Consider the following 70,148-nt stretch of genomic DNA (forward strand, 5'->3'; position numbering starts at 1 on the left):
GTGGGGACAACTTCGGTGTGGGGTCCATCCTTCGATATAAGGATTCTTTGCAGACAGGGCCAGGGGCCCCTGGGCACATCCTTTTTCCATTTTCCCTGAGAAAGAAAACTCAGCAGTCCAGGTTCCTGATGTCAGTTTGTAGGGCTCCCTTGGGTCTATCAGGGTAGCACAAGTTTGAGGTGGGGACAACTTCGGTGTGGGGTCCATCCTTCGATATAAGGATTTTTTGTAGTGAGGTCCCTGCCCAAGGCCAGCGGCCCCTGGGCACAACCTTTTTCCATTTTCTCTGGGAAAGAAAACTCAGCAGTCCAGGTTCCTGATGTCAGTTTGTAGGGCTCCCTTGGGTCTATCAGGGCAGCACAAGTTTGAGGTGGGGACAACTTCGGTGTGGGGTCCATCCTTCGATATAAGGATTTTTTGTAGTGAGGGCCCTGTCCAGGGCTAGGGGACCCTGGGCACATCCTTTTTCCATTTTCCCTGGGAAAGAAAACTCAGCAGTCCAGGTTCCTGATGTCAGTTTGTAGGGCTCCCTTGGGTCTATCAGGGCAGCACAAGTTTGAGGTGGGGACAACTTCGGTGTGGGGTCCATCCTTCGATATAAGGATTTTTTGCAGTCAGGGCCAGGGGCCCCTGGGCACATCCTTTTTCCATTTTCCCTGGGAAAGAAAACTCAGCAGTCCAGGTTCCTGATGTCAGTTTGTAGGGCTCCCTTGGGTCTATCAGGGCAGCACAAGTTTGAGGTGGGGACAACTTCGGTGTGGGGTCCATCCTTCGATATAAGGATTCTTTGCAGACAGGGCCAGGGGCCCCTGGGCACATCCTTTTTCCATTTTCCCTGGGAAAGAAAACTCAGCAGTCCAGGTTCCTGATGTCAGTTTGTAGGGCTCCCTTGGGTCTATCAGGGCAGCACAAGTTTGAGGTGGGGACAACTTCGGTGTGGGGTCTATCCTTCGATATAAGGATTTTTTGCAGTCAGGGCCAGGGGCCCCTGGGCACATCCTTTTTCCATTTTCCCTGGGAAAGAAAACTCAGCAGTCCAGGTTCCTGATGTCAGTTTGTAGGGCTCCCTTGGGTGTATCAGGGCAGCACAAGTTTGAGGTGGGGACAACTTCGGTGTGGGGTCCATCCTTCGATATAAGGATTTTTTGCAGACAGGGCCAGGGGCCCCTGGGCACAACCTTTTTCCATTTTCCCTGGGAAAGAAAACTCAGCAGTCCAGGTTCCTGATGTCAGTTTGTAGGGCTCCCTTGGGTCTATCAGGGCAGCACAAGTTTGAGGTGGGGACAACTTCGGTGTGGGGTCCATCCTTCCATATAAGGATTTTTTGCAGTGAGGTCAAAGCCCAGGTCCAGGGGCCCCTGGGCACATCCTTTATCCATTTTCCCTGGGAAAGAAAACTCAGCAGTCCAGGTTCCTTATGTCAGTTTGTAGGGCTCCCTTGGGTCTATCAGGTCAGCAGAATTTTGAGGTGGGGACAACTTCGGTCTGGGCTACATCCTTCGATATAAGGATTTTTTGCAGTCAGGGCCAGGGGCCCAGGGCCAGGGGCCCCTGAGCACATCCTTTTTCCATTTTCCCTGGGAAAGAAAACTCAGCAGTCCAGGTTCCTGATATCAGTCTGTAGGGCTCACTTGGGTCTATCAGGGCAGCACAACTTTGAGGTGGGGACAACTTCGGTCTGGGGTCCATCCTTCGATATAAGGATTCTTTGCAGTCATGGCCAGGGGCCCCTGGGCACATCCTTTGGCCATTTTCCCTGGGAAAGAAAACTCAGCAGTCCAGGTTCCTGATGTCAGTTTGTAGGGCTCCCTTGGATCTATCAGGGCAGCACAAGTTTGAGGTGGGGACAACTTTGGTGTGGGGTCCATCCTTCGATATAAGGATTTTTTGCAGTCTGGGCCAGGGGCCCAGGGCCAGCGGCCCCTGGGCACATCCTTTTTCCATTTTCCCTGGGAAAGAAAACTCAGCAGTCCAGGTTCCTGATGTCAGTTTGTAGGGCTCCCTTGGGTCTATCAGGGCAGCACAAGTTTGAGGTGGGGACAACTTCGGTCTGGGCTCCATCCGTTGATATAAGGATTCTTTGCAGTCAGGGCCACTGGCCCCTGGGCACATCCTTTTTCCATTTTCCCTGGGAAAGAAAACTCAGCAGTCCAGGTTCCTGATGTCAGTTTGTAGGGCTCCCTTGGGTGTATCAGGGCAGCACAAGTTTGAGGTGGGGACAACTTCGGTGTGGGGTCCATCCTTCGATATAAGGATTTTTTGTAGTGAGGGCCCTGTCCAGGGCTAGGGGACCCTGGGCACATCCTTTTTCCATTTTCCCTGGGAAAGAAAACTCAGCAGTCCAGGTTCCTGATGTCAGTTTGTAGGGCTCCCTTGGGTGTATCAGGGCAGCACAAGTTTGAGGTGGGGACAACTTCGGTGTGGGGTCCATCCTTCCATATAAGGATTTCTTGTAGTGAGGTCCCTGCCCAAGGCCACCGGCCCCTGGGCACAACCTTTTTCCATTTTCCCTGGGAAAGAAAACTCAGCAGTCCAGGTTCCTGATGTCAGTTTGTAGGGCTCCCTTGGGTCTATCAGGGCAGCACAAGTTTGAGGTGGGGACAACTTCGGTGTGGGGTCCATCCTTCCATATAAGGATTTTTTGCAGTGAGGTCAAAGCCCAGGTCCAGGGACCCCTGGGCACATCCTTTATCCATTTTCCCTGGGAAAGAAAACTCAGCAGTCCAGGTTCCTTATGTCAGTTTGTAGGGCTCCCTTGGGTTTATCAGGGCAGCAGAATTTTGAGGTGGGGACAACTTCGGTCTGGGCTACATCCTTCGATATAAGGATTTTTTGCAGTCAGGGCCAGGGGCCCAGGGCCAGGGGCCCCTGGGCACATCCTTTTTCCATTTTCCCTGGGAAAGAAAACTCAGCAGTCCAGGTTCCTGATGTCAGTCTGTAGGGCTCACTTGGGTCTATCAGGGCAGCACAACTTTGAGGTGGGGACAACTTCGGTGTGGGGTCCATCCTTCCATAAAAGGATTCTTTGCAGTCAGGGCCAGGGGCCCCTGGGCACATCCTTTTTCCATTTTCCCTGGGAAAGAAAACTCAGCAGTCCAGGTTCCTGATGTCAGTTTGTAGGGCTCCCTTGGGTGTATCAGGACAGCACAAGTTTGAGGTGGGGACAACTTCGGTGTGGGGTCCATCCTTTGACATATGGATTCTTTGCAGTCAGGGCCAGGGGCCCCTGGGCACATCCTTTTTCCATTTTCCCTGGGAAAGAAAACTCAGCAGTCCAGGTTCCTGATGTCAGTTTGTAGGGCTCCCTTGGGTCTATCAGGGCAGCACAAGTTTGAGGTGGGGACAACTTCGGTGTGGGGTCCATCCTTCGATATAAGGATTTTTTGTAGTGAGGGCCCTGTCCAGGGCTAGGGGACCCTGGGCACATCCTTTTTCCATTTTCCCTGGGAAAGAAAACTCAGCAGTCCAGGTTCCTGATGTCAGTTTGTAGGGCTCCCTTGGGTCTATCAGGGCAGCACAAGTTTGAGGTGGGGACAACTTCGGTGTGGGGTCCATCCTTCGATATAAGGATTTTTTGCAGTCAGGGCCAGGGGCCCCTGGGCACATCCTTTTTCCATTTTCCCTGGGAAAGAAAACTCAGCAGTCCAGGTTCCTGATGTCAGTTTGTAGGGCTCCCTTGGGTCTATCAGGGCAGCACAAGTTTGAGGTGGGGACAACTTCGGTGTGGGGTCCATCCTTCGATATAAGGATTTTTTGCAGTCAGGGCCAGGGGCCCCTGGGCACATCCTTTTTCCATTTTCCCTGGGAAAGAAAACTCAGCAGTCCAGGTTCCTGATGTCAGTTTGTAGGGCTCCCTTGGGTCTATCAGGGTAGCACAAGTTTGAGGTGGGGACAACTTCGGTGTGGGGTCCATCCTTCGATATAAGGATTTTTTGCAGTCATGGCCAGGGGCCCCTGGGCACATCCTTTTTCCATTTTCCCTGGGAAAGAAAACTCAGCAGTCCAGGTTCCTGATGTCAGTTTGTAGGGCTCCCTTGGGTCTATCAGGGCAGCACAAGTTTGAGGTGGGGAGAACTTCGGTGTGGGGTCCATCCTTCCATATAAGGATTTTTTGCAGTGAGGGCCAGGGGCCCCTGGGCACATCCTTTTTCCATTTTCCCTGGGAAAGAAAACTCAGCAGTCCAGGTTCCTGATGTCAGTTTGTAGGGCTCCCTTGGGTCTATCAGGGCAGCAAAAGTTTGAGGTGGGGACAACTTCGGTGTGGGGTCCATCCTTCCATATAAGGATTTCTTGTAGTGAGGTCCCTGCCCAAGGCCACCGGCCCCTGGGCACAACCTTTTTCCATTTTCCCTGGGAAAGAAAACTCAGCAGTCCAGGTTCCTGATGTCAGTTTGTAGGGCTCCCTTGGATCTATCAGGGCAGCACAAGTTTGAGGTGGGGACAACTTCGGTGTGGGGTCCATCCTTCGATATAAGGATTTTTTGCAGTCAGGGCCAGGGGCCCCTGGGCACATCCTTTTTCCATTTTCCCTGGGAAAGAAAACTCAGCAGTCCAGGTTCCTGATGTCAGTTTGTAGGGCTGCCTTGGGTCTATCAGGGCAGCACAAGTTTGAGGTGGGGACAACTTCGGTGTGGGGTCCATCCTTCCATATAAGGATTTTTTGCAGTGAGGTCAAAGCCCAGGTCCAGGGGCCCCTGGGCACATCCTTTATCCATTTTCCCTGGGAAAGAAAACTCAGCAGTCCAGGTTCCTTATGTCAGTTTGTAGGGCTCCCTTGGGTCTATCAGGGCAGCAGAATTTTGAGGTGGGGACAACTTCGGTCTGGGCTACATCCTTCGATATAAGGATTTTTTGCAGTCAGGGCCAGGGGCCCAGGGCCAGGGGACCCTGGGCACATCCTTTTTCCATTTTCCCTGGGAAAGAAAACTCAGCAGTCCAGGTTCCTGATGTCAGTTTGTAGGGTTCCCTTGGGTCTATCTGGGCAGCACAAGTTTGAGGTGGGGACAACTTCGGTGTGGGGTCCATCCTTCGATATAAGGATTTTTTGCAGTCAGCGTCCTGCCCAGGGCCAGGGGCCCCTGGGCACATCCTTTTTCCATTTTCCCTGGGAAAGAAAACTCAGCAGTCCAGGTTCCTGATGTCAGTTTGTAGGGCTCCCTTGGGTCTATCAGGGCAGTACAAGATTAAGGTGGGCACAGCTTCGCTGTGGGGTCCATCCTTCAATATAAGGATTTTTTGCAGTCAGGGCCAGGGGCCCCAGGACACATCCTTTTTCCATTTTCCCTGGGAAAGAAAACTCAGCAGTCCAGGTTCCTGATGTCAGTTTGTAGGGCTCCCTTGGGTCTATCAGGGCAGCACAAGTTTGAGGTGGGGACAACTTCGGTGTGGGGTCCATCCTTCAATATAAGGATTTTTTGCAGTCAGGGCCAGGGGCCCCTGGGCACATCCTTTTTCCATTTTCCCTGGGAAAGAAAACTCAGCAGTCCAGGTTCCTGATGTCAGTTTGTAGGGCTCCCTTGGGTGTATCAGGGCAGCACAAGTTTGAGGTGGGGACAACTTCGGTGTGGGGTCCATCCTTCGATATAAGGATTCTTTGCAGACAGGGCCAGGGGCCCCTGGGCACATCCTTTTTCCATTTTCCCTGGGAAAGAAAACTCAGCAGTCCAGGTTCCTGATGTCAGTTTGTAGGGCTCCCTTGGGTCTATCAGGGTAGCACAAGTTTGAGGTGGGGACAACTTCGGTGTGGGGTCCATCCTTCGATATAAGGAATTTTTGCAGTCAGGGCCCTGCCCAGGGCCAGGGGCCCCTGGGCATATTCTTTTTCCATTTTCTCTGGGAAAGAAAACTCAGCAGTCCAGGTTCCTGATGTCAGTTTGTAGGGCTGCCTTGGGTCTATCAGGGCAGTACAAGATTAAGGTGGGCAGAGCTTCGCTGTGGGGTCCATCCTTCAATATAAGGATTTTTTGCAGTCAGGGCCAGGGGCCCCTGGGCACATCCTTTTTCCATTTTCCCTGGGAAAGAAAACTCAGCAGTCCAGGTTCCTGATGTCAGTTTGTAGGGCTCCCTTGGGTGTATCAGGGCAGCACAAGTTTGAGGTGGGGACAACTTCGGTGTGGGGTCCATTCTTCGATATAAGGATTCTTTGCAGTGAGGTCGCAGCCCTGGGGCAGGGGCCCCTGGGGACATCCTTTTTCCATTTTCCCTGGGAAAGAAAACTCAGCAGTCCAGGTTCCTGATGTCAGTTTGTAGGGCTGCCTAGGGTGTATCAGGGCAGCACAAGTTTGAGGTGGGGACAACTTCGGTGTGGGGTCCATCCTTCAGTATAAGGATTTTTTGCAGTCAGGGCCAGGGGCCCCTGGGCACATCCTTTTTCCATTTTCCCTGGGAAAGAAAACTCAGCAGTCCAGGTTCCTGATGTCAGTTTGTAGGGCTCCCTTGGGTCTATCAGGGCAGCACAAGTTTGAGGTGGGGACAACTTCGGTGTGGGGTCCATCCTTCGATATAAGGATTCTTTGCAGACAGGGCCAGGGGCCCCTGGGCACATCCTTTTTCCATTTTCCCTGGGAAAGAAAACTCAGCAGTCCAGGTTCCTGATGTCAGTTTCTGGGCTCCCTTGGGTCTATCAGGGCAGCACAAGTTTGAGGTGGGGACAACTTCGGTGTGGGGTCCATCCTTCGATATAAGGATTTTTTGCAGTGAGGGCCCAGCACAGGGCCAGGGGCCCCTGGGCACATCCTTTTTCTATTTTCCCTGGGAAAGAAAACTCAGCAGTCCAGGTTCCTGATGTCAGTTTGTAGGGCTCCCTTGGGTCTATCAGGGCAGCACAAGTTTGAGGTGGGGACAACTTCGGTGTGGGGTCTATCCTTCGATATAAGGATTTTTTGCAGTCAGGGCCAGGGGCCCCTGGGCACATCCTTTTTCCATTTTCCCTGGGAAAGAAAACTCAGCAGTCCAGGTTCCTGATGTCAGTTTGTAGGGCTCCCTTGGGTGTATCAGGGCAGCACAAGTTTGAGGTGGGGACAACTTCGGTGTGGGGTCCATCCTTCGATATAAGGATTTTTTGCAGTCAGGGCCAGGGGCCCCTGGGCACAACCTTTTTCCATTTTCCCTGGGAAAGAAAACTCAGCAGTCCAGGTTCCTGATGTCAGTTTGTAGGGCTCCCTTGGGTCTATCAGGGCAGCACAAGTTTGAGGTGGGGACAACTTCGGTGTGGGGTCCATCCTTCCATATAAGGATTTTTTGCAGTGAGGTCAAAGCCCAGGTCCAGGGGCCCCTGGGCACATCCTTTATCCATTTTCCCTGGGAAAGAAAACTCAGCAGTCCAGGTTCCTGATGTCAGTTTGTAGGGCTCCCTTGGGTCTATCAGGGCAGCACAAGTTTGAGGTGGGGACAACTTTGGTGTGGGGTCCATCCTTCGATATAAGGATTTTTTGCAGTCAGGGCCAGGGGCCCCAGGGCACATCCTTTGGCCATTTTCCCTGGGAAAGAAAACTCAGCAGTCCAGGTTCCTGATGTCAGTTTGTAGGGCTCCCTTGGGTGTATCAGGGCAGCACAAGTTTGAGGTGGGGAGAACTTCGGTGTGGGGTCCATCCTTCGATATAAGGATTCTTTGCAGACAGGGCCAGGGGCCCCTGGGCACAACCTTTTTCCATTTTCCCTGGGAAAGAAAACTCAGCAGTCCAGGTTCCTGATGTCAGTTTGTAGGGCTCCCTTGGGTCTATCAGGGCAGCACAAGTTTGAGGTGGGGACAACTTCGGTGTGGGGTCCATCCTTTGACATATGGATTCTTTGCAGTCAGGGCCAGGGGCCCCTGGGCACATCCTTTTTCCATTTTCCCTGGGAAAGAAAACTCAGCAGTCCAGGTTCCTGATGTCAGTTTGTAGGGCTCCCTTGGGTCTATCAGGGCAGCACAAGTTTGAGGTGGGGACAACTTCGGTGTGGGGTCCATCCTTCGATATAAGGATTTTTTGTAGTGAGGGCCCTGTCCAGGGCTAGGGGACCCTGGGCACATCCTTTTTCCATTTTCCCTGGGAAAGAAAACTCAGCAGTCCAGGTTCCTGATGTCAGTTTGTAGGGCTCCCTTGGGTCTATCAGGGCAGCACAAGTTTGAGGTGGGGACAACTTCGGTGTGGGGTCCATCCTTCGATATAAGGATTTTTTGCAGTCAGGGCCAGGGGCCCCTGGGCACATCCTTTTTCCATTTTCCCTGGGAAAGAAAACTCAGCAGTCCAGGTTCCTGATGTCAGTTTGTAGGGCTCCCTTGGGTCTATCAGGGCAGCACAAGTTTGAGGTGGGGACAACTTCGGTGTGGGGTCCATCCTTCGATATAAGGATTTTTTGTAGTGAGGGCCCTGTCCAGGGCTAGGGGACCCTGGGCACATCCTTTTTCCATTTTCCCTGGGAAAGAAAACTCAGCAGTCCAGGTTCCTGATGTCAGTTTGTAGGGCTCCCTTGGGTCTATCAGGGCAGCACAAGTTTGAGGTGGGGACAACTTCGGTGTGGGGTCCATCCTTCGATATAAGGATTTTTTGCAGTCAGGGCCAGGGGCCCCTGGGCACATCCTTTTTCCATTTTCCCTGGGAAAGAAAACTCAGCAGTCCAGGTTCCTGATGTCAGTTTGTAGGGCTCCCTTGGGTCTATCAGGGCAGCACAAGTTTGAGGTGGGGACAACTTCGGTGTGGGGTCTATCCTTCGATATAAGGATTTTTTGCAGTCAGGGCCAGGGGCCCCTGGGCACATCCTTTTTCCATTTTCCCTGGGAAAGAAAACTCAGCAGTCCAGGTTCCTGATGTCAGTTTGTAGGGCTCCCTTGGGTGTATCAGGGCAGCACAAGTTTGAGGTGGGGACAACTTCGGTGTGGGGTCCATCCTTCGATATAAGGATTTTTTGCAGTCAGGGCCAGGGGCCCCTGGGCACAACCTTTTTCCATTTTCCCTGGGAAAGAAAACTCAGCAGTCCAGGTTCCTGATGTCAGTTTGTAGGGCTCCCTTGGGTCTATCAGGGCAGCACAAGTTTGAGGTGGGGACAACTTCGGTGTGGGGTCCATCCTTCCATATAAGGATTTTTTGCAGTGAGGTCAAAGCCCAGGTCCAGGGGCCCCTGGGCACATCCTTTATCCATTTTCCCTGGGAAAGAAAACTCAGCAGTCCAGGTTCCTGATGTCAGTTTGTAGGGCTCCCTTGGGTCTATCAGGGCAGCACAAGTTTGAGGTGGGGACAACTTTGGTGTGGGGTCCATCCTTCGATATAAGGATTTTTTGCAGTCAGGGCCAGGGGCCCCAGGGCACATCCTTTGGCCATTTTCCCTGGGAAAGAAAACTCAGCAGTCCAGGTTCCTGATGTCAGTTTGTAGGGCTCCCTTGGGTGTATCAGGGCAGCACAAGTTTGAGGTGGGGAGAACTTCGGTGTGGGGTCCATCCTTCGATATAAGGATTCTTTGCAGACAGGGCCAGGGGCCCCTGGGCACAACCTTTTTCCATTTTCCCTGGGAAAGAAAACTCAGCAGTCCAGGTTCCTGATGTCAGTTTGTAGGGCTCCCTTGGGTCTATCAGGGCAGCACAAGTTTGAGGTGGGGACAACTTCGGTGTGGGGTCCATCCTTCGATATAAGGATTTTTTGCAGTGAGGGCCCAGCACAGGGCCAGGGGCCCCTGGGCACATCCTTTTTCTATTTTCCCTGGGAAAGAAAACTCAGCAGTCCAGGTTCCTGATGTCAGTTTGTAGGGCTCCCTTGGGTCTATCAGGGCAGCACAAGTTTGAGGTGGGGACAACTTCGGTGTGGGGTCTATCCTTCGATATAAGGATTTTTTGCAGTCAGGGCCAGGGGCCCCTGGGCACATCCTTTTTCCATTTTCCCTGGGAAAGAAAACTCAGCAGTCCAGGTTCCTGATGTCAGTTTGTAGGGCTCCCTTGGGTGTATCAGGGCAGCACAAGTTTGAGGTGGGGACAACTTCGGTGTGGGGTCCATCCTTCGATATAAGGATTTTTTGCAGTCAGGGCCAGGGGCCCCTGGGCACAACCTTTTTCCATTTTCCCTGGGAAAGAAAACTCAGCAGTCCAGGTTCCTGATGTCAGTTTGTAGGGCTCCCTTGGGTCTATCAGGGCAGCACAAGTTTGAGGTGGGGACAACTTCGGTGTGGGGTCCATCCTTCCATATAAGGATTTTTTGCAGTGAGGTCAAAGCCCAGGTCCAGGGGCCCCTGGGCACATCCTTTATCCATTTTCCCTGGGAAAGAAAACTCAGCAGTCCAGGTTCCTGATGTCAGTTTGTAGGGCTCCCTTGGGTCTATCAGGGCAGCACAAGTTTGAGGTGGGGACAACTTTGGTGTGGGGTCCATCCTTCGATATAAGGATTTTTTGCAGTCAGGGCCAGGGGCCCCAGGGCACATCCTTTGGCCATTTTCCCTGGGAAAGAAAACTCAGCAGTCCAGGTTCCTGATGTCAGTTTGTAGGGCTCCCTTGGGTGTATCAGGGCAGCACAAGTTTGAGGTGGGGAGAACTTCGGTGTGGGGTCCATCCTTCGATATAAGGATTCTTTGCAGACAGGGCCAGGGGCCCCTGGGCACAACCTTTTTCCATTTTCCCTGGGAAAGAAAACTCAGCAGTCCAGGTTCCTGATGTCAGTTTGTAGGGCTCCCTTGGGTCTATCAGGGCAGCACAAGTTTGAGGTGGGGACAACTTCGGTGTGGGGTCCATCCTTTGACATATGGATTCTTTGCAGTCAGGGCCAGAGGCCCCTGGGCACATCCTTTTTCCATTTTCCCTGGGAAAGAAAACTCAGCAGTCCAGGTTCCTGATGTCAGTTTGTAGGGCTCCCTTGGGTCTATCAGGGCAGCACAAGTTTGAGGTGGGGACAACTTCGGTGTGGGGTCCATCCTTCGATATAAGGATTTTTTGTAGTGAGGGCCCTGTCCAGGGCTAGGGGACCCTGGGCACATCCTTTTTCCATTTTCCCTGGGAAAGAAAACTCAGCAGTCCAGGTTCCTGATGTCAGTTTGTAGGGCTCCCTTGGGTCTATCAGGGCAGCACAAGTTTGAGGTGGGGACAACTTCGGTGTGGGGTCCATCCTTCGATATAAGGATTTTTTGCAGTCAGGGCCAGGGGCCCCTGGGCACATCCTTTTTCCATTTTCCCTGGGAAAGAAAACTCAGCAGTCCAGGTTCCTGATGTCAGTTTGTAGGGCTCCCTTGGGTCTATCAGGGCAGCACAAGTTTGAGGTGGGGACAACTTCGGTGTGGGGTCCATCCTTCGATATAAGGATTTTTTGTAGTGAGGGCCCTGTCCAGGGCTAGGGGACCCTGGGCACATCCTTTTTCCATTTTCCCTGGGAAAGAAAACTCAGCAGTCCAGGTTCCTGATGTCAGTTTGTAGGGCTCCCTTGGGTCTATCAGGGCAGCACAAGTTTGAGGTGGGGACAACTTCGGTGTGGGGTCCATCCTTCGATATAAGGATTTTTTGCAGTCAGGGCCAGGGGCCCCTGGGCACATCCTTTTTCCATTTTCCCTGGGAAAGAAAACTCAGCAGTCCAGGTTCCTGATGTCAGTTTGTAGGGCTCCCTTGGGTCTATCAGGGTAGCACAAGTTTGAGGTGGGGACAACTTCGGTGTGGGGTCCATCCTTCGATATAAGGATTTTTTGCAGTCATGGCCAGGGGCCCCTGGGCACATCCTTTTTCCATTTTCCCTGGGAAAGAAAACTCAGCAGTCCAGGTTCCTGATGTCAGTTTGTAGGGCTCCCTTGGGTCTATCAGGGCAGCACAAGTTTGAGGTGGGGAGAACTTCGGTGTGGGGTCCATCCTTCCATATAAGGATTTTTTGCAGTGAGGGCCAGGGGCCCCTGGGCACATCCTTTTTCCATTTTCCCTGGGAAAGAAAACTCAGCAGTCCAGGTTCCTGATGTCAGTTTGTAGGGCTCCCTTGGGTCTATCAGGGCAGCAAAAGTTTGAGGTGGGGACAACTTCGGTGTGGGGTCCATCCTTCCATATAAGGATTTCTTGTAGTGAGGTCCCTGCCCAAGGCCACCGGCCCCTGGGCGCAACCTTTTTCCATTTTCCCTGGGAAAGAAAACTCAGCAGTCCAGGTTCCTGATGTCAGTTTGTAGGGCTCCCTTGGATCTATCAGGGCAGCACAAGTTTGAGGTGGGGACAACTTCGGTGTGGGGTCCATCCTTCGATATAAGGATTTTTTGCAGTCAGGGCCAGGGGCCCCTGGGCACATCCTTTTTCCATTTTCCCTGGGAAAGAAAACTCAGCAGTCCAGGTTCCTGATGTCAGTTTGTAGGGCTGCCTTGGGTCTATCAGGGCAGCACAAGTTTGAGGTGGGGACAACTTCGGTGTGGGGTCCATCCTTCCATATAAGGATTTTTTGCAGTGAGGTCAAAGCCCAGGTCCAGGGGCCCCTGGGCACATCCTTTATCCATTTTCCCTGGGAAAGAAAACTCAGCAGTCCAGGTTCCTTATGTCAGTTTGTAGGGCTCCCTTGGGTCTATCAGGGCAGCACAAGTTTGAGGTGGGGACAACTTCGGTCTGGGCTACATCCTTCGATATAAGGATTTTTTGCAGTCAGGGCCAGGGGCCCAGGGCCAGGGGCCCCTGGGCACATCCTTTTTCCATTTTCCCTGGGAAAGAAAACTCAGCAGTCCAGGTTCCTGATGTCAGTTTGTAGGGTTCCCTTGGGTCTATCTGGGCAGCACAAGTTTGAGGTGGGGACAACTTCGGTGTGGGGTCCATCGTTCGATATAAGGATTTTTTGCAGTCAGTGCCCTGCCCAGGGCCAGGGGCCCCTGGGCACATTCTTTTTCCATTTTCTCTGGGAAAGAAAACTCAGCAGTCCAGGTTCCTGATGTCAGTTTGTAGGGCTCCCTTGGGTCTATCAGGGCAGTACAAGATTAAGGTGGGCACAGCTTCGCTGTGGGGTCCATCCTTCAATATAAGGATTTTTTGCAGTCAGGGCCAGGGGCCCCAGGACACATCCTTTTTCCATTTTCCCTGGGAAAGAAAACTCAGCAGTCCAGGTTCCTGATGTCAGTTTGTAGGGCTGCCTAGGGTGTATCAGGGCAGCACAAGTTTGAGGTGGGGACAACTTCGGTGTGGGGTCCATCCTTCAATATAAGGATTTTTTGCAGTCAGGGCCAGGGGCCCCTGGGCACATCCTTTTTCCATTTTCCCTGGGAAAGAAAACTCAGCAGTCCAGGTTCCTGATGTCAGTTTGTAGGGCTCCCTTGGGTCTATCAGGGCAGCACAAGTTTGAGGTGGGGACAACTTCGGTGTGGGGTCCATCCTTCGATATAAGGATTCTTTGCAGACAGGGCCAGGGGCCCCTGGGCACATCCTTTTTCCATTTTCCCTGAGAAAGAAAACTCAGCAGTCCAGGTTCCTGATGTCAGTTTGTAGGGCTCCCTTGGGTCTATCAGGGTAGCACAAGTTTGAGGTGGGGACAACTTCGGTGTGGGGTCCATCCTTCGATATAAGGATTTTTTGTAGTGAGGTCCCTGCCCAAGGCCAGCGGCCCCTGGGCACAACCTTTTTCCATTTTCTCTGGGAAAGAAAACTCAGCAGTCCAGGTTCCTGATGTCAGTTTGTAGGGCTCCCTTGGGTCTATCAGGGCAGCACAAGTTTGAGGTGGGGACAACTTCGGTGTGGGGTCCATCCTTCGATATAAGGATTTTTTGTAGTGAGGGCCCTGTCCAGGGCTAGGGGACCCTGGGCACATCCTTTTTCCATTTTCCCTGGGAAAGAAAACTCAGCAGTCCAGGTTCCTGATGTCAGTTTGTAGGGCTCCCTTGGGTCTATCAGGGCAGCACAAGTTTGAGGTGGGGACAACTTCGGTGTGGGGTCCATCCTTCGATATAAGGATTTTTTGCAGTCAGGGCCAGGGGCCCCTGGGCACATCCTTTTTCCATTTTCCCTGGGAAAGAAAACTCAGCAGTCCAGGTTCCTGATGTCAGTTTGTAGGGCTCCCTTGGGTCTATCAGGGCAGCACAAGTTTGAGGTGGGGACAACTTCGGTGTGGGGTCCATCCTTCGATATAAGGATTCTTTGCAGACAGGGCCAGGGGCCCCTGGGCACATCCTTTTTCCATTTTCCCTGGGAAAGAAAACTCAGCAGTCCAGGTTCCTGATGTCAGTTTGTAGGGCTCCCTTGGGTCTATCAGGGCAGCACAAGTTTGAGGTGGGGACAACTTCGGTGTGGGGTCTATCCTTCGATATAAGGATTTTTTGCAGTCAGGGCCAGGGGCCCCTGGGCACATCCTTTTTCCATTTTCCCTGGGAAAGAAAACTCAGCAGTCCAGGTTCCTGATGTCAGTTTGTAGGGCTCCCTTGGGTGTATCAGGGCAGCACAAGTTTGAGGTGGGGACAACTTCGGTGTGGGGTCCATCCTTCGATATAAGGATTTTTTGCAGACAGGGCCAGGGGCCCCTGGGCACAACCTTTTTCCATTTTCCCTGGGAAAGAAAACTCAGCAGTCCAGGTTCCTGATGTCAGTTTGTAGGGCTCCCTTGGGTCTATCAGGGCAGCACAAGTTTGAGGTGGGGACAACTTCGGTGTGGGGTCCATCCTTCCATATAAGGATTTTTTGCAGTGAGGTCAAAGCCCAGGTCCAGGGGCCCCTGGGCACATCCTTTATCCATTTTCCCTGGGAAAGAAAACTCAGCAGTCCAGGTTCCTTATGTCAGTTTGTAGGGCTCCCTTGGGTCTATCAGGTCAGCAGAATTTTGAGGTGGGGACAACTTCGGTCTGGGCTACATCCTTCGATATAAGGATTTTTTGCAGTCAGGGCCAGGGGCCCAGGGCCAGGGGCCCCTGAGCACATCCTTTTTCCATTTTCCCTGGGAAAGAAAACTCAGCAGTCCAGGTTCCTGATATCAGTCTGTAGGGCTCACTTGGGTCTATCAGGGCAGCACAACTTTGAGGTGGGGACAACTTCGGTCTGGGGTCCATCCTTCGATATAAGGATTCTTTGCAGTCATGGCCAGGGGCCCCTGGGCACATCCTTTGGCCATTTTCCCTGGGAAAGAAAACTCAGCAGTCCAGGTTCCTGATGTCAGTTTGTAGGGCTCCCTTGGATCTATCAGGGCAGCACAAGTTTGAGGTGGGGACAACTTTGGTGTGGGGTCCATCCTTCGATATAAGGATTTTTTGCAGTCTGGGCCAGGGGCCCAGGGCCAGCGGCCCCTGGGCACATCCTTTTTCCATTTTCCCTGGGAAAGAAAACTCAGCAGTCCAGGTTCCTGATGTCAGTTTGTAGGGCTCCCTTGGGTCTATCAGGGCAGCACAAGTTTGAGGTGGGGACAACTTCGGTCTGGGCTCCATCCGTTGATATAAGGATTCTTTGCAGTCAGGGCCACTGGCCCCTGGGCACATCCTTTTTCCATTTTCCCTGGGAAAGAAAACTCAGCAGTCCAGGTTCCTGATGTCAGTTTGTAGGGCTCCCTTGGGTGTATCAGGGCAGCACAAGTTTGAGGTGGGGACAACTTCGGTGTGGGGTCCATCCTTCGATATAAGGATTTTTTGTAGTGAGGGCCCTGTCCAGGGCTAGGGGACCCTGGGCACATCCTTTTTCCATTTTCCCTGGGAAAGAAAACTCAGCAGTCCAGGTTCCTGATGTCAGTTTGTAGGGCTCCCTTGGGTGTATCAGGGCAGCACAAGTTTGAGGTGGGGACAACTTCGGTGTGGGGTCCATCCTTCCATATAAGGATTTCTTGTAGTGAGGTCCCTGCCCAAGGCCACCGGCCCCTGGGCACAACCTTTTTCCATTTTCCCTGGGAAAGAAAACTCAGCAGTCCAGGTTCCTGATGTCAGTTTGTAGGGCTCCCTTGGGTCTATCAGGGCAGCACAAGTTTGAGGTGGGGACAACTTCGGTGTGGGGTCCATCCTTCCATATAAGGATTTTTTGCAGTGAGGTCAAAGCCCAGGTCCAGGGACCCCTGGGCACATCCTTTATCCATTTTCCCTGGGAAAGAAAACTCAGCAGTCCAGGTTCCTTATGTCAGTTTGTAGGGCTCCCTTGGGTTTATCAGGGCAGCAGAATTTTGAGGTGGGGACAACTTCGGTCTGGGCTACATCCTTCGATATAAGGATTTTTTGCAGTCAGGGCCAGGGGCCCAGGGCCAGGGGCCCCTGGGCACATCCTTTTTCCATTTTCCCTGGGAAAGAAAACTCAGCAGTCCAGGTTCCTGATGTCAGTCTGTAGGGCTCACTTGGGTCTATCAGGGCAGCACAACTTTGAGGTGGGGACAACTTCGGTGTGGGGTCCATCCTTCCATAAAAGGATTCTTTGCAGTCAGGGCCAGGGGCCCCTGGGCACATCCTTTTTCCATTTTCCCTGGGAAAGAAAACTCAGCAGTCCAGGTTCCTGATGTCAGTTTGTAGGGCTCCCTTGGGTGTATCAGGACAGCACAAGTTTGAGGTGGGGACAACTTCGGTGTGGGGTCCATCCTTTGACATATGGATTCTTTGCAGTCAGGGCCAGGGGCCCCTGGGCACATCCTTTTTCCATTTTCCCTGGGAAAGAAAACTCAGCAGTCCAGGTTCCTGATGTCAGTTTGTAGGGCTCCCTTGGGTCTATCAGGGCAGCACAAGTTTGAGGTGGGGACAACTTCGGTGTGGGGTCCATCCTTCGATATAAGGATTTTTTGTAGTGAGGGCCCTGTCCAGGGCTAGGGGACCCTGGGCACATCCTTTTTCCATTTTCCCTGGGAGAGAAAACTCAGCAGTCCAGGTTCCTGATGTCAGTTTGTAGGGCTCCCTTGGGTCTATCAGGGCAGCACAAGTTTGAGGTGGGGACAACTTCGGTGTGGGGTCCATCCTTCGATATAAGGATTTTTTGCAGTCAGGGCCAGGGGCCCCTGGGCACATCCTTTTTCCATTTTCCCTGGGAAAGAAAACTCAGCAGTCCAGGTTCCTGATGTCAGTTTGTAGGGCTCCCTTGGGTCTATCAGGGCAGCACAAGTTTGAGGTGGGGACAACTTCGGTGTGGGGTCCATCCTTCGATATAAGGATTTTTTGCAGTCAGGGCCAGGGGCCCCTGGGCACATCCTTTTTCCATTTTCCCTGGGAAAGAAAACTCAGCAGTCCAGGTTCCTGATGTCAGTTTGTAGGGCTCCCTTGGGTCTATCAGGGTAGCACAAGTTTGAGGTGGGGACAACTTCGGTGTGGGGTCCATCCTTCGATATAAGGATTTTTTGCAGTCATGGCCAGGGGCCCCTGGGCACATCCTTTTTCCATTTTCCCTGGGAAAGAAAACTCAGCAGTCCAGGTTCCTGATGTCAGTTTGTAGGGCTCCCTTGGGTCTATCAGGGCAGCACAAGTTTGAGGTGGGGAGAACTTCGGTGTGGGGTCCATCCTTCCATATAAGGATTTTTTGCAGTGAGGGCCAGGGGCCCCTGGGCACATCCTTTTTCCATTTTCCCTGGGAAAGAAAACTCAGCAGTCCAGGTTCCTGATGTCAGTTTGTAGGGCTCCCTTGGGTCTATCAGGGCAGCAAAAGTTTGAGGTGGGGACAACTTCGGTGTGGGGTCCATCCTTCCATATAAGGATTTCTTGTAGTGAGGTCCCTGCCCAAGGCCACCGGCCCCTGGGCACAACCTTTTTCCATTTTCCCTGGGAAAGAAAACTCAGCAGTCCAGGTTCCTGATGTCAGTTTGTAGGGCTCCCTTGGATCTATCAGGGCAGCACAAGTTTGAGGTGGGGACAACTTCGGTGTGGGGTCCATCCTTCGATATAAGGATTTTTTGCAGTCAGGGCCAGGGGCCCCTGGGCACATCCTTTTTCCATTTTCCCTGGGAAAGAAAACTCAGCAGTCCAGGTTCCTGATGTCAGTTTGTAGGGCTGCCTTGGGTCTATCAGGGCAGCACAAGTTTGAGGTGGGGACAACTTCGGTGTGGGGTCCATCCTTCCATATAAGGATTTTTTGCAGTGAGGTCAAAGCCCAGGTCCAGGGGCCCCTGGGCACATCCTTTATCCATTTTCCCTGGGAAAGAAAACTCAGCAGTCCAGGTTCCTTATGTCAGTTTGTAGGGCTCCCTTGGGTCTATCAGGGCAGCAGAATTTTGAGGTGGGGACAACTTCGGTCTGGGCTACATCCTTCGATATAAGGATTTTTTGCAGTCAGGGCCAGGGGCCCAGGGCCAGGGGCCCCTGGGCACATCCTTTTTCCATTTTCCCTGGGAAAGAAAACTCAGCAGTCCAGGTTCCTGATGTCAGTTTGTAGGGTTCCCTTGGGTCTATCTGGGCAGCACAAGTTTGAGGTGGGGACAACTTCGGTGTGGGGTCCATCCTTCGATATAAGGATTTTTTGCAGTCAGCGTCCTGCCCAGGGCCAGGGGCCCCTGGGCACATCCTTTTTCCATTTTCCCTGGGAAAGAAAACTCAGCAGTCCAGGTTCCTGATGTCAGTTTGTAGGGCTCCCTTGGGTCTATCAGGGCAGTACAAGATTAAGGTGGGCACAGCTTCGCTGTGGGGTCCATCCTTCAATATAAGGATTTTTTGCAGTCAGGGCCAGGGGCCCCAGGACACATCCTTTTTCCATTTTCCCTGGGAAAGAAAACTCAGCAGTCCAGGTTCCTGATGTCAGTTTGTAGGGCTCCCTTGGGTCTATCAGGGCAGCACAAGTTTGAGGTGGGGACAACTTCGGTGTGGGGTCCATCCTTCAATATAAGGATTTTTTGCAGTCAGGGCCAGGGGCCCCTGGGCACATCCTTTTTCCATTTTCCCTGGGAAAGAAAACTCAGCAGTCCAGGTTCCTGATGTCAGTTTGTAGGGCTCCCTTGGGTGTATCAGGGCAGCACAAGTTTGAGGTGGGGACAACTTCGGTGTGGGGTCCATCCTTCGATATAAGGATTCTTTGCAGACAGGGCCAGGGGCCCCTGGGCACATCCTTTTTCCATTTTCCCTGGGAAAGAAAACTCAGCAGTCCAGGTTCCTGATGTCAGTTTGTAGGGCTCCCTTGGGTCTATCAGGGTAGCACAAGTTTGAGGTGGGGACAACTTCGGTGTGGGGTCCATCCTTCGATATAAGGAATTTTTGCAGTCAGGGCCCTGCCCAGGGCCAGGGGCCCCTGGGCATATTCTTTTTCCATTTTCTCTGGGAAAGAAAACTCAGCAGTCCAGGTTCCTGATGTCAGTTTGTAGGGCTGCCTTGGGTCTATCAGGGCAGTACAAGATTAAGGTGGGCAGAGCTTCGCTGTGGGGTCCATCCTTCAATATAAGGATTTTTTGCAGTCAGGGCCAGGGGCCCCTGGGCACATCCTTTTTCCATTTTCCCTGGGAAAGAAAACTCAGCAGTCCAGGTTCCTGATGTCAGTTTGTAGGGCTCCCTTGGGTGTATCAGGGCAGCACAAGTTTGAGGTGGGGACAACTTCGGTGTGGGGTCCATTCTTCGATATAAGGATTCTTTGCAGTGAGGTCGCAGCCCTGGGGCAGGGGCCCCTGGGGACATCCTTTTTCCATTTTCCCTGGGAAAGAAAACTCAGCAGTCCAGGTTCCTGATGTCAGTTTGTAGGGCTGCCTAGGGTGTATCAGGGCAGCACAAGTTTGAGGTGGGGACAACTTCGGTGTGGGGTCCATCCTTCAGTATAAGGATTTTTTGCAGTCAGGGCCAGGGGCCCCTGGGCACATCCTTTTTCCATTTTCCCTGGGAAAGAAAACTCAGCAGTCCAGGTTCCTGATGTCAGTTTGTAGGGCTCCCTTGGGTCTATCAGGGCAGCACAAGTTTGAGGTGGGGACAACTTCGGTGTGGGGTCCATCCTTCGATATAAGGATTCTTTGCAGACAGGGCCAGGGGCCCCTGGGCACATCCTTTTTCCATTTTCCCTGGGAAAGAAAACTCAGCAGTCCAGGTTCCTGATGTCAGTTTCTGGGCTCCCTTGGGTCTATCAGGGCAGCACAAGTTTGAGGTGGGGACAACTTCGGTGTGGGGTCCATCCTTCGATATAAGGATTTTTTGCAGTGAGGGCCCAGCACAGGGCCAGGGGCCCCTGGGCACATCCTTTTTCTATTTTCCCTGGGAAAGAAAACTCAGCAGTCCAGGTTCCTGATGTCAGTTTGTAGGGCTCCCTTGGGTCTATCAGGGCAGCACAAGTTTGAGGTGGGGACAACTTCGGTGTGGGGTCTATCCTTCGATATAAGGATTTTTTGCAGTCAGGGCCAGGGGCCCCTGGGCACATCCTTTTTCCATTTTCCCTGGGAAAGAAAACTCAGCAGTCCAGGTTCCTGATGTCAGTTTGTAGGGCTCCCTTGGGTGTATCAGGGCAGCACAAGTTTGAGGTGGGGACAACTTCGGTGTGGGGTCCATCCTTCGATATAAGGATTTTTTGCAGTCAGGGCCAGGGGCCCCTGGGCACAACCTTTTTCCATTTTCCCTGGGAAAGAAAACTCAGCAGTCCAGGTTCCTGATGTCAGTTTGTAGGGCTCCCTTGGGTCTATCAGGGCAGCACAAGTTTGAGGTGGGGACAACTTCGGTGTGGGGTCCATCCTTCCATATAAGGATTTTTTGCAGTGAGGTCAAAGCCCAGGTCCAGGGGCCCCTGGGCACATCCTTTATCCATTTTCCCTGGGAAAGAAAACTCAGCAGTCCAGGTTCCTGATGTCAGTTTGTAGGGCTCCCTTGGGTCTATCAGGGCAGCACAAGTTTGAGGTGGGGACAACTTTGGTGTGGGGTCCATCCTTCGATATAAGGATTTTTTGCAGTCAGGGCCAGGGGCCCCAGGGCACATCCTTTGGCCATTTTCCCTGGGAAAGAAAACTCAGCAGTCCAGGTTCCTGATGTCAGTTTGTAGGGCTCCCTTGGGTGTATCAGGGCAGCACAAGTTTGAGGTGGGGAGAACTTCGGTGTGGGGTCCATCCTTCGATATAAGGATTCTTTGCAGACAGGGCCAGGGGCCCCTGGGCACAACCTTTTTCCATTTTCCCTGGGAAAGAAAACTCAGCAGTCCAGGTTCCTGATGTCAGTTTGTAGGGCTCCCTTGGGTCTATCAGGGCAGCACAAGTTTGAGGTGGGGACAACTTCGGTGTGGGGTCCATCCTTTGACATATGGATTCTTTGCAGTCAGGGCCAGGGGCCCCTGGGCACATCCTTTTTCCATTTTCCCTGGGAAAGAAAACTCAGCAGTCCAGGTTCCTGATGTCAGTTTGTAGGGCTCCCTTGGGTCTATCAGGGCAGCACAAGTTTGAGGTGGGGACAACTTCGGTGTGGGGTCCATCCTTCGATATAAGGATTTTTTGTAGTGAGGGCCCTGTCCAGGGCTAGGGGACCCTGGGCACATCCTTTTTCCATTTTCCCTGGGAAAGAAAACTCAGCAGTCCAGGTTCCTGATGTCAGTTTGTAGGGCTCCCTTGGGTCTATCAGGGCAGCACAAGTTTGAGGTGGGGACAACTTCGGTGTGGGGTCCATCCTTCGATATAAGGATTTTTTGCAGTCAGGGCCAGGGGCCCCTGGGCACATCCTTTTTCCATTTTCCCTGGGAAAGAAAACTCAGCAGTCCAGGTTCCTGATGTCAGTTTGTAGGGCTCCCTTGGGTCTATCAGGGCAGCACAAGTTTGAGGTGGGGACAACTTCGGTGTGGGGTCCATCCTTCGATATAAGGATTTTTTGTAGTGAGGGCCCTGTCCAGGGCTAGGGGACCCTGGGCACATCCTTTTTCCATTTTCCCTGGGAAAGAAAACTCAGCAGTCCAGGTTCCTGATGTCAGTTTGTAGGGCTCCCTTGGGTCTATCAGGGCAGCACAAGTTTGAGGTGGGGACAACTTCGGTGTGGGGTCCATCCTTCGATATAAGGATTTTTTGCAGTCAGGGCCAGGGGCCCCTGGGCACATCCTTTTTCCATTTTCCCTGGGAAAGAAAACTCAGCAGTCCAGGTTCCTGATGTCAGTTTGTAGGGCTCCCTTGGGTCTATCAGGGTAGCACAAGTTTGAGGTGGGGACAACTTCGGTGTGGGGTCCATCCTTCGATATAAGGATTTTTTGCAGTCATGGCCAGGGGCCCCTGGGCACATCCTTTTTCCATTTTCCCTGGGAAAGAAAACTCAGCAGTCCAGGTTCCTGATGTCAGTTTGTAGGGCTCCCTTGGGTCTATCAGGGCAGCACAAGTTTGAGGTGGGGAGAACTTCGGTGTGGGGTCCATCCTTCCATATAAGGATTTTTTGCAGTGAGGGCCAGGGGCCCCTGGGCACATCCTTTTTCCATTTTCCCTGGGAAAGAAAACTCAGCAGTCCAGGTTCCTGATGTCAGTTTGTAGGGCTCCCTTGGGTCTATCAGGGCAGCAAAAGTTTGAGGTGGGGACAACTTCGGTGTGGGGTCCATCCTTCCATATAAGGATTTCTTGTAGTGAGGTCCCTGCCCAAGGCCACCGGCCCCTGGGCGCAACCTTTTTCCATTTTCCCTGGGAAAGAAAACTCAGCAGTCCAGGTTCCTGATGTCAGTTTGTAGGGCTCCCTTGGATCTATCAGGGCAGCACAAGTTTGAGGTGGGGACAACTTCGGTGTGGGGTCCATCCTTCGATATAAGGATTTTTTGCAGTCAGGGCCAGGGGCCCCTGGGCACATCCTTTTTCCATTTTCCCTGGGAAAGAAAACTCAGCAGTCCAGGTTCCTGATGTCAGTTTGTAGGGCTGCCTTGGGTCTATCAGGGCAGCACAAGTTTGAGGTGGGGACAACTTCGGTGTGGGGTCCATCCTTCCATATAAGGATTTTTTGCAGTGAGGTCAAAGCCCAGGTCCAGGGGCCCCTGGGCACATCCTTTATCCATTTTCCCTGGGAAAGAAAACTCAGCAGTCCAGGTTCCTGATGTCAGTTTGTAGGGCTCCCTTGGGTCTATCAGGGCAGCACAAGATTGAGGTGGGGACAACTTCGGTCTGGGCTACATCCTTCGATATAAGGATTTTTTGCAGTCAGGGCCAGGGGCCCAGGGCCAGGGGCCCCTGGGCACATCCTTTTTCCATTTTCCCTGGGAAAGAAAACTCAGCAGTCCAGGTTCCTGATGTCAGTTTGTAGGGTTCCCTTGGGTCTATCTGGGCAGCACAAGTTTGAGGTGGGGACAACTTCGGTGTGGGGTCCATCGTTCGATATAAGGATTTTTTGCAGTCAGTGCCCTGCCCAGGGCCAGGGGCCCCTGGGCACATTCTTTTTCCATTTTCTCTGGGAAAGAAAACTCAGCAGTCCAGGTTCCTGATGTCAGTTTGTAGGGCTCCCTTGGGTCTATCAGGGCAGTACAAGATTAAGGTGGGCACAGCTTCGCTGTGGGGTCCATCCTTCAATATAAGGATTTTTTGCAGTCAGGGCCAGGGGCCCCAGGACACATCCTTTTTCCATTTTCCCTGGGAAAGAAAACTCAGCAGTCCAGGTTCCTGATGTCAGTTTGTAGGGCTGCCTAGGGTGTATCAGGGCAGCACAAGTTTGAGGTGGGGACAACTTCGGTGTGGGGTCCATCCTTCAATATAAGGATTTTTTGCAGTCAGGGCCAGGGGCCCCTGGGCACATCCTTTATCCATTTTCCCTGGGAAAGAAAACTCAGCAGTCCAGGTTCCTGATGTCAGTTTGTAGGGCTCCCTTGGGTCTATCAGGGCAGCACAAGTTTGAGGTGGGGACAACTTCGGTGTGGGGTCCATCCTTCGATATAAGGATTCTTTGCAGACAGGGCCAGGGGCCCCTGGGCACATCCTTTTTCCATTTTCCCTGAGAAAGAAAACTCAGCAGTCCAGGTTCCTGATGTCAGTTTGTAGGGCTCCCTTGGGTCTATCAGGGTAGCACAAGTTTGAGGTGGGGACAACTTCGGTGTGGGGTCCATCCTTCGATATAAGGATTTTTTGTAGTGAGGTCCCTGCCCAAGGCCAGCGGCCCCTGGGCACAACCTTTTTCCATTTTCTCTGGGAAAGAAAACTCAGCAGTCCAGGTTCCTGATGTCAGTTTGTAGGGCTCCCTTGGGTCTATCAGGGTAGCACAAGTTTGAGGTGGGGACAACTTCGGTGTGGGGTCCATCCTTCGATATAAGGATTTTTTGCAGTCAGGGCCAGGGGCCCCTGGGCACATCCTTTTTCCATTTTCCCTGGGAAAGAAAACTCAGCAGTCCAGGTTCCTGATGTCAGTTTGTAGGGCTCCCTTGGGTGTATCAGGGCAGCACAAGTTTGAGGTGGGGACAACTTCGGTGTGGGGTCCATCCTTTGATATAAGGATTTTTTGCAGTCAGGGCCCTGCCCAGGGCCAGGGGCCCCTGGGCATATTCTTTTTCCATTTTCTCTGGGAAAGAAAACTCAGCAGTCCAGGTTCCTGATGTCAGTTTGTAGGGCTGCCTTGGGTCTATCAGGGCAGTACAAGATTAAGGTGGGCACAGCTTCGCTGTGGGGTCCATCCTTCAATATAAGGATTTTTTGCAGTCAGGGCCAGGGGCCCCTGGGCACATCCTTTTTCCATTTTCCCTGGGAAAGAAAACTCAGCAGTCCAGGTTCCTGATGTCAGTTTGTAGGGCTCCCTTGGGTGTATCAGGGCAGCACAAGTTTGAGGTGGGGACAACTTCGGTGTGGGGTCCATTCTTCGATATAAGGATTCTTTGCAGTGAGGTCGCAGCCCTGGGGCAGGGGCCCCTGGGCACATCCTTTTTCCATTTTCCCTGGGAAAGAAAACTCAGCAGTCCAGGTTCCTGATGTCAGTTTGTAGGGCTCCCTTGGGTCTATCAGGGCAGCACAAGTTTGAGGTGGGGACAACTTCGGTGTGGGGTCCATCCTTCGATATAAGGATTTTTTGCAGTGAGGGCCCAGCACAGGGCCAGGGGCCCCTGGGCACATCCTTTTTCTATTTTCCCTGGGAAAGAAAACTCAGCAGTCCAGGTTCCTGATGTCAGTTTGTAGGGCTCCCTTGGGTCTATCAGGGCAGCACAAGTTTGAGGTGGGGACAACTTCGGTGTGGGGTCTATCCTTCGATATAAGGATTTTTTGCAGTCAGGGCCAGGGGCCCCTGGGCACATCCTTTTTCCATTTTCCCTGGGAAAGAAAACTCAGCAGTCCAGGTTCCTGATGTCAGTTTGTAGGGCTCCCTTGGGTGTATCAGGGCAGCACAAGTTTGAGGTGGGGACAACTTCGGTGTGGGGTCCATCCTTCGATATAAGGATTTTTTGCAGTCAGGGCCAGGGGCCCCTGGGCACAACCTTTTTCCATTTTCCCTGGGAAAGAAAACTCAGCAGTCCAGGTTCCTGATGTCAGTTTGTAGGGCTCCCTTGGGTCTATCAGGGCAGCACAAGTTTGAGGTGGGGACAACTTCGGTGTGGGGTCCATCCTTCCATATAAGGATTTTTTGCAGTGAGGTCAAAGCCCAGGTCCAGGGGCCCCTGGGCACATCCTTTATCCATTTTCCCTGGGAAAGAAAACTCAGCAGTCCAGGTTCCTTATGTCAGTTTGTAGGGCTCCCTTGGGTCTATCAGGTCAGCAGAATTTTGAGGTGGGGACAACTTCGGTCTGGGCTACATCCTTCGATATAAGGATTTTTTGCAGTCAGGGCCAGGGGCCCAGGGCCAGGGGCCCCTGAGCACATCCTTTTTCCATTTTCCCTGGGAAAGAAAACTCAGCAGTCCAGGTTCCTGATATCAGTCTGTAGGGCTCACTTGGGTCTATCAGGGCAGCACAACTTTGAGGTGGGGACAACTTCGGTCTGGGGTCCATCCTTCGATATAAGGATTCTTTGCAGTCATGGCCAGGGGCCCCTGGGCACATCCTTTGGCCATTTTCCCTGGGAAAGAAAACTCAGCAGTCCAGGTTCCTGATGTCAGTTTGTAGGGCTCCCTTGGATCTATCAGGGCAGCACAAGTTTGAGGTGGGGACAACTTTGGTGTGGGGTCCATCCTTCGATATAAGGATTCTTTGCAGTCTGGGCCAGGGAACCAGGGCCAGCGGCCCCTGGGCACATCCTTTTTCCATTTTCCCTGGGAAAGAAAACTCAGCAGTCCAGGTTCCTGATGTCAGTTTGTAGGGCTCCCTTGGGTCTATCAGGGCAGCACAAGTTTGAGGTGGGGACAACTTCGGTCTGGGCTCCATCCGTTGATATAAGGATTCTTTGCAGTCAGGGCCACGGGCCCCTGGGCACATCCTTTTTCCATTTTCCCTGAGAAAGAAAACTCAGCAGTCCAGGTTCCTGATGTCAGTTTGTAGGGCTCCCTTGGGTGTATCAGGGCAGCACAAGTTTGAGGTGGGGACAACTTCGGTGTGGGGTCCATCCTTCGATATAAGGATTTTTTGCAGTCAGGGCCAGGGGCCCCAGGGCACATCCTTTTTCCATTTTCCCTGAGAAAGAAAACTCAGCAGTCCAGGTTCCTGATGTCAGTTTGTAGGGCTCCCTTGGGTCTATCAGGGCAGCACAAGTTTGAGGTGGGGACAACTTCGGTGTGGGGTCCATCCTTCGATATAAGGATTTTTTGCAGTCAGGGCCAATGGCCCCCGGGCACAACCTTTGGCCATTTTCCCTGGGAAAGAAAACTCAGCAGTCCAGGTTCCTGATGTCAGTTTGTAGGGCTCCCTTGGGTGTATCAGGGCAGCACAAGTTTGAGGTGGGGACAACTTCGGTGTGGGGTCCATCCTTCGATATAAGGATTTTTTGCAGTGAGGGCCCAGCACAGGGCCAGGGGCCCCTGGGCACATCCTTTTTCCATTTTCCCTGGGAAAGAAAACTCAGCAGTCCAGGTTCCTGATGTCAGTTTGTAGGGCTCCCTTGGGTCTATCAGGGCAGCACAAGTTTGAGGTGGGGACAACTTCGGTGTGGGGTGCATCCTTCGATATAAGGATTTTTTGCAGTCAGGGCCAGGGGCCCCAGGGCACATCCATTTTCCATTTTCCCTGGGAAAGAAAACTCAGCAGTCCAGGTTCCTGATGTCAGTTTGTAGGGCTGCCTTGGGTGTATCAGGGCAGCACAAGTTTGAGGTGGGGACAACTTCGGTGTGGGGTCCATCCTTCGATATAAGGATTTTTTGCAGTCAGGGCCAGGGGCCCCTGGGCACATCCTTTTTCCATTTTCCCTGGGAAAGAAAACTCAGCAGTCCAGGTTCCTGATGTCAGTTTGTAGGGCTCCCTTGGGTGTATCAGGGCAGCACAAGTTTGAGGTGGGGACAACTTCGGTGTGGGGTCCATCCTTCGATATAAGGATTTTTTGCAGTGAGGGCCCAGCACAGGGCCAGGGGCCCCTGGGCACATCCTTTTTCTATTTTCCCTGGGAAAGAAAACTCAGCAGTCCAGGTTCCTGATGTCAGTTTGTAGGGCTCCCTTGGGTCTATCAGGGCAGCACAAGTTTGAGGTGGGGACAACTTCGGTGTGGGGTCTATCCTTCGATATAAGGATTTTTTGCAGTCAGGGCCAGGGGCCCCTGGGCACATCCTTTTTCCATTTTCCCTGGGAAAGAAAACTCAGCAGTCCAGGTTCCTGATGTCAGTTTGTAGGGCTCCCTTGGGTGTATCAGGGCAGCACAAGTTTGAGGTGGGGACAACTTCGGTGTGGGGTCCATCCTTCGATATAAGGATTTTTTGCAGTCAGGGCCAGGGGCCCCTGGGCACAACCTTTTTCCATTTTCCCTGGGAAAGAAAACTCAGCAGTCCAGGTTCCTGATGTCAGTTTGTAGGGCTCCCTTGGGTCTATCAGGGCAGCACAAGTTTGAGGTGGGGACAACTTCGGTGTGGGGTCCATCCGTCCATATAAGGATTTTTTGCAGTGAGGTCAAAGCCCAGGTCCAGGGGCCCCTGGGCACATCCTTTATCCATTTTCCCTGGGAAAGAAAACTCAGCAGTCCAGGTTCCTTATGTCAGTTTGTAGGGCTCCCTTGGGTCTATCAGGTCAGCAGAATTTTGAGGTGGGGACAACTTCGGTCTGGGCTACATCCTTCGATATAAGGATTTTTTGCAGTCAGGGCCAGGGGCCCAGGGCCAGGGGCCCCTGGGCACATCCTTTTTCCATTTTCCCTGGGAAAGAAAACTCAGCAGTCCAGGTTCCTGATATCAGTCTGTAGGGCTCACTTGGGTCTATCAGGGCAGCACAACTTTGAGGTGGGGACAACTTCGGTCTGGGGTCCATCCTTCGATATAAGGATTCTTTGCAGTCATGGCCAGGGGCCCCTGGGCACATCCTTTGGCCATTTTCCCTGGGAAAGAAAACTCAGCAGTCCAGGTTCCTGATGTCAGTTTGTAGGGCTCCCTTGGATCTATCAGGGCAGCACAAGTTTGAGGTGGGGACAACTTTGGTGTGGGGTCCATCCTTCGATATAAGGATTCTTTGCAGTCTGGGCCAGGGGCCCAGTGCCAGCGGCCCCTGGGCACATCCTTTTTCCATTTTCCCTGGGAAAGAAAACTCAGCAGTCCAGGTTCCTGATGTCAGTTTGTAGGGCTCCCTTGGGTCTATCAGGGCAGCACAAGTTTGAGGTGGGGACAGCTTCAGTGTGGGGTCCACCCTTCGATATAAGGATTATTTGCAGTCAGGGCCAGTGGCCCCTGGGCACATCCTTTTTCCATTTTCCCTGGGAAAGAAAACTCAGCAGCCCAGGTTCCTGATGTCAGTTTGTAGGGCTCCCTTGGGTCTATCAGGGCAGCACAAGTTTGAGGTGGGGACAACTTCTGTCTCGGGTCCATCCTTCGATATAAGGATTCTTTGCAGTCAGGGCCCAGCCCAGGGCCAGGGGCCCCTGGGCACATCCTTTTTCCATTTTCCCTGGGAAAGAAAACTCAGCAGTCCAGGTTCCTGATGTCAGTTTGTAGGGCTCCCTTGGGTGTATCAGGGCAGCACAAGTTTGAGGTGGGGACAACTTCGGTGTGGGGTCCATCCTTCGATATAAGGATTTTTTGCAGTCAGGGCCAGGGCCCCAGGGCACATCCTTTTTCCATTTTCCCTGAGAAAGAAAACTCAGCAGTCCAGGTTCCTGATGTCAGTTTGTAGGGCTCCCTTGGGTCTATCAGGGCAGCACAAGTTTGAGGTGGGGACAACTTCGGTGTGGGGTCGATCCTTCGATATAAGGATTTTTTGCAGTGAGGGCCCTGCCCAGGTCCAGGGGCCCCTGGGCACATTCTTTTTCCATTTTCTCTGGGAAAGAAAACTCAGCAGTCCAGGTTCCTGATGTCAGTTTGTAGGGCTGCCTTGGGTCTATCAGGGCAGTACAAGTTTGAGGTGGGCACAGCTTCGGTGTGGGGTCCATCCTTCAATATAAGGATTTTTTGCAGTCAGGGCCAGGGGCCCCTGGGCACATCCTTTTTCCATTTTCCCTGGGAAAGAAAACTCAGCAGTCCAGGTTCCTGATGTCAGTTTGTAGGGCTCCCTTGGGTCTATCAGGGCAGCACAAGTTTGAGGTGGGGACAACTTCGGTGTGGGGTCTATCCTTCGATATAAGGATTTTTTGCAGTCAGGGCCAGGGGCCCCTGGGCACATCCTTTTTCCATTTTCCCTGGGAAAGAAAACTCAGCAGTCCAGGTTCCTGATGTCAGTTTGTAGGGCTCCCTTGGGTGTATCAGGGTAGCACAAGTTTGAGGTGGGGACAACTTCGGTGTGGGGTCCATCCTTCGATATAAGGATTTTTTGCAGTCATGGCCAGGGGCCCCTGGGCACATCCTTTTTCCATTTTCCCTGGGAAAGAAAACTCAGCAGTCCAGGTTCCTGATGTCAGTTTGTAGGGCTCCCTTGGATCTATCAGGGCAGCACAAGTTTGAGGTGGGGACAACTTCGGTGTGGGGTCCATCCTTCGATATAAGGATTTTTTGTAGTGAGGTCCCTGCCCAAGGCCAGCGGCCCCTGGGCGCAACCTTTTTCCATTTTCCCTGGGAAAGAAAACTCAGCAGTCCAGGTTCCTGATGTCAGTTTGTAGGGCTCCCTTGGGTGTATCAGGGTAGCACAAGTTTGAGGTGGGGACAACTTCGGTGTGGGGTCCATCCTTCGATATAAGGATTTTTTGCAGTCATGGCCAGGGGCCCCTGGGCACATCCTTTTTCTATTTTCCCTGGGAAAGAAAACTCAGCAGTCCAGGTTCCTGATGTCAGTTTGTAGGGCTCCCTTGGATCTATCAGGGCAGCACAAGTTTGAGGTGGGGACAACTTCGGTGTGGGGTCCATCCTTCGATATAAGGATTTTTTGCAGTGAGGGCCCAGCACAGGGCCAGGGGCCCCTGGGCACATCCTTTTTCTATTTTCCCTGGGAAAGAAAACTCAGCAGTCCAGGTTCCTGATGTCAGTTTGTAGGGCTCCCTTGGGTCTATCAGGGCAGCACAAGTTTGAGGTGGGGACAACTTCGGTGTGGGGTCTATCCTTCGATATAAGGATTTTTTGCAGTCAGGGCCAGGGGCCCCTGGGCACATCCTTTTTCCATTTTCCCTGGGAAAGAAAACTCAGCAGTCCAGGTTCCTGATGTCAGTTTGTAGGGCTCCCTTGGGTCTATCAGGGCAGCACAAGTTTGAGGTGGGGACAACTTTGGTGTGGGGTCCATCCTTCGATATAAGGATTTTTTGCAGTCAGGGCCAGGGGCCCCAGGGCACATCCTTTGGCCATTTTCCCTGGGAAAGAAAACTCAGCAGTCCAGGTTCCTGATGTCAGTTTGTAGGGCTCCCTTGGGTGTATCAGGGCAGCACAAGTTTGAGGTGGGGAGAACTTCGGTGTGGGGTCCATCCTTCGATATAAGGATTCTTTGCAGACAGGGCCAGGGGCCCCTGGGCACAACCTTTTTCCATTTTCCCTGGGAAAGAAAACTCAGCAGTCCAGGTTCCTGATGTCAGTTTGTAGGGCTCCCTTGGGTCTATCAGGGCAGCACAAGTTTGAGGTGGGGACAACTTCGGTGTGGGGTCCATCCTTTGACATATGGATTCTTTGCAGTCAGGGCCAGGGGCCCCTGGGCACATCCTTTATCCATTTTCCCTGGGAAAGAAAACTCAGCAGTCCAGGTTCCTTATGTCAGTTTGTAGGGCTCCCTTGGGTCTATCAGGTCAGCAGAATTTTGAGGTGGGGACAACTTCGGTCTGGGGTCCATCCTTCGATATAAGGATTTTTTGTAGTGAGGGCCCTGTCCAGGGCTAGGGGACCCTGGGCACATCCTTTTTCCATTTTCCCTGGGAAAGAAAACTCAGCAGTCCAGGTTCCTGATGTCAGTTTGTAGGGCTCCCTTGGGTCTATCAGGGCAGCACAAGTTTGAGGTGGGGACAACTTCGGTCTGGGGTCCATCCTTCGATATAAGGATTCTTTGCAGTCATGGCCAGGGGCCCCTGGGCACATCCTTTGGCCATTTTCCCTGGGAAAGAAAACTCAGCAGTCCAGGTTCCTGATGTCAGTTTGTAGGGCTCCCTTGGGTCTATCAGGGCAGCACAAGTTTGAGGTGGGGACAACTTCGGTGTGGGGTCCATCCTTCGATATAAGGATTTTTTGTAGTGAGGGCCCTGTCCAGGGCTAGGGGACCCTGGGCACATCCTTTTTCCATTTTCCCTGGGAAAGAAAACTCAGCAGTCCAGGTTCCTGATGTCAGTTTGTAGGGCTCCCTTGGGTCTATCAGGGCAGCACAAGTTTGAGGTGGGGACAACTTCGGTGTGGGGTCCATCCTTCGATATAAGGATTTTTTGTAGTGAGGTCCCTGCCCAAGGCCAGCGGCCCCTGGGCACAACCTTTTTCCATTTTCTCTGGGAAAGAAAACTCAGCAGTCCAGGTTCCTGATGTCAGTTTGTAGGGCTCCCTTGGGTCTATCAGGGTAGCACAAGTTTGAGGTGGGGACAACTTCGGTGTGGGGTCCATCCTTCGATATAAGGATTTTTTGCAGTCAGGGCCAGGGGCCCCTGGGCACATCCTTTTTCCATTTTCCCTGGGAAAGAAAACTCAGCAGTCCAGGTTCCTGATGTCAGTTTGTAGGGCTCCCTTGGGTGTATCAGGGCAGCACAAGTTTGAGGTGGGGACAACTTCGGTGTGGGGTCCATCCTTTGATATAAGGATTTTTTGCAGTCAGGGCCCTGCCCAGGGCCAGGGGCCCCTGGGCATATTCTTTTTCCATTTTCTCTGGGAAAGAAAACTCAGCAGTCCAGGTTCCTGATGTCAGTTTGTAGGGCTGCCTTGGGTCTATCAGGGCAGTACAAGATTAAGGTGGGCACAGCTTCGCTGTGGGGTCCATCCTTCAATATAAGGATTTTTTGCAGTCAGGGCCAGGGGCCCCTGGGCACATCCTTTTTCCATTTTCCCTGGGAAAGAAAACTCAGCAGTCCAGGTTCCTGATGTCAGTTTGTAGGGCTCCCTTGGGTGTATCAGGGCAGCACAAGTTTGAGGTGGGGACAACTTCGGTGTGGGGTCCATTCTTCGATATAAGGATTCTTTGCAGTGAGGTCGCAGCCCTGGGGCAGGGGCCCCTGGGCACATCCTTTTTCCATTTTCCCTGGGAAAGAAAACTCAGCAGTCCAGGTTCCTGATGTCAGTTTGTAGGGCTCCCTTGGGTCTATCAGGGCAGCACAAGTTTGAGGTGGGGACAACTTCGGTGTGGGGTCCATCCTTCGATATAAGGATTTTTTGCAGTGAGGGCCCAGCACAGGGCCAGGGGCCCCTGGGCACATCCTTTTTCTATTTTCCCTGGGAAAGAAAACTCAGCAGTCCAGGTTCCTGATGTCAGTTTGTAGGGCTCCCTTGGGTCTATCAGGGCAGCACAAGTTTGAGGTGGGGACAACTTCGGTGTGGGGTCTATCCTTCGATATAAGGATTTTTTGCAGTCAGGGCCAGGGGCCCCTGGGCACATCCTTTTTCCATTTTCCCTGGGAAAGAAAACTCAGCAGTCCAGGTTCCTGATGTCAGTTTGTAGGGCTCCCTTGGGTGTATCAGGGCAGCACAAGTTTGAGGTGGGGACAACTTCGGTGTGGGGTCCATCCTTCGATATAAGGATTTTTTGCAGTCAGGGCCAGGGGCCCCTGGGCACAACCTTTTTCCATTTTCCCTGGGAAAGAAAACTCAGCAGTCCAGGTTCCTGATGTCAGTTTGTAGGGCTCCCTTGGGTCTATCAGGGCAGCACAAGTTTGAGGTGGGGACAACTTCGGTGTGGGGTCCATCCTTCCATATAAGGATTTTTTGCAGTGAGGTCAAAGCCCAGGTCCAGGGGCCCCTGGGCACATCCTTTATCCATTTTCCCTGGGAAAGAAAACTCAGCAGTCCAGGTTCCTTATGTCAGTTTGTAGGGCTCCCTTGGGTCTATCAGGTCAGCAGAATTTTGAGGTGGGGACAACTTCGGTCTGGGCTACATCCTTCGATATAAGGATTTTTTGCAGTCAGGGCCAGGGGCCCAGGGCCAGGGGCCCCTGAGCACATCCTTTTTCCATTTTCCCTGGGAAAGAAAACTCAGCAGTCCAGGTTCCTGATATCAGTCTGTAGGGCTCACTTGGGTCTATCAGGGCAGCACAACTTTGAGGTGGGGACAACTTCGGTCTGGGGTCCATCCTTCGATATAAGGATTCTTTGCAGTCATGGCCAGGGGCCCCTGGGCACATCCTTTGGCCATTTTCCCTGGGAAAGAAAACTCAGCAGTCCAGGTTCCTGATGTCAGTTTGTAGGGCTCCCTTGGGTCTATCAGGGCAGCACAAGTTTGAGGTGGGGACAACTTCGGTGTGGGGTCCATCCTTCGATATAAGGATTTTTTGTAGTGAGGGCCCTGTCCAGGGCTAGGGGACCCTGGGCACATCCTTTTTCCATTTTCCCTGGGAAAGAAAACTCAGCAGTCCAGGTTCCTGATGTCAGTTTGTAGGGCTCCCTTGGGTCTATCAGGGCAGCACAAGTTTGAGGTGGGGACAACTTCGGTGTGGGGTCCATCCTTCGATATAAGGATTTTTTGCAGTCAGGGCCAGGGGCCCCTGGGCACATCCTTTTTCCATTTTCCCTGGGAAAGAAAACTCAGCAGTCCAGGTTCCTGATGTCAGTTTGTAGGGCTCCCTTGGGTCTATCAGGGTAGCACAAGTTTGAGGTGGGGACAACTTCGGTGTGGGGTCCATCCTTCGATATAAGGATTTTTTGCAGTCATGGCCAGGGGCCCCTGGGCACATCCTTTTTCCATTTTCCCTGGGAAAGAAAACTCAGCAGTCCAGGTTCCTGATGTCAGTTTGTAGGGCTCCCTTGGGTCTATCAGGGCAGCACAAGTTTGAGGTGGGGAGAACTTCGGTGTGGGGTCCATCCTTCCATATAAGGATTTTTTGCAGTGAGGGCCAGGGGCCCCTGGGCACATCCTTTTTCCATTTTCCCTGGGAAAGAAAACTCAGCAGTCCAGGTTCCTGATGTCAGTTTGTAGGGCTCCCTTGGGTCTATCAGGGCAGCAAAAGTTTGAGGTGGGGACAACTTCGGTGTGGGGTCCATCCTTCCATATAAGGATTTCTTGTAGTGAGGTCCCTGCCCAAGGCCACCGGCCCCTGGGCGCAACCTTTTTCCATTTTCCCTGGGAAAGAAAACTCAGCAGTCCAGGTTCCTGATGTCAGTTTGTAGGGCTCCCTTGGATCTATCAGGGCAGCACAAGTTTGAGGTGGGGACAACTTCGGTGTGGGGTCCATCCTTCGATATAAGGATTTTTTGCAGTCAGGGCCAGGGGCCCCTGGGCACATCCTTTTTCCATTTTCCCTGGGAAAGAAAACTCAGCAGTCCAGGTTCCTGATGTCAGTTTGTAGGGCTGCCTTGGGTCTATCAGGGCAGCACAAGTTTGAGGTGGGGACAACTTCGGTGTGGGGTCCATCCTTCCATATAAGGATTTTTTGCAGTGAGGTCAAAGCCCAGGTCCAGGGGCCCCTGGGCACATCCTTTATCCATTTTCCCTGGGAAAGAAAACTCAGCAGTCCAGGTTCCTGATGTCAGTTTGTAGGGCTCCCTTGGGTCTATCAGGGCAGCACAAGATTGAGGTGGGGACAACTTCGGTCTGGGCTACATCCTTCGATATAAGGATTTTTTGCAGTCAGGGCCAGGGGCCCAGGGCCAGGGGCCCCTGGGCACATCCTTTTTCCATTTTCCCTGGGAAAGAAAACTCAGCAGTCCAGGTTCCTGATGTCAGTTTGTAGGGTTCCCTTGGGTCTATCTGGGCAGCACAAGTTTGAGGTGGGGACAACTTCGGTGTGGGGTCCATCGTTCGATATAAGGATTTTTTGCAGTCAGTGCCCTGCCCAGGGCCAGGGGCCCCTGGGCACATTCTTTTTCCATTTTCTCTGGGAAAGAAAACTCAGCAGTCCAGGTTCCTGATGTCAGTTTGTAGGGCTCCCTTGGGTCTATCAGGGCAGTACAAGATTAAGGTGGGCACAGCTTCGCTGTGGGGTCCATCCTTCAATATAAGGATTTTTTGCAGTCAGGGCCAGGGGCCCCAGGACACATCCTTTTTCCATTTTCCCTGGGAAAGAAAACTCAGCAGTCCAGGTTCCTGATGTCAGTTTGTAGGGCTGCCTAGGGTGTATCAGGGCAGCACAAGTTTGAGGTGGGGACAACTTCGGTGTGGGGTCCATCCTTCAATATAAGGATTTTTTGCAGTCAGGGCCAGGGGCCCCTGGGCACATCCTTTTTCCATTTTCCCTGGGAAAGAAAACTCAGCAGTCCAGGTTCCTGATGTCAGTTTGTAGGGCTCCCTTGGGTCTATCAGGGCAGCACAAGTTTGAGGTGGGGACAACTTCGGTGTGGGGTCCATCCTTCGATATAAGGATTCTTTGCAGACAGGGCCAGGGGCCCCTGGGCACATCCTTTTTCCATTTTCCCTGAGAAAGAAAACTCAGCAGTCCAGGTTCCTGATGTCAGTTTGTAGGGCTCCCTTGGGTCTATCAGGGTAGCACAAGTTTGAGGTGGGGACAACTTCGGTGTGGGGTCCATCCTTCGATATAAGGATTTTTTGTAGTGAGGTCCCTGCCCAAGGCCAGCGGCCCCTGGGCACAACCTTTTTCCATTTTCTCTGGGAAAGAAAACTCAGCAGTCCAGGTTCCTGATGTCAGTTTGTAGGGCTCCCTTGGGTCTATCAGGGTAGCACAAGTTTGAGGTGGGGACAACTTCGGTGTGGGGTCCATCCTTCGATATAAGGATTTTTTGCAGTCAGGGCCAGGGGCCCCTGGGCACATCCTTTTTCCATTTTCCCTGGGAAAGAAAACTCAGCAGTCCAGGTTCCTGATGTCAGTTTGTAGGGCTCCCTTGGGTGTATCAGGGCAGCACAAGTTTGAGGTGGGGACAACTTCGGTGTGGGGTCCATCCTTTGATATAAGGATTTTTTGCAGTCAGGGCCCTGCCCAGGGCCAGGGGCCCCTGGGCATATTCTTTTTCCATTTTCTCTGGGAAAGAAAACTCAGCAGTCCAGGTTCCTGATGTCAGTTTGTAGGGCTGCCTTGGGTCTATCAGGGCAGTACAAGATTAAGGTGGGCACAGCTTCGCTGTGGGGTCCATCCTTCAATATAAGGATTTTTTGCAGTCAGGGCCAGGGGCCCCTGGGCACATCCTTTTTCCATTTTCCCTGGGAAAGAAAACTCAGCAGTCCAGGTTCCTGATGTCAGTTTGTAGGGCTCCCTTGGGTGTATCAGGGCAGCACAAGTTTGAGGTGGGGACAACTTCGGTGTGGGGTCCATTCTTCGATATAAGGATTCTTTGCAGTGAGGTCGCAGCCCTGGGGCAGGGGCCCCTGGGCACATCCTTTTTCCATTTTCCCTGGGAAAGAAAACTCAGCAGTCCAGGTTCCTGATGTCAGTTTGTAGGGCTCCCTTGGGTCTATCAGGGCAGCACAAGTTTGAGGTGGGGACAACTTCGGTGTGGGGTCCATCCTTCGATATAAGGATTTTTTGCAGTGAGGGCCCAGCACAGGGCCAGGGGCCCCTGGGCACATCCTTTTTCTATTTTCCCTGGGAAAGAAAACTCAGCAGTCCAGGTTCCTGATGTCAGTTTGTAGGGCTCCCTTGGGTCTATCAGGGCAGCACAAGTTTGAGGTGGGGACAACTTCGGTGTGGGGTCTATCCTTCGATATAAGGATTTTTTGCAGTCAGGGCCAGGGGCCCCTGGGCACATCCTTTTTCCATTTTCCCTGGGAAAGAAAACTCAGCAGTCCAGGTTCCTGATGTCAGTTTGTAGGGCTCCCTTGGGTGTATCAGGGCAGCACAAGTTTGAGGTGGGGACAACTTCGGTGTGGGGTCCATCCTTCGATATAAGGATTTTTTGCAGTCAGGGCCAGGGGCCCCTGGGCACAACCTTTTTCCATTTTCCCTGGGAAAGAAAACTCAGCAGTCCAGGTTCCTGATGTCAGTTTGTAGGGCTCCCTTGGGTCTATCAGGGCAGCACAAGTTTGAGGTGGGGACAACTTCGGTGTGGGGTCCATCCTTCCATATAAGGATTTTTTGCAGTGAGGTCAAAGCCCAGGTCCAGGGGCCCCTGGGCACATCCTTTATCCATTTTCCCTGGGAAAGAAAACTCAGCAGTCCAGGTTCCTTATGTCAGTTTGTAGGGCTCCCTTGGGTCTATCAGGTCAGCAGAATTTTGAGGTGGGGACAACTTCGGTCTGGGCTACATCCTTCGATATAAGGATTTTTTGCAGTCAGGGCCAGGGGCCCAGGGCCAGGGGCCCCTGAGCACATCCTTTTTCCATTTTCCCTGGGAAAGAAAACTCAGCAGTCCAGGTTCCTGATATCAGTCTGTAGGGCTCACTTGGGTCTATCAGGGCAGCACAACTTTGAGGTGGGGACAACTTCGGTCTGGGGTCCATCCTTCGATATAAGGATTCTTTGCAGTCATGGCCAGGGGCCCCTGGGCACATCCTTTGGCCATTTTCCCTGGGAAAGAAAACTCAGCAGTCCAGGTTCCTGATGTCAGTTTGTAGGGCTCCCTTGGATCTATCAGGGCAGCACAAGTTTGAGGTGGGGACAACTTTGGTGTGGGGTCCATCCTTCGATATAAGGATTCTTTGCAGTCTGGGCCAGGGAACCAGGGCCAGCGGCCCCTGGGCACATCCTTTTTCCATTTTCCCTGGGAAAGAAAACTCAGCAGTCCAGGTTCCTGATGTCAGTTTGTAGGGCTCCCTTGGGTGTATCAGGGCAGCACAAGTTTGAGGTGGGGACAACTTCGGTCTGGGCTCCATCCGTTGATATAAGGATTCTTTGCAGTCAGGGCCACGGGCCCCTGGGCACATCCTTTTTCCATTTTCCCTGAGAAAGAAAACTCAGCAGTCCAGGTTCCTGATGTCAGTTTGTAGGGCTCCCTTGGGTGTATCAGGGCAGCACAAGTTTGAGGTGGGGACAACTTCGGTGTGGGGTCCATCCTTCGATATAAGGATTTTTTGCAGTCAGGGCCAGGGGCCCCAGGGCACATCCTTTTTCCATTTTCCCTGAGAAAGAAAACTCAGCAGTCCAGGTTCCTGATGTCAGTTTGTAGGGCTCCCTTGGGTCTATCAGGGCAGCACAAGTTTGAGGTGGGGACAACTTCGGTGTGGGGTCCATCCTTCGATATAAGGATTTTTTGCAGTCAGGGCCAATGGCCCCCGGGCACAACCTTTGGCCATTTTCCCTGGGAAGAAAACTCAGCAGTCCAGGTTCCTGATGTCAGTTTGTAGGGCTCCCTTGGGTGTATCAGGGCAGCACAAGTTTGAGGTGGGGACAACTTCGGTGTGGGGTCCATCCTTCGATATAAGGATTTTTTGCAGTGAGGGCCCAGCACAGGGCCAGGGGCCCCTGGGCACATCCTTTTTCCATTTTCCCTGGGAAAGAAAACTCAGCAGTCCAGGTTCCTGATGTCAGTTTGTAGGGCTCCCTTGGGTCTATCAGGGCAGCACAAGTTTGAGGTGGGGACAACTTCGGTGTGGGGTGCATCCTTCGATATAAGGATTTTTTGCAGTCAGGGCCAGGGGCCCCAGGGCACATCCATTTTCCATTTTCCCTGGGAAAGAAAACTCAGCAGTCCAGGTTCCTGATGTCAGTTTGTAGGGCTGCCTTGGGTGTATCAGGGCAGCACAAGTTTGAGGTGGGGACAACTTCGGTGTGGGGTCCATCCTTCGATATAAGGATTTTTTGCAGTCAGGGCCAGGGGCCCCTGGGCACATCCTTTTTCCATTTTCCCTGGGAAAGAAAACTCAGCAGTCCAGGTTCCTGATGTCAGTTTGTAGGGCTCCCTTGGGTGTATCAGGGCAGCACAAGTTTGAGGTGGGGACAACTTCGGTGTGGGGTCCATCCTTCGATATAAGGATTTTTTGCAGTGAGGGCCCAGCACAGGGCCAGGGGCCCCTGGGCACATCCTTTTTCTATTTTCCCTGGGAAAGAAAACTCAGCAGTCCAGGTTCCTGATGTCAGTTTGTAGGGCTCCCTTGGGTCTATCAGGGCAGCACAAGTTTGAGGTGGGGACAACTTCGGTGTGGGGTCTATCCTTCGATATAAGGATTTTTTGCAGTCAGGGCCAGGGGCCCCTGGGCACATCCTTTTTCCATTTTCCCTGGGAAAGAAAACTCAGCAGTCCAGGTTCCTGATGTCAGTTTGTAGGGCTCCCTTGGGTGTATCAGGGCAGCACAAGTTTGAGGTGGGGACAACTTCGGTGTGGGGTCCATCCTTCGATATAAGGATTTTTTGCAGTCAGGGCCAGGGGCCCCTGGGCACAACCTTTTTCCATTTTCCCTGGGAAAGAAAACTCAGCAGTCCAGGTTCCTGATGTCAGTTTGTAGGGCTCCCTTGGGTCTATCAGGGCAGCACAAGTTTGAGGTGGGGACAACTTCGGTGTGGGGTCCATCCGTCCATATAAGGATTTTTTGCAGTGAGGTCAAAGCCCAGGTCCAGGGGCCCCTGGGCACATCCTTTATCCATTTTCCCTGGGAAAGAAAACTCAGCAGTCCAGGTTCCTTATGTCAGTTTGTAGGGCTCCCTTGGGTCTATCAGGTCAGCAGAATTTTGAGGTGGGGACAACTTCGGTCTGGGCTACATCCTTCGATATAAGGATTTTTTGCAGTCAGGGCCAGGGGCCCAGGGCCAGGGGCCCCTGGGCACATCCTTTTTCCATTTTCCCTGGGAAAGAAAACTCAGCAGTCCAGGTTCCTGATATCAGTCTGTAGGGCTCACTTGGGTCTATCAGGGCAGCACAACTTTGAGGTGGGGACAACTTCGGTCTGGGGTCCATCCTTCGATATAAGGATTCTTTGCAGTCATGGCCAGGGGCCCCTGGGCACATCCTTTGGCCATTTTCCCTGGGAAAGAAAACTCAGCAGTCCAGGTTCCTGATGTCAGTTTGTAGGGCTCCCTTGGATCTATCAGGGCAGCACAAGTTTGAGGTGGGGACAACTTTGGTGTGGGGTCCATCCTTCGATATAAGGATTCTTTGCAGTCTGGGCCAGGGGCCCAGTGCCAGCGGCCCCTGGGCACATCCTTTTTCCATTTTCCCTGGGAAAGAAAACTCAGCAGTCCAGGTTCCTGATGTCAGTTTGTAGGGCTCCCTTGGGTCTATCAGGGCAGCACAAGTTTGAGGTGGGGACAGCTTCAGTGTGGGGTCCACCCTTCGATATAAGGATTATTTGCAGTCAGGGCCAGTGGCCCCTGGGCACATCCTTTTTCCATTTTCCCTGGGAAAGAAAACTCAGCAGCCCAGGTTCCTGATGTCAGTTTGTAGGGCTCCCTTGGGTCTATCAGGGCAGCACAAGTTTGAGGTGGGGACAACTTCTGTCTCGGGTCCATCCTTCGATATAAGGATTCTTTGCAGTCAGGGCCCAGCCCAGGGCCAGGGGCCCCTGGGCACATCCTTTTTCCATTTTCCCTGGGAAAGAAAACTCAGCAGTCCAGGTTCCTGATGTCAGTTTGTAGGGCTCCCTTGGGTGTATCAGGGCAGCACAAGTTTGAGGTGGGGACAACTTCGGTGTGGGGTCCATCCTTCGATATAAGGATTTTTTGCAGTCAGGGCCAGGGCCCCAGGGCACATCCTTTTTCCATTTTCCCTGAGAAAGAAAACTCAGCAGTCCAGGTTCCTGATGTCAGTTTGTAGGGCTCCCTTGGGTCTATCAGGGCAGCACAAGTTTGAGGTGGGGACAACTTCGGTGTGGGGTCGATCCTTCGATATAAGGATTTTTTGCAGTGAGGGCCCTGCCCAGGTCCAGGGGCCCCTGGGCACATTCTTTTTCCATTTTCTCTGGGAAAGAAAACTCAGCAGTCCAGGTTCCTGATGTCAGTTTGTAGGGCTGCCTTGGGTCTATCAGGGCAGTACAAGTTTGAGGTGGGCACAGCTTCGGTGTGGGGTCCATCCTTCAATATAAGGATTTTTTGCAGTCAGGGCCAGGGGCCCCTGGGCACATCCTTTTTCCATTTTCCCTGGGAAAGAAAACTCAGCAGTCCAGGTTCCTGATGTCAGTTTGTAGGGCTCCCTTGGGTCTATCAGGGCAGCACAAGTTTGAGGTGGGGACAACTTCGGTGTGGGGTCTATCCTTCGATATAAGGATTTTTTGCAGTCAGGGCCAGGGGCCCCTGGGCACATCCTTTTTCCATTTTCCCTGGGAAAGAAAACTCAGCAGTCCAGGTTCCTGATGTCAGTTTGTAGGGCTCCCTTGGGTGTATCAGGGTAGCACAAGTTTGAGGTGGGGACAACTTCGGTGTGGGGTCCATCCTTCGATATAAGGATTTTTTGCAGTCATGGCCAGGGGCCCCTGGGCACATCCTTTTTCCATTTTCCCTGGGAAAGAAAACTCAGCAGTCCAGGTTCCTGATGTCAGTTTGTAGGGCTCCCTTGGATCTATCAGGGCAGCACAAGTTTGAGGTGGGGACAACTTCGGTGTGGGGTCCATCCTTCGATATAAGGATTTTTTGTAGTGAGGTCCCTGCCCAAGGCCAGCGGCCCCTGGGCGCAACCTTTTTCCATTTTCCCTGGGAAAGAAAACTCAGCAGTCCAGGTTCCTGATGTCAGTTTGTAGGGCTCCCTTGGGTGTATCAGGGTAGCACAAGTTTGAGGTGGGGACAACTTCGGTGTGGGGTCCATCCTTCGATATAAGGATTTTTTGCAGTCATGGCCAGGGGCCCCTGGGCACATCCTTTTTCTATTTTCCCTGGGAAAGAAAACTCAGCAGTCCAGGTTCCTGATGTCAGTTTGTAGGGCTCCCTTGGATCTATCAGGGCAGCACAAGTTTGAGGTGGGGACAACTTCGGTGTGGGGTCCATCCTTCGATATAAGGATTTTTTGCAGTGAGGGCCCAGCACAGGGCCAGGGGCCCCTGGGCACATCCTTTTTCTATTTTCCCTGGGAAAGAAAACTCAGCAGTCCAGGTTCCTGATGTCAGTTTGTAGGGCTCCCTTGGGTCTATCAGGGCAGCACAAGTTTGAGGTGGGGACAACTTCGGTGTGGGGTCTATCCTTCGATATAAGGATTTTTTGCAGTCAGGGCCAGGGGCCCCTGGGCACATCCTTTTTCCATTTTCCCTGGGAAAGAAAACTCAGCAGTCCAGGTTCCTGATGTCAGTTTGTAGGGCTCCCTTGGGTGTATCAGGGCAGCACAAGTTTGAGGTGGGGACAACTTCGGTGTGGGGTCCATCCTTCGATATAAGGATTTTTTGCAGTCAGGGCCATGGGCCCCTGGGCACAACCTTTTTCCATTTTCCCTGGGAAAGAAAACTCAGCAGTCCAGGTTCCTGATGTCAGTTTGTAGGGCTCCCTTGGGTCTATCAGGGCAGCACAAGTTTGAGGTGGGGACAACTTCGGTGTGGGGTCCATCCTTCCATATAAGGATTTTTTGCAGTGAGGTCAAAGCCCAGGTCCAGGGGCCCCTGGGCACATCCTTTATCCATTTTCCCTGGGAAAGAAAACTCAGCAGTCCAGGTTCCTTATGTCAGTTTGTAGGGCTCCCTTGGGTCTATCAGGTCAGCAGAATTTTGAGGTGGGGACAACTTCGGTCTGGGCTACATCCTTCGATATAAGGATTTTTTGCAGTCAGGGCCAGGGGCCCAGGGCCAGGGGCCCCTGAGCACATCCTTTTTCCATTTTCCCTGGGAAAGAAAACTCAGCAGTCCAGGTTCCTGATATCAGTCTGTAGGGCTCACTTGGGTCTATCAGGGCAGCACAACTTTGAGGTGGGGACAACTTCGGTCTGGGGTCCATCCTTCGATATAAGGATTCTTTGCAGTCATGGCCAGGGGCCCCTGGGCACATCCTTTGGCCATTTTCCCTGGGAAAGAAAACTCAGCAGTCCAGGTTCCTGATGTCAGTTTGTAGGGCTCCCTTGGATCTATCAGGGCAGCACAAGTTTGAGGTGGGGACAACTTCGGTGTGGGGTCCATCCTTCGATATAAGGATTTTTTGCAGTCAGGGCCAGGGGCCCCAGGGCACATCCTTTTTCCATTTTCCCTGAGAAAGAAAACTCAGCAGTCCAGGTTCCTGATGTCAGTTTGTAGGGCTCCCTTGGGTCTATCAGGGCAGCACAAGTTTGAGGTGGGGACAACTTCGGTGTGGGGTCCATCCTTCGATATAAGGATTTTTTGCAGTCAGGGCCAATGGCCCCCGGGCACAACCTTTGGCCATTTTCCCTGGGAAAGAAAACTCAGCAGTCCAGGTTCCTGATGTCAGTTTGTAGGGCTCCCTTGGGTGTATCAGGGCAGCACAAGTTTGAGGTGGGGACAACTTCGGTGTGGGGTCCATCCTTCGATATAAGGATTTTTTGCAGTGAGGGCCCAGCACAGGGCCAGGGGCCCCTGGGCACATCCTTTTTCCATTTTCCCTGGGAAAGAAAACTCAGCAGTCCAGGTTCCTGATGTCAGTTTGTAGGGCTCCCTTGGGTCTATCAGGGCAGCACAAGTTTGAGGTGGGGACAACTTCGGTGTGGGGTCCATCCTTCGATATAAGGATTTTTTGCAGTCATGGCCAGGGGCCCCTGGGCACATCCTTTTTCCATTTTCCCTGGGAAAGAAAACTCAGCAGTCCAGGTTCCTGATGTCAGTTTGTAGGGCTCCCTTGGGTCTATCAGGGCAGCACAAGTTTGAGGTGGGGAGAACTTCGGTGTGGGGTCCATCCTTCGATATAAGGATTCTTTGCAGACAGGGCCAGGGGCCCCTGGGCACATCCTTTTTCCATTTTCCCTGGGAAAGAAAACTCAGCAGTCCAGGTTCCTGATGTCAGTTTGTAGGGCTCCCTTGGGTCTATCAGGGCAGCACAAGTTTGAGGTGGGGACAACTTCGGTGTGGGGTCCATCCTTCGATATAAGGATTCTTTGCAGTCAGGGCCAGGGGCCCCTGGGCACATCCTTTTTCCATTTTCCCTGGGAAAGAAAACTCAGCAGTCCAGGTTCCTGATGTCAGTTTGTAGGGCTCCCTTGGGTCTATCAGGGTAGCACAAGTTTGAGGTGGGGACAACTTCGGTGTGGGGTCCATCCTTCGATATAAGGATTTTTTGTAGTGAGGTCCCTGCCCAAGGCCAGCGGCCCCTGGGCACAACCTTTTTCCATTTTCTCTGGGAAAGAAAACTCAGCAGTCCAGGTTCCTGATGTCAGTTTGTAGGGCTCCCTTGGGTCTATCAGGGCAGCACAAGTTTGAGGTGGGGACAACTTCGGTGTGGGGTCGATCCTTCGATATAAGGATTTTTTGCAGTGAGGGCCCTGCCCAGGTCCAGGGGCCCCTGGGCACATTCTTTTTCCATTTTCTCTGGGAAAGAAAACTCAGCAGTCCAGGTTCCTGATGTCAGTTTGTAGGGCTGCCTTGGGTCTATCAGGGCAGTACAAGTTTGAGGTGGGCACAGCTTCGGTGTGGGGTCCATCCTTCAATATAAGGAATTTTTTGCAGTCAGGGCCAGGGGCCCCTGGGCACATCCTTTTTCCATTTTCCCTGGGAAAGAAAACTCAGCAGTCCAGGTTCCTGATGTCAGTTTGTAGGGCTCCCTTGGGTCTATCAGGGCAGCACAAGTTTGAGGTGGGGACAACTTCGGTGTGGGGTCTATCCTTCGATATAAGGATTTTTTGCAGTCAGGGCCAGGGGCCCCTGGGCACATCCTTTTTCCATTTTCCCTGGGAAAGAAAACTCAGCAGTCCAGGTTCCTGATGTCAGTTTGTAGGGCTCCCTTGGGTGTATCAGGGCAGCACAAGTTTGAGGTGGGGACAACTTCGGTGTGGGGTCCATCCTTCGATATAAGGATTTTTTGCAGTCATGGCCAGGGGCCCCTGGGCACATCCTTTTTCCATTTTCCCTGGGAAAGAAAACTCAGCAGTCCAGGTTCCTGATGTCAGTTTGTAGGGCTCCCTTGGATCTATCAGGGCAGCACAAGTTTGAGGTGGGGACAACTTCGGTGTGGGGTCCATCCTTCCATATAAGGATTTCTTGTAGTGAGGTCCCTGCCCAAGGCCAGCGGCCCCTGGGCACAACCTTTTTCCATTTTCCCTGGGAAAGAAAACTCAGCAGTCCAGGTTCCTGATGTCAGTTTGTAGGGCTCCCTTGGATCTATCAGGGCAGCACAAGTTTGAGGTGGGGACAACTTCGGTGTGGGGTCCATCCTTCGATATAAGGATTTTTTGCAGTCAGGGCCAGGGGCCCCTGGGCACATCCTTTCTCCATTTTCCCTGGGAAAGAAAACTCAGCAGTCCAGGTTCCTGATGTCAGTTTGTAGGGCTCCCTTGGGTCTATCAGGGCAGCACAAGTTTGAGGTGGGGACAACTTCGGTGTGGGGTCCATCCTTCGATATAAGGATTTTTTGCAGTGAGGGCCCAGCACAGGGCCAGGGGCCCCTGGGCACATCCTTTTTCTATTTTCCCTGGGAAAGAAAACTCAGCAGTCCAGGTTCCTGATGTCAGTTTGTAGGGCTCCCTTGGGTCTATCAGGTCAGCAGAATTTTGAGGTGGGGACAACTTCGGTCTGGGCTACATTCTTCGATATAAGGATTTTTTGCAGTCAGGGCCAGGGGCCCAGGGCCAGGGGCCCCTGGGCACATCCTTTTTCTATTTTCCCTGGGAAAGAAAACTCAGCAGTCCAGGTTCCTGATGTCAGTTTGTAGGGCTCCCTTGGGTCTATCAGGGCAGCACAAGTTTGAGGTGGGGACAACTTCGGTGTGGGGTCTATCCTTCGATATAAGGATTTTTTGCAGTCAGGGCCAGGGGCCCCTGGGCACATCCTTTTTCCATTTTCCCTGGGAAAGAAAACTCAGCAGTCCAGGTTCCTGATGTCAGTTTGTAGGGCTCCCTTGGGTGTATCAGGGCAGCACAAGTTTGAGGTGGGGACAACTTCGGTGTGGGGTCCATCCTTCGATATAAGGATTTTTTGCAGTGAGGGCCCAGCACAGGGCCAGGGGCCCCTGGGCACATCCTTTTTCTATTTTCCCTGGGAAAGAAAACTCAGCAGTCCAGGTTCCTGATGTCAGTTTGTAGGGCTCCCTTGGGTCTATCAGGTCAGCAGAATTTTGAGGTGGGGACAACTTCGGTCTGGGGTCCATCCTTCGATATAAGGATTCTTTGCAGTCATGGCCAGGGGCCCCTGGGCACATCCTTTGGCCATTTTCCCTGGGAAAGAAAACTCAGCAGTCCAGGTTCCTGATGTCAGTTTGTAGGGCTCCCTTGGATCTATCAGGGCAGCACAAGTTTGAGGTGGGGACAACTTTGGTGTGGGGTCCATCCTTCGATATAAGGATTCTTTGCAGTCTGGGCCAGGGGCCCAGGGCCAGCGGCCCCTGGGCACATCCTTTTTCCATTTTCCCTGGGAAAGAAAACTCAGCAGTCCAGGTTCCTGATGTCAGTTTGTAGGGCTCCCTTGGGTCTATCAGGGCAGCACAAGTTTGAGGTGGGGACAGCTTCAGTGTGGGGTCCATCCTTCGATATAAGGATTATTTGCAGTCAGGGCCAGTGGCCCCTGGGCACATCCTTTTTCCATTTTCCCTGGGAAAGAAAACTCAGCAGCCCAGGTTCCTGATGTCAGTTTGTAGGGCTCCCTTGGGTCTATCAGGGCAGCACAAGTTTGAGGTGGGGACAACTTCTGTCTCGGGTCCATCCTTCGATATAAGGATTCTTTGCAGTCAGGGCCCAGCCCAGGGCCAGGGGCCCCTGGGCACATCCTTTTTCCATTTTCCCTGGGAAAGAAAACTCAGCAGTCCAGGTTCCTGATGTCAGTTTGTAGGGCTCCCTTGGGTGTATCAGGGCAGCACAAGTTTGAGGTGGGGACAACTTCGGTGTGGGGTCCATCCTTCGATATAAGGATTTTTTGCAGTCATGGCCAGGGGCCCCTGGGCACATCCTTTTTCCATTTTCCCTGGGAAAGAAAACTCAGCAGTCCAGGTTCCTGATGTCAGTTTGTAGGGCTCCCTTGGGTCTATCAGGGCAGCACAAGTTTGAGGTGGGGAGAACTTCGGTGTGGGGTCCATCCTTCGATATAAGGATTCTTTGCAGACAGGGCCAGGGGCCCCTGGGCACATCCTTTTTCCATTTTCCCTGGGAAAGAAAACTCAGCAGTCCAGGTTCCTGATGTCAGTTTGTAGGGCTCCCTTGGGTCTATCAGGGCAGCACAAGTTTGAGGTGGGGACAACTTCGGTGTGGGGTCCATCCTTCGATATAAGGATTCTTTGCAGTCAGGGCCAGGGGCCCCTGGGCACATCCTTTTTCCATTTTCCCTGGGAAAGAAAACTCAGCAGTCCAGGTTCCTGATGTCAGTTTGTAGGGCTCCCTTGGGTCTATCAGGGTAGCACAAGTTTGAGGTGGGGACAACTTCGGTGTGGGGTCCATCCTTCGATATAAGGATTTTTTGTAGTGAGGTCCCTGCCCAAGGCCAGCGGCCCCTGGGCACAACCTTTTTCCATTTTCTCTGGGAAAGAAAACTCAGCAGTCCAGGTTCCTGATGTCAGTTTGTAGGGCTCCCTTGGGTCTATCAGGGCAGCACAAGTTTGAGGTGGGGACAACTTCGGTGTGGGGTCGATCCTTCGATATAAGGATTTTTTGCAGTGAGGGCCCTGCCCAGGTCCAGGGGCCCCTGGGCACATTCTTTTTCCATTTTCTCTGGGAAAGAAAACTCAGCAGTCCAGGTTCCTGATGTCAGTTTGTAGGGCTGCCTTGGGTCTATCAGGGCAGTACAAGTTTGAGGTGGGCACAGCTTCGGTGTGGGGTCCATCCTTCAATATAAGGAATTTTTTGCAGTCAGGGCCAGGGGCCCCTGGGCACATCCTTTTTCCATTTTCCCTGGGAAAGAAAACTCAGCAGTCCAGGTTCCTGATGTCAGTTTGTAGGGCTCCCTTGGGTCTATCAGGGCAGCACAAGTTTGAGGTGGGGACAACTTCGGTGTGGGGTCTATCCTTCGATATAAGGATTTTTTGCAGTCAGGGCCAGGGGCCCCTGGGCACATCCTTTTTCCATTTTCCCTGGGAAAGAAAACTCAGCAGTCCAGGTTCCTGATGTCAGTTTGTAGGGCTCCCTTGGGTGTATCAGGGCAGCACAAGTTTGAGGTGGGGACAACTTCGGTGTGGGGTCCATCCTTCGATATAAGGATTTTTTGCAGTCATGGCCAGGGGCCCCTGGGCACATCCTTTTTCCATTTTCCCTGGGAAAGAAAACTCAGCAGTCCAGGTTCCTGATGTCAGTTTGTAGGGCTCCCTTGGATCTATCAGGGCAGCACAAGTTTGAGGTGGGGACAACTTCGGTGTGGGGTCCATCCTTCCATATAAGGATTTCTTGTAGTGAGGTCCCTGCCCAAGGCCAGCGGCCCCTGGGCACAACCTTTTTCCATTTTCCCTGGGAAAGAAAACTCAGCAGTCCAGGTTCCTGATGTCAGTTTGTAGGGCTCCCTTGGATCTATCAGGGCAGCACAAGTTTGAGGTGGGGACAACTTCGGTGTGGGGTCCATCCTTCGATATAAGGATTTTTTGCAGTCAGGGCCAGGGGCCCCTGGGCACATCCTTTCTCCATTTTCCCTGGGAAAGAAAACTCAGCAGTCCAGGTTCCTGATGTCAGTTTGTAGGGCTCCCTTGGGTCTATCAGGGCAGCACAAGTTTGAGGTGGGGACAACTTCGGTGTGGGGTCCATCCTTCGATATAAGGATTTTTTGCAGTGAGGGCCCAGCACAGGGCCAGGGGCCCCTGGGCACATCCTTTTTCTATTTTCCCTGGGAAAGAAAACTCAGCAGTCCAGGTTCCTGATGTCAGTTTGTAGGGCTCCCTTGGGTCTATCAGGTCAGCAGAATTTTGAGGTGGGGACAACTTCGGTCTGGGCTACATTCTTCGATATAAGGATTTTTTGCAGTCAGGGCCAGGGGCCCAGGGCCAGGGGCCCCTGGGCACATCCTTTTTCTATTTTCCCTGGGAAAGAAAACTCAGCAGTCCAGGTTCCTGATGTCAGTTTGTAGGGCTCCCTTGGGTCTATCAGGGCAGCACAAGTTTGAGGTGGGGACAACTTCGGTGTGGGGTCTATCCTTCGATATAAGGATTTTTTGCAGTCAGGGCCAGGGGCCCCTGGGCACATCCTTTTTCCATTTTCCCTGGGAAAGAAAACTCAGCAGTCCAGGTTCCTGATGTCAGTTTGTAGGGCTCCCTTGGGTGTATCAGGGCAGCACAAGTTTGAGGTGGGGACAACTTCGGTGTGGGGTCCATCCTTCGATATAAGGATTTTTTGCAGTGAGGGCCCAGCACAGGGCCAGGGGCCCCTGGGCACATCCTTTTTCTATTTTCCCTGGGAAAGAAAACTCAGCAGTCCAGGTTCCTGATGTCAGTTTGTAGGGCTCCCTTGGGTCTATCAGGTCAGCAGAATTTTGAGGTGGGGACAACTTCGGTCTGGGGTCCATCCTTCGATATAAGGATTCTTTGCAGTCATGGCCAGGGGCCCCTGGGCACATCCTTTGGCCATTTTCCCTGGGAAAGAAAACTCAGCAGTCCAGGTTCCTGATGTCAGTTTGTAGGGCTCCCTTGGATCTATCAGGGCAGCACAAGTTTGAGGTGGGGACAACTTTGGTGTGGGGTCCATCCTTCGATATAAGGATTCTTTGCAGTCTGGGCCAGGGGCCCAGGGCCAGCGGCCCCTGGGCACATCCTTTTTCCATTTTCCCTGGGAAAGAAAACTCAGCAGTCCAGGTTCCTGATGTCAGTTTGTAGGGCTCCCTTGGGTCTATCAGGGCAGCACAAGTTTGAGGTGGGGACAGCTTCAGTGTGGGGTCCATCCTTCGATATAAGGATTATTTGCAGTCAGGGCCAGTGGCCCCTGGGCACATCCTTTTTCCATTTTCCCTGGGAAAGAAAACTCAGCAGCCCAGGTTCCTGATGTCAGTTTGTAGGGCTCCCTTGGGTCTATCAGGGCAGCACAAGTTTGAGGTGGGGACAACTTCTGTCTCGGGTCCATCCTTCGATATAAGGATTCTTTGCAGTCAGGGCCCAGCCCAGGGCCAGGGGCCCCTGGGCACATCCTTTTTCCATTTTCCCTGGGAAAGAAAACTCAGCAGTCCAGGTTCCTGATGTCAGTTTGTAGGGCTCCCTTGGGTGTATCAGGGCAGCACAAGTTTGAGGTGGGGACAACTTCGGTGTGGGGTCCATCCTTCGATATAAGGATTTTTTGCAGTCAGGGCCAGGGGCCCCAGGGCACATCCTTTTTCCATTTTCCCTGAGAAAGAAAACTCAGCAGTCCAGGTTCCTGATGTCAGTTTGTAGGGCTCCCTTGGGTCTATCAGGGCAGCACAAGTTTGAGGTGGGGACAACTTCGGTGTGGGGTCGATCCTTCGATATAAGGATTTTTTGCAGTGAGGGCCCTGCCCAGGTCCAGGGGCCCCTGGGCACATTCTTTTTCCATTTTCTCTGGGAAAGAAAACTCAGCAGTCCAGGTTCCTGATGTCAGTTTGTAGGGCTGCCTTGGGTCTATCAGGGCAGTACAAGTTTGAGGTGGGCACAGCTTCGGTGTGGGGTCCATCCTTCGATATAAGGATTTTTTGCAGTCAGGGCCAGGGGCCCCTGGGCACATCCTTTTTCCATTTTCCCTGGGAAAGAAAACTCAGCAGTCCAGGTTCCTGATGTCAGTTTGTAGGGCTCCCTTGGGTGTATCAGGGTAGCACAAGTTTGAGGTGGGGACAACTTCGGTGTGGGGTCCATCCTTCGATATAAGGATTTTTTGCAGTCATGGCCAGGGGCCCCTGGGCACATCCTTTTTCCATTTTCCCTGGGAAAGAAAACTCAGCAGTCCAGGTTCCTGATGTCAGTTTGTAGGGCTCCCTTGGATCTATCAGGGCAGCACAAGTTGGAGGTGGGGACAACTTCGGTGTGGGGTCCATCCTTCCATATAAGGATTTCTTGTAGTGAGGTCCCTGCCCAAGGCCAGCGGCCCCTGGGCACAACCTTTTTCCATTTTCCCTGGGAAAGAAAACTCAGCAGTCCAGGTTCCTGATGTCAGTTTGTAGGGCTCCCTTGGATCTATCAGGGCAGCACAAGTTTGAGGTGGGGACAACTTCGGTGTGGGGTCCATCCTTCGATATAAGGATTTTTTGCAGTCAGGGCCAGGGGCCCCTGGGCACATCCTTTCTCCATTTTCCCTGGGAAAGAAAACTCAGCAGTCCAGGTTCCTGATGTCAGTTTGTAGGGCTCCCTTGGGTCTATCAGGGCAGCACAAGTTTGAGGTGGGGACAACTTCGGTGTGGGGTCCATCCTTCGATATAAGGATTTTTTGCAGTGAGGTCAAAGCCCAGGTCCAGGGGCCCCTGGGCACATCCTTTATCCATTTTCCCTGGGAAAGAAAACTCAGCAGTCCAGGTTCCTGATGTCAGTCTGTAGGGCTCACTTGGGTCTATCAGGGCAGCACAACTTTGAGGTGGGGACAACTTCGGTGTGGGGTCCATCCTTCGATATAAGGATTTTTTGCAGTCAGGGCCCGGGGCCCCTGGGCACATCCTTTTTCCATTTTCCCTGGGAAAGAAAACTCAGCAGTCCAGGTTCCTGATGTCAGTTTGTAGGGCTCCCTTGGGTCTATCAGGGCAGCACAAGTTTGAGGTGGGGACAACTTCGGTGTGGGGTCCATCCTTCGATATAAGGATTTTTTGTAGTGAGGCCCCAGCCCAGGGCCAGGGGCCCCTGGGCACATCCTTTGGCCATTTTCCCTGGGAATGAAAACTCAGCAGTCCAGGTTCCTGATGTCAGTTTGTAGGGCTCCCTTGGGTCTATCAGGGCAGCACAAGTTTGAGGTGGGGACAACTTCAGTCTGGGGTCCATCCTTCAATATAAAGATTTTTTGCAGTCGGGACCCAGCTTAGGGCCAGGGGCTCCTGGGCACGTCCTTTGCCATTTTCCCTGGGAAAGAAAACTCAGCAGTCCAGGTTCCTGATGTCAGTTTGTAGGGCTCCCTTGGGTCTATCAGGGCAGCACGAATTTGAGGTGGGTGTTCTTTGGGCCTGGGTATATTTTTCTATGTTCATATTTCCTGCACTCAGTTGTCCACGCAGGGACGCAAGGTTCTGTGCGCTAATTCCAGATCTTTTCCCTAGGAAACACGCTCGCCAGTGTTGGTTCCTGAAGTCAGTTTGCGATTTGTGCTTGGGATCATCAAAGCAACCCCTCATCGACTTGAAAGCAGCTTGGGTCCACAACACATCCTTCTTCATTCAGATTTTCAAGGGGCAACCCTTTTTTCGTGGCCCCTGGCTCTTGGGCTCTGTCGCTGGCCCTATTCTGTGTGAAACATGGCTCACTCTCTACACTTCCTGATGTCAGTGTCAAGGAGGTGCTTGTCTCTTCCAGGGCAGGGAGAATTCTTGCTGGCAGCAGTTTTTCTCCTGGATAAATCCTGTGCCATTCAGAACAAAAAGATGTAGAAAGTCACTTGGGGCCACAGGCCTTGTGACCCGACCTCTGCCCATTTTCCGTGTAAAACCAACCTCACTTTCCCTGTGTGTTGATGTGTGTTTACTGGAGGCGTGCTGCTCTCCAAAGGCAGTGAGAGTTCCTGGTGGTGGCAGATGTGGTCTGCGAGAAATCATTCACTGTTTGCAATTTTGGTAGCACAATTCCTGTTTGGCCAGGGGAAAGATTGTTAATTATCTTGGCAATGAAAATCTGGCACCCCATTGTTTAAGGGTCTGGCAAAGGCCTGCGTAGGGAAGGGAACACCCCACAGGACCTTTCTTCACCTCATCCCGCACTCCTAGGTGTAGCAGCTCCCCGTGTGAGCAGCTGCTTTCAGTGCAGCTACCTGGGCACACCTGCACAGGGAGCTGCTAATCCAGAGGGGCTAACAGGGGTATCCCAAGTGTCCCTCCAGGAGCTATGGCTGGAACATCCAGCAGGGATTGGGGAGCAGCCGGACCCACCCGGGCACGGAGCATCCCTTTGAGAAAATGCCGAGGGAAGAGCCCTCTTGCCAAGGGGCAGCACCTGAGCAGGCCGGGCAGCATGTGGGGTTCCACGGGAGAGCTTTCAACTTTCCCCTTTTATTGTGTCAGTCCCTCCTTAGAACCCCCAGACCTTCCACAGCGCTCCCAGAAAAATGAGGGGTTATGGAGAGAAAAGGGGTTTAAATTGTGGGAAAAAGCTTCCTTTTCCATTATTTCTTGTGTTCAAATCATGAGGGAATCCATTTCCCCTGCAATTTGTAATGCATGGTGTATTCAATATATATTCAAGTACTGTTTATAGAAAGATTTTTGTTTTTGTTTTTGTTTTTATTTGGTTAGAGGCAGGGCATTAATGGAAAAAATATGAATATACATTTTATTTTGATATTGTTCTAAATATGGAAATATATATTCAATGTATACAGATATATATAAAAATATAAAATAGAAATAAAAATAGTATTAGGAAGAGATAGACTATAAATAACACCATACATCAATCTACATTTAAAATGTAAATTTGACTATAAATGCTAAAAATAGAAATAAATTTAAATGGAGTTTAAATAAAGGGTTTTTTTAAAAGATTTTTACTTGGATAGAGTCAGGTTTTTATTTTAATCAATATAAACCTTTTAGAACTCTAAATCTAACTATAGAAATATGTAAGCAATCTATTAAGATATGTATAAAAATATAAAATATAATAAAATATAATAAATGGAATAAATGTAAGGAATTATGAAAATACAATTATATATCAATATACATTATAAATCCGAATGTGAATATAAATGTGAAAAATGTAAAAATAAACTCTGTTGAAATGCAGTTTAAGAGGAAAGGTTTTTTCTTTCGGTTCCTATCGGGTCAGAGGCAGGGTTTTTGTTCCGTTCTTTCCCGCGCGGATCTTTGGGGCATTCGCTGCTGACGGCGCAGTGCTGCCGCCGTGTGGGCAGAGAGCGGCACTGCAGCCCGCCGCCCGCGGCCGCCATCTTAGGAGTGGCGAGGACGTTGAAATTCGAGGACCCGTGTCTGTTTTTTACACTGCCTGAATTGCCCGCACCGCCGGCGCCCCGCGACGGGATTTTCCGCGGCGGTTACGATGCCGTGCACACGGGCTGTGGGGTCAGGAGCGCCGCGAGCGTGCGGGTTTTTGGCGGGAGCCGACAGGCATCGGCATTAAATGCCTGTCACCATCAAGGTCCCCACGGGCCGCCATCTTGTCGCGGACTCACTTGACAAGTGCTGCCACCTTGTGGACACAGGGCGGTACTGCAGCCCCGCAGCCAGCGTGACCCCAAAACCACCGAGACGGCCCCGGGACCCCCAAAATTCCTTTCGGGACCCCAAAAACACCCCTGTGACCCCCAAAATTCCCTTCAGGACCCCGAAAACCCCCCTGGGACCCCCAAAATTTCCAGCAGGGTCCCCGAAATTCATCCTGGGAAGCCCCAAAACTCTTTGAGACCCCAAAATTCCCTTCAAGATGCCAAAATTCCTCATGGGACCCCCCAAAACCCCACTGAGACCACCAAAATTCCCATCAGGGTCACCAAAATTATTTCTGGGACTCCCAAAAACTTGGTGAGACCCCAAAATTCTTTTCAGGACCCCAAAACCTCACCCAGGACCCAAAAAATTCTACTCCGGACCCCCAAAATTCCTCCCAAAAACCCCCTGAGACCCTCAAAATTCTCCCCAGGACTCCAAAAACCCCCTTGGACGCTCAAAATTCCCTTCGGGACGCCAAACCCCCCCCCCCGGGACACCCAAAATTCCATTTGGGCCCCCAAAAACCCCACTGGGACCCCCAAAATTCCCATCAGGGTCCCCAAAATTCCTTCTGGGACCTCCCAAAAATTTCGTGAGACACCAAAACTTCCTTCAGGACCCCAAAAGTCCTCATGGGACCCTCCAAAAAGTCCCAGAGACCCCAAAATTCTCTTCAGTAACCAAACTCCCCCCTGGGACTCCCAAAATTCTACACGGGACCCCAGAAATTCCTCCCAAAAACCGCCTGGGACCCCCAAAATTCTCCCCAGGAGTCAAAAACCCCCCCGGGACCCAAAAAAACCTATCAGGGACCCCGAAATTCCACCTGGGACCCCCAAAAACCCCCTGAGACCCCTAAAATTCCCTTCAGGACCCCAACCCACCCCCGTGGGATCCCCAAAATTCTACCCGGGACCCCCAAAATTCCTCCCAAAAACCCCCTGGGACGCCCAAAATTCCCTTCAGGACCACAAAACCCCCCCTGGGACTCCCAAAATTCCCATTAGGACCCCAAAACCCCCCCTGGGACACCCAAAATTCCCTTCAAAACCCCAAACCCTTCCCCAGGACCCACAAAATTCTACTCGGGACCCCCAAAATTCCTCCCAAAAAAACCCTGAGACCCTGAAAATTCTCCCCAGGACTCCAAAACTCCCCCTGGGACAGCCAAAATTCCCTTTGCGACCCCAAAACCCCCCGTGGGACCCACAAAATTCTACCCGGGACTCCCAAAATTCCTCCCAAAACCCCCCTAGAACTCCCAAAATTCCCTTCGGGACCCCAAAACCCCCCCTGGGACCCCCAAAATTCCCTTCAGGACCCCAAAATTCCTCCTGGGACCCCACAAATACTTCCAGAGACCCCCAAAATTCCCTTCAGAACCCCAAACCCGCCCCAAGACCCACAAAATTCTACTCGGGACCCCCAAAATTCCTCCCAAAAAAACCCTGAGACCCTGAAAATTCTCCCCAGGACTCCAAAACCCCCCTTGGGACTCCCAAAATTCCCTTCAGAACTCCAAACCCACCCCCAGGACCCCCAAAATTATAATCGGGACCCCCGAAATTCCTCCCAAAAAACCCCTGAGACCCTCAAAATTCTCCCCAGGACTCCAAAACCCCCCCTGGGACTCCCAAAATTCCCTTCGGGACCCCAAAACCCACCTGGGAGCCCCAAAATTCCCTTCAGGACCCCAAAATTCCTTCTGGGACCGCCCCCCACAAACTCCCAGAGACCCAAAAATTCCCTTCAGGAACCCAAACCCCCCCTGGGACCCAAAAAATTCTACCCGGGACCCCAAAAATTCCTCCCAAAAAACGCCTGACACCATCAAAACTCTCCCCAGGACTCCAAACCCCCCCGTGGGACCCCCAAAATTCCCATCACGGTCCCCAAAATTCCCTCCTGGGATGCCCCAAAAACTCCCTGAGACCCAAAAATTCCTTTCAGGACCTCAAAACCTCTCCCAGGACCCACAAAATTCTCCCCAGGACTCCAAAAGTCCCCCTGGGATGGCCAAAATTCCCTTTGCGACCCCAAAAGCCACCCTGGGACACCCAAAATTCTACCCGGGACTCCCAAAATTCCTCCCAAAAACCCCCTGGGACGCCCAAAATTCCCTTTGAGACCACAAAACACATACTTGGACCCCCAAAATTCCCTTCAGGACCCCAAAATTCCTCCTGGGACCCCCCAAAAACTTGGTGAGACCCCCAAAATTCTCTTCAGAACCCCAAACCCCCCCTGGTACCCAAAAAATTCTACCCGGGACCCCCAAAATTCCTCCCAAAAAATCCCTGAGACCGTCAAAATTCTCCCCAGGACTCCAAAACCCCCCCTGGGACTCCCAAAATTCCCTTCAGAACCACAAACCAACCTCCAGGACCCCCAAAATTATAATCGGGACTCCCGAAATTCCTCCCAAAAAACCCCTGAGACCATCAAAATTCTCCCCAGGACTCCAAAACCCCCCCTGGGACTCCCAAAATTCCCTTCGGGACCCCAAAACCCACCTGGGAGCCCCAAAATTCCCTTCAGGACCCCAAAATTCCTTCTGGGACCGCCCCCCACAAACTCCCAGAGACCCAAAAATTCCCTTCAGGAACCCAAACCCCCCCTGGGACCCAAAAAATTCTACCCGGGACCCCAAAAATTCCTCCCAAAAAACGCCTGACACCATCAAAACTCTCCCCAGGACTCCAAACCCCCCCGTGGGACCCCCAAAATTCCCATCACGGTCCCCAAAATTCCCTCCTGGGATGCCCCAAAAACTCCCTGAGACCCACAAAATTCCTTTCAGGACCTCAAAACCTCTCCCAGGACCCACAAAATTCTCCCCAGGACTCCAAAAGTCCCCCTGGAACGCCTAAAATTCCCTTTGGGACACCAAAAACCCCCCTCGGGGAACCTAAAAATTCCCATCAGGGTCCCCGAAATTCCTCCAGGGACCCCCCAAAACTCCTTGAGACCCCCAAAGTTCCCTTCAGGTCCCCAAACCCACCCCCAGAACCCCCAAAATTCTACTCGGGACCCCAGAAATTCCTCCCAAAAAAACCCTGAGACCATCAAAATTCTCCCCAGGACTAGAATCCCCCCACCTGGGACTCCCAAAATTCCCTTCGGGACCCCAAAACACCCCTGGGATCCCCAGAATTCCCATCAGGGTCCCCGAAATATCTCCTGGGACCCCCCAAAAACTCCCAGAGACTCCAAAATTCCCTTCAGGACCATAAACCCCCCCCCAGGACCCCCAAAATTCTCCCCAGGACTCCAAAACCCCCCATCAGGGTCCCACAAAATTCCCTTCAGGACCCCAAACCCTCCCCAGGACACACAAAATTCTACCCGGGACCCCCAAAATTCCTCCCAAAAAACCCCTGAGACCCCTAAAATTCTCCCCAGGACACCACAAGCCCCCCTGGGACACCCAAAATTCCCATCAGGGTCCCTGAAATTCCTCCTGGGAGACCCAAAACCCCACTGAGACCCCCAAAATTCCCTTCGGGACCCCAAAACCCTCCACCGGGAGCCCCAAAATTCCCATCTGGGTCCCCAAAATTCTTTCTGGGACCCCCCAAAAACTTCCTGAGACCCCAAAATTCACTTCAGGACCCCAAACCCCCCCACCCCCAGGACCCCGAAAATTCTACTCGGGACCCCCAAAATTCCTCCCAAAAACCCCCTGAGACCCTCAAAATTCTCCCCAGGACTCCAAAACCCCCCCGGGACCCAAAAAAACCTATCAGGGACCCCGAAATTCCACCTGGGACCCCCAAAAACCCCCTGAGACCCCTAAAATTCCCTTCAGGACCCCAACCCACCCCCGTGGGATCCCCAAAATTCTACCCGGGACCCCCAAAATTCCTCCCAAAAACCCCCTGGGACGCCCAAAATTCCCTTCAGGACCACAAAACCCCCCCTGGGACTCCCAAAATTCCCATTAGGACCCCAAAACCCCCCCTGGGACCCCCAAAATTCCCTTCAAAACCCCAAACCCTCCCCCAGGACCCACAAAATTCTACTCGGGACCCCCAAAATTCCTCCCAAAAAAACCCTGAGACCCTGAAAATTCTCCCCAGGACTCCAAAACTCCCCCTGGGACAGCCAAAATTCCCTTTGCGACCCCAAAACCCCCCGTGGGGCCCACAAAATTCTACCCGGGACTCCCAAAATTCCTCCCAAAACCCCCCTAGAACTCCCAAAATTCCCTTCGGGACCCCAAAACCCCCCCTGGGACCCCCAAAATTCCCTACAGGACCCCAAAATTCCTCCTGGGACCCCACAAATACTTCCAGAGACCCCCAAAATTCCCTTCAGAACCCCAAACCCTCCCCCAGGACCCACAAAATTCTACTCGGGACCCCCAAAATTCCTCCCAAAAAAACCCTGAGACCCACAAAATTCTCCCCAGGACTCCAAAACCCCCCCTGGGACTCCCAAAATTCCCTTCGGGACCCCAAAACCCACCTGGGAGCCCCAAAATTCCCTTCAGGACCCCAAAATTCCTTCTGGGACCGCCCCCCACAAACTCCCAGAGACCCAAAAATTCCCTTCAGGAACCCAAACCCCCCCTGGGACCCAAAAAATTCTACCCGGGACCCCAAAAATTCCTCCCAAAAAACGCCTGACACCATCAAAACTCTCCCCAGGACTCCAAAACCCCACGTGGGACCCCCAAAATTCCCATCACGGTCCCCAAAATTCCCTCCTGGGATGCCCCAAAAACTCCCTGAGACCCAAAAATTCCTTTCAGGACCTCAAAACCTCCCCCAGGACCCACAAAATTCTCCCCCAGGACTCCAAAACTCCCCCTGGAACGCCTAAAATTCCCTTTGGGACACCAAAAACCCCCCTCGGGGAACCTAAAAATTCCCATCAGGGTCCCCGAAATTCCTCCAGGGACCCCCCAAAACTCCTTGAGACCCCCAAAGTTCCCTTCAGGTCCCCAAACCCACCCCCAGAACCCCCAAAATTCTACTCGGGACCCCAGAAATTCCTCCCAAAAAAACCCTGAGACCATCAAAATTCTCCCCAGGACTAGAATCCCCCCACCTGGGACTCCCAAAATTCCCTTCGGGACCCCAAAACACCCCTGGGATCCCCAGAATTCCCATCAGGGTCCCCGAAATATCTCCTGGGACCCCCCAAAAACTCCCAGAGACTCCAAAATTCCCTTCAGGACCATAAACCCCCCCCCAGGACCCCCAAAATTCTCCCCAGGACTCCAAAACCCCCCATCAGGGTCCCACAAAATTCCCTTCAGGACCCCAAACCCTCCCCAGGACACACAAAATTCTACCCGGGACCCCCAAAATTCCTCCCAAAAAACCCCTGAGACCCCTAAAATTCTCCCCAGGACACCACAAGCCCCCCTGGGACACCCAAAATTCCCATCAGGGTCCCTGAAATTCCTCCTGGGAGACCCAAAACCCCACTGAGACCCCCAAAATTCCCTTCGGGACCCCAAAACCCTCCACCGGGAGCCCCAAAATTCCCATCTGGGTCCCCAAAATTCTTTCTGGGACCCCCCAAAAACTTCCTGAGACCCCAAAATTCACTTCAGGACCCCAAACCCCCCCACCCCCAGGACCCCGAAAATTCTACACGGGACCCCAGAAATTCCTCCCAAAAACCGCCTGGGACCCCCAAAATTCTCCCCAGGACTCAAAAACCCCCCCGGGACCCAAAAAAACCTATCAGGGACCCCGAAATTCCACCTGGGACCCCCAAAAACCCCCTGAGACCCCTAAAATTCCCTTCAGGACCCCAACCCACCCCCGTGGGATCCCCAAAATTCTACCCGGGACCCCCAAAATTCCTCCCAAAAAAAACCCTGAGACCCTCAAAATTCTCCCCAGGACTCCAAAACTCCCCCTATGACTCCCAAAATTCCCTTCGGGACCTCAAAACTTCCCCCAGGACCCACAAAATTCTACTCGGGACCCCAAAATTCCTCCCCCAAAACCCCCCCTGGGACGCCCAGACTTCCCTTTGGGACCCCAAAACCCCCACTGGGAGCCTCAAAATTCCCTTCAGAACCCCAAACCCTCCCCAGGACCCACAAAATTCTACTCGGGACCCCCAAAATTCCTCCCAAAAAACCCCTGAGACCCTCAAAATTCTCCCCAGGACTCCAAAACCCCCCTTGGGACTCCCAAAATTCCCTTCAGGACCCCAAAATTCCTCCTGGGACCCCCCCAAAACTCCTTGACACCCCAAAATTCCCTTCAGGACCCCAACAGTCCTCATGGGACCCCCCAAAACCCCCTGAGACCCCTAAAAATTCCCATCAGGGTCCCCGAAATTCCTCCTGGGACACCCCAAAAACTTCGTGAGACTCCAAAATTCCCTTCAGGACACCAAAACCTCCCCCAGGACCCTTAAAATTCTAGTCGGGACCCCCAAAATTCCTCCCAAAACCCCCCTGAGACCCTCAAAATTCTCCCCAGGACTCCAAAACCCCCCCTGGGACTCCCAAAATTCCCTTTGGGACCCCAAAACTTCCACTGGGACCCGCCAAATTCCCATCAGGGTCCCCAAAATTCTTTCTGGGACCCCCCAAAAACTTCGTGGGACCCCAAAATTCCCTTCAGAACCCCAAAACCTCTCCCAGGACCCCCAAAATTCTCCCCGGGACCCCCAAAATTCCTCCCAAAAACCCTCCCCAGGACCCCCAAAATTCTCCCCAGGACTCCAATACCCCCCCTGGGACACCCAAAATTCCCTTCAGGACACCAAAACACCCCCTGGGACTTCCAAAATTCCCTTTGGGACCCCAAAACCCCCCCCCCCGGGACCCCCAAAATTTCCATCAGGGTCCTTGAAATTCCTCCTGGGTGACCCAAAACCCCACTGAGACCCCCAAAATTCCCTTTGGGACCCCAAAACCCCCTGCCCGGGAGCCCCAAAATTCTCATCAGGGTCCCCAAAATTCTTTCTGGGACCCCCAAAAACTTCGTGAGACTCCAAAATTCCCTTCAGGACCCCAAACCCACCTCCTGGGACTCCCAAAATTCTCTTCAGGACACCAAAACCCCCCCTGGGACTCCCAAAATTCCCTTCAGGACCCCAAAACCCCCCCTGGGACCCCCAAATTTCCCTTCAGGACCCTTGTGGGAACTCATAATGTCTCTCAGACATTTTTAGAGGTTCCAGGCCTTGGTCAGAAGCATTTGGGACCCTGGCAGGCAGCTGAAAAACAGCTGTGATTTTGAGTTTGAGCCATGGAATGAGTTACCAACTTTGGAGGTGGAACAAGCAGTCACAAAAGGTTAGATAGTATAGTAAAAGTAATTACAAAGTAGAGGGGAAATTTTTTTAGTATTGTACAAGGGGGTTTTAGCACATGTCCAGGGGGGTTTTCACTTTGTACATGGAGGTCAGAAGTTCTAAGATGGAGGAAAGTGGGCTGATCCTGTTCTTCCTCCTTCTTCTTCCTTACCTCCATGTTCTTGGTGATGTTGGCACTCACAGATTGGTTTAGAGTAGAAAAACACTTGGCAACGTAGGTAGTAGGTACTGGAGAATAATTGTAAACATGTTATACGTAATATATCGTATAAAAGATAGCAGCAGCCCTGGGCGGGGGGAGAGACGAAGAAGGCAGCAGATCGAGAGGATGTCAGGGGGTGTGTGTGCCTCTACCCAGGCTGCTGATCAAACAGCCGCAGTCCAAGAACATAATCTGTTAGATAACTAGCGATAAACTGCCTTGAGACCGAACAGCTAAAGCCTGCGGAGTTTTTCTTTGGAAGCACGGGTTGGAGGAGGAATTTCACCACCATATGAGACCCCAGAGAAAGGCTGGGGTTCTCACAAACCCCAAATTCCTCCTGGGACCCCCCACGAACTCCCAGAGACCCCCAAAATTCCCTTTGGGACCCCAAACCCCCCCCCAGGACCCTCAAAATTCCACTCGGGACCCCCAAAATTCCTCCCAAAAACCCCCTGAGACCATCAAAATTGCTTTCGGGACTCCAAAACCCCTCCTGGAATGCCCAGAATTCCATTTGGGACCCCAAAAACCCGCCTGGGACCTCCAAAATTCCCATCAGGGTCCCCGAAATCCCTCCTGGGACCCCCCAAGATTACTTGAGACCCCAAATTTCCCTTCAGGACTCCAAAATTTCTACTGGAACCCCCCAAAAACTCCCAGAGACCCCCAAAATTCCCTTCAGAACCCCAAACCCTCCCCAGGACCCACAAAATTCCACTCGGGACCCCCAAAATTCTACCCAAAAACCCCCTGAGACCCTCAAAATTCTCCCCAGGACTCCAAAACTCCCCCTGGGACGCCCAAAATTCCCTTTGGGACCCCAAACCCCCCCCTGGGACCCCCAAAATTCCTATCAGGGTCCCCGAAATTCCTCCTGGGACACCCCAAAACCCCCTGAGACCCCCAAAATTCCCTTCAGGACCTAAACCCTCCCCAGGACCCACAAAATTCTCTTTGGGACCCCAAAATTCCTCCCAAAAACCTCCTGAGATCCCCAAAATTCTCCCCAGGACTCCAAAACCCCCCCTGGGACGCCCAAAATTCCCTTTGGGACCCCAAAACCCCCCCTGGGACCCCCAAAATTCCCTTCCGGACCCCAAAACCCCCCCTGGGACCCCCAAAATTCTCATCAAGGTCCCCAAAATTCCTTCTGGGATCCCCCAAAAACCCCTGAGACCCTAAAATTCCCTTCCGAAACCCAAAACCTCCCTCAGGACCCCCAAAATTCTACTCGGGACCACCAAAATTTCTCCCAAAAACCCCTGAGACCCTCAAAATTTTCCCCAGGACTCCAAAACCCCCCCGGGAGGCCCAAAATTCCCTTCAGGACCCCAAAACCCCCCTGGGACTTCCAAATTTCCCTTTAGGACCCCTGAAATTCCTCCTGGGACCCCAAAAACTCCCTGAGAACCCCCCAAAAACCTCTCCAGGACCTCAAAACCACCCCGGGACCCCCAAAATTCCCATCAGGATCCCCAAAATTCCTCCTGGGACCCCCCCAAAACTCCCTGAGACCCCAAAATTCCCTTCAGGACCCCCAAACCCCCCATGGGACCCCCAAAATTCCCTTCGGGACCCCAGAACACCCCCTGGACCCCCAAAATTCTACTCGTCACCCCAAAACACCTTCTGGGACCTCCAAATTTCTCTTTAGGACCCCTGAAATTTTTCCTGGGTCCCCAAAAACTCCCTGAGACCCCCCCAAAAACCTCTCCAGGACCTCAAAACACCCCCTGGGACCCCCAAAATTCCCATCAAGGTCCCCAAAATTCCTTCTGGGACCCCCCAAAAACTCTTTGAGACCCCCTAAATTCCCTTCATGACTCCCCAAAAACCCCCTGACACCCCAAAATTCCTCCTGGGATGCTGCAAAGACCTTCCAGAGCCCCCCAGGACCCCCCCAATTTTGGGTCCCCCCCCAATTCGGGGTTCCCCCCGATTTTTGGGTCCCCAGGCTGGTGGCTCATGAAGACGACCCCGACTCGGACCCCGAACGCCCCCCGGATTCAGCCCTCCATGTGTCCTTGGTATCAGAGGCTGGAATTGCAGAGTTGCCACTTTACCCCCAGATGTAATTTTTGATGTGGTTGTGCCACTTGAACAGTATTTGAAATCTGTTTGTGCTCTTGCAGCAGCATTTCCGAACCACAATGGAAATTTAGCCCTTCTGCCTGGGGCTGCTCACAGAATCGTGGAATCCCAGAAGGGTTTGGATGGGAAGGCACCTTTATTTAAAGCTTGTCCCGTTCCACCCCTGCCATGGGCAGGGACACCTTCCACCATGCCAGGGTGCTCCAAGCCCTGTCCAGCCTGGCCTTGGACACTTCCAGGGATCCGGGGGCAGCCACAGCTTCTGTGGGCAACCTGTGCTGGACAGCAGCTTTGAAAGGCAGAGTGAAGTACAGCTGGGATTTTTGTGCTGCCCTTAACATTGTATTGCCTGGCAAATGTGCCTTTGGGGTTTTTTGGGGTTTTTTGGGGGTTTTTTTTTAGTTTTTTTGGGTGGTTTTTTTTTTTAAATTTTTGTGACTAAAAAGCTACCTTGTGTTCCTGGAATGTTGCATTCTACCTCTGTTGTTTTCCCAGTAAGTCTGGATCCTCTGCTTACATTTTTTCCTTCGCTTATTAGATGTCGTGGATGTGCTGGCTGTTCTGATGGAGGGCAGCGATGGCTTAGATGAAGGAATTGGGTTCTCTTTAAATGAAGACGTGATTATCCAAACATTTCCCTTCAGTGCTGTTGTCCCTGCTGCATGAGCAGCCAGGAATATGCTGTTGTTTCAGTCTGAAAATGGAACAGGTACAGGGTTTTTTTAATGTTTTATGTGTCATTTCTAGCAGTGGAGTGAAAGCGGCATCATTTCTACCCTCTTGTAATAATTTTTTACCATTTATCATTTTTTACCTTGAGGCATTTTATTATCTTCCCTGCAAGCAGCAGGAAGTTCAGATTCACGGTGCTTTATGCTCAAGAGGGGCATTGAAGCTCTGTAGGTGCTTCTGCCCTTTTTCCCTGACCCTGAAGAGAAGGGACACTGTCCCTGCATGGACAGTCTTGGTGTGGAAGTAGCTGGCCTCAGTAACAGCGTTTTAAGGGCAGAGCGTGGCGATCAGGAGAGGAAGGTGGTTCCCGTGCCTGTGGGCAGCTCTTCCTGAGAGCAGGGAGAGGGGACTGCCTTGTTAAGTAGGAAGTGGGTGCGTTTCCCAAGGAAAACTTCAGAAATTAAGCTCCAGGGGCAAACACTGTGAGGTTCTACCACCTCCTTGAGGACATCCTTAAAACCACCGGGGCATCAGCAGGGCTTGGAGCAGGACTGGCCAACCCCAGAGCACCTCACGAAGCCCTCTGTGTGTCTGTGGCAGTCGAGTAGCACCTGGGGGGTGCTGAAAGTCCCAGTTCTGAGAGAAAATTCTGTTTAACTCGTACACGTTGGCTGGGTGTGTCCCCCCAGTACAGCTCGGTTCTTCTCTGAGGCGGTGCCTGGCAGGGTCTCTCCCTGTTAAGGGCCGGGTGTGTTTTTGGCACAACACGGTGAAGGTGGATTATTTGCTTAAGCAAGAGCTGATGATGTCTGGAGGGTTTTTCAGGTACCTCAGCGGCCAGGAGCACGTGTCTAGGTCACTAGGAACACTTTTTGATCTCGATCAGTTCTTTTCTGCGTGAGGCTCTGTCGGCTGCTGGCAAGGCCCAAAGTAAGGAAGGTTGCCCCAGTGTCCGTGCTCATGTCAATAGTTTAATTTATTTGGCTTTTCTAGGAGCAGACGTCGTGGAGGACCTTGGTGCTGTTTTCACTGGCCTCCTGCACTCTCTGAGAGAACCCCTTGCTCCCTGCGTGACGTTCCAGCTCTGTGACAAAGCTGATAAGTATCCTCAGCTCTACCAGTTTAACCAATACTATAGACTCTGGATGCCCAAGCAGTCCCAGGAACCTGTGGTATGGAATCCCTGAAGTCACTGAATTCTTGAGCCAGTATTCCTATAAAATCCTCGCAGTCGACAGAGGTAACATTTCCATCAGAAACAGCGTTTTTATTGAGGAGGTAATTCTGCATCTCTTGTTGATCGTGCTGGGGACACATGTTTGCTCCAGGGCTTTTCTCTGATGGCACAAGAGGTCTCTGTGGTGTTTGGGAGGCGATGCCAGGGCTCAGGGCTCATACAGAGACTCCTCACCGGGCACAGCAGAGCCTGGTGTGTGCTGTGGCCTCTGTTTACAGCGCCCGGAGTTCCCCCGGGTGGGTGGAGGATCACAGGCCCCTGGGCTGGGTTTGGTGAGTTTTTCTCAGCTCAGCAGTGTGAACACTCCAGATGCCCCTGGGGACACTGCTGGACAGCATCCATCCACTCTCTCCATCCACTCATTTGTACCCAGGAATGTAGGAAACTCTGACTGGGGACGGGCAGTAGTTCTGAAAATCATGCCCTAGCCTTTTTCTTCAGGAACGAACCAAGCGAGTGCCCTGAAACCAGCGGAGCAGCTGCAGGGGCTGAAGGGAACAGAAAGGGCTCCCGGCACCTTTTGCCTCCGTTCTCTACCATTCCCCAAAAGGCGTCGCAGTCCCTGAAGAGGTGTTTGTCATGCAGCCTGCCAAAATAAAGACCTGTAAAATCCTAGCTCTGCCTTTTGTTTAACGTGTTCTTACTTCCTATTTATGTCATCACAGAAAGCAAGGAAAGAATAAATGTGTCTGGTTCCCACTATTGCTCTGTGCAGGCATTTTTAAAGCCTGCTGTAGTTCTATCCTCTTTTTCCCCTCCAAGCTTGACTTTTCCCCTCCTTTTTTGAGGTCTGCTGCTTTGGGTGTCCCAGGCAGGGCTAGGTTCCTCGGCAGGGGTCTTAGGAGTTGGTGCAGATTCTGCTTTTTCCGAAGGTGTATCAAAGTGTGCCGGAAAAAGGACTGTTTTCTCCAGGGGAAAGCTTTCTCTCAAAGACCATCAATGCATGTATGTGTTTTAATCGTGTAACCAGGTGGATTAAGAAAAGCCGACACCTGTAGCAGATTTTTGTTGGATCTGTGTCTGTGAGAAGTCGGCTGTGTGCTGGAGAGGGAGAGACCAAGAGACGCTGTTGGAGAGGGGATACAGTGCCAGGTGTGAGCTGTTAGCATGATGAGGGCTCAGAGCAGCCACAGGTGTGAGCTGTTAAGTTGATGAGGGCTCAGAGCAGCCACAGGTGTGAGCTGTCAGGATGATGACGAGGGGCGGGGTCCCTCCGGGGGGGAGGTTAATTAAGGGCGAGGCTTTACCCCAGCCCGTTTTCGCATGGAGCTGCTGGAGAAGAGGAGTTTATGGGGAGCTCGCGGGGCTGTCTCATGGAAGGACGGTGAGTGCTTTGGACTGGGTCCGGGGGATCACCTGGACAAATCCTTTGCCACTTTCCCTGGGAAAGAAAACTCAGCAGTCCAGGTTCCTGATGTCAGTTTGTAGGGCTCCCTTGGGACTATCAAGGCAGCACAAGGTTGAGGTGAGGACAACTTCGGTGTGGGGACCATCATTTGATATAAGGACTTTTTGCTGTCAGTCCCAGCCCAGTGTGGGGGGCCCCTGGGCACACCCTTTTTCCATTTTCCCTGGGAAAGAAAACTCAGCAGTCCAGGTTCCTGATGTCAGTTTGTAGGGCTCCCTTGGGTTTATCAGGGCAGCACAAGTTTGAGGTGGGGACAACTTCGGTGTGGGGTCCATCCTTCGGTATAAGGATTTCTTGTAGAGAGGTCCCTGCCCAGGGCTAGGGGCCCCTGGGCACATCCTTTTTCCATTTTCCCTGGGAAAGAAAAGTCAGCAGTCCAGGTTCCTGATGTCAGTTTGTAGGGCTCCCTTGGGTCTATCAGGGCAGCACAAGTTTGAGGTGGGGACAACTTCGGTGTGGCGTCCATCCTTCGATATAAGGATTTTTTGTAGTGGGGCCCCTGGGCACATCCTTTTTCCATTTTCCCTGGGAAAGAAAACTCAGCAGTCCAGGTTCCTGATGTCAGTTTGTAGGGCTCCCTTGGGTCTATCAGGGCAGCACAAGTTTGAGGTGGGGAATACTTCAATGTGGGGTCCATCATTCGATATAAGGATTTTTTGCAGTCAGGGCCAGGGACCCCTGGGCACATCCTTTTTCCATTTTCCCTGGGAAAGAAAACTCAGCAGTCCAGGTTCCTGATGTCAGTTTGTAGGGCTCCCTTGGGTCTATCAGGGCAGCACAAGTTTGAGGTGGGGACAACTTCGGTGTGGGGTCCATCCTTCGATATAAGGATTCTTTGCAGTCAGGGCCAGGGGCGCCTTGGCACATCCTTTTTCCATTTTCCTAGGGAAAGAAAACTCAGCTGTCCAGGTTCCTGATGTCAGTTTGTAGGGCTCCCTTGGGTCTATCAGGGCAGCACAAGTTTGAGGTGGGGACAACTTCGGTGTGGGGTCCATCCTTCGATATAAGGATTCTTTGCAGTCAGGGCCAGGGGCGCCTTGGCACATCCTTTTTCCATTTTCCTAGGGAAAGAAAACTCAGCAGTCCAGGTTCCTGATGTCAGTTTGTGGAGCTCCCTTCGGTCTATCAGGGCAGCACAAGTTTGAGATGGGGACAACTTCGGTGTGGGGTCCATCCTTCGATATAAGGATTTTTTGCAGTGAGGTCCCTGTCCAGGGCTAGGGGCCCCTGGGCACACCCTTTTTCCATTTTCCCTGGGAAAGAAAACTCAGCAGTCCAGGTTCCTGATGTCAGTTTGTAGGGCTCCCTTGGGTCTATCAGGGCAGCGCAAGTTTGAGGTGGGGAATACTTCAATGTGGGGTCCATCCTTCGATATAAGGATTTTTTGTAGTCAGGACCAGGGGCCCCTGGGCACATCCTTTTTCCATTTTCCCTGGGAAAGAAAACTCAGCAGTCCAGGTTCCTGATGTCAGTTTGTAGGGCTCCCTTGGGTGTATCAGGGCAGCACAAGTTTGAGGTGGGGACAACTTCGGTGTGGGGTCCATCCTTCGATATAAGGATTTTTTGCAGTCAGGGCCAGGGGCCCCTGGGCACATCCTTTTTGCATTTTCCCTGGGAAAGAAAACTCAGCAGTCCAGGTTCCTGATGTCAGTTTGTAGAGCTCCCTTGGGTCTATCAGGGCAGCACAAGTTTGAGGTGAGGACAACTTCGGTGTGGGGTCCATCCTTCGATATAAGGATTTTTTCCAGTGAGGTCCCTGCCCAGGGCCAGGGGCCCCTGGGCACACCCTTTTTCCATTTTCCCTGGGAAAGAAAACTCAGCAGTCCAGGTTCCTGATGTCAGTTTGTAGGGCTCCCTTGGGTCTATCAGGGCAGCACAAGTTTGAGGTGGGGACAACTTCGGTGTGGCGTCCATCCTTCGATATAAGGATTTTTTGTAGTGGGGCCCCTGGGCACATCCTTTTTGCATTTTCCCTGGGAAAGAAAACTCAGCAGTCCAGGTTCCTGATGTCAGTTTGTAGGGCTCCCTTGGGTCTATCAGGGCAGCACAAGTTTGAGATGGGGACAACTTCGGTGTGGGGTCCATCCTTCGATATAAGGATTTTTTGTAGTCAGGGCCAGGGGCCCCTGGGCACATCCTTTTTCCATTTTCCCTGGGAAAGAAAACTCAGCAGTCAAGGTTCCTGATGTCAGTTTGTAGGGCTCCCTTGGGTCTATCAGGGCAGCACAAGTTTGAGGTGGGGACAACTTCGGTGTGGGGTCCATCCTTCGATATAAGGATTTTTTGCAGTCAGGGCCAGGGGCGCCTTGGCACATCCTTTTTCCATTTTCCCTGGGAAAGAAAACTCAGCAGTCCAGGTTCCTGATGTCAGTTTGTAGGGCTCCCTTGGGTCTATCAGGGCAGCACAAGTTTGAGGTGGGGACAACTTCGGTGTGGGGTCCATCCTTCGATATAAGGATTTTTTGCAGTCAGGGCCAGGGGCCCCTGGGCACATCCTTTTTCATTTTCCCTGGGAAAGGAAACTCAGCTGTCCAGGTTCCTGATGTCAGTTTGTGGAGCTCCCTTTGGTCTATCAGGGCAGCACAAGTTTGAGGTGAGGACAACTTCAGTGTGGGGTCCATCCTTCGATATAAGGATTCTTTGCAGTCAGGGCCAGGGGCGCCTTGGCATATCCTTTTTCCATTTTCCCTGGGAAAGAAAACTCAGCAGTCCAGGTTCCTGATGTCAGTTTGTAGGGCTCCCTTGGGTCTATCAGGGCAGCACAAGTTTGAGGTGGGGACAACTTCGGTGTGGGGTCCATCCTTCGATATAAGGATTTTTGGCAGTGAGTTCCCTGCCCAGGGCCAG

The sequence above is a fragment of the Lonchura striata genome, chromosome 32 (genome assembly GCF_046129695.1).
Source record: "Lonchura striata isolate bLonStr1 chromosome 32, bLonStr1.mat, whole genome shotgun sequence".
Classification (NCBI taxonomy): domain Eukaryota; kingdom Metazoa; phylum Chordata; class Aves; order Passeriformes; family Estrildidae; genus Lonchura; species Lonchura striata.